This window comes from Humulus lupulus, chromosome 8 (assembly GCF_963169125.1).
Source record: "Humulus lupulus chromosome 8, drHumLupu1.1, whole genome shotgun sequence".
NCBI classification, from domain to species: Eukaryota; Viridiplantae; Streptophyta; class Magnoliopsida; order Rosales; family Cannabaceae; genus Humulus; species Humulus lupulus.
The window spans coordinates 43,375,819-43,447,907 of record NC_084800.1 but is presented as its reverse complement, the minus strand read 5'-3'; the positions used below and the strand labels follow the sequence as shown (position 1 = coordinate 43,447,907).

The following is a 72,089-nucleotide window of genomic DNA, read 5'->3' as shown; positions in this document are numbered from 1 at the left end:
GCGTCAATGAAGCGGGAAATGGTCTTTCGGACAGGCTTTGTTGAGGTCCATGAAGTCGATGCATGTTCTCCACGCCCCGTTTAGTTTCGGCACCAAGACGGGATTGGCCAGCCACACGGGGTACACAACCTCGCGTATGAAGTTGATGGAAGACAGCTTCCTAACCTCCATCTTAAGGGCCTCGGCCCTCTCCGTCCCCAAAGGCCTGCGTTTCTGGCGGACCGGGGTCGCGTTTGGGTCAATACTTAACGCGTGGCAAATGATATTGCGGTCGATCCCAGTCATGTCTGAGTGAGACCAGGCCAGGATATCCTGGTTTCCCTTAACTTGGGCGATGATGGCGGCTCGAACGTCTGCCGGCAGACTTTTTCCGACTTGGATGATCCGGGTCAGATCGGTGTCGCTGATGCACACCTCTTCTATCTCGTCCATTGGTTCCAGGACGCGGTCGTCCCCTATCCGCGGGTCCAGGTCATCTTCTTCCTGGACCACCCTCTCAACAGGCGGGAGGGGAATCGGTTCGACGAAGTCCTCAACGGGATCTTCCCGGATCATGTATATGGGCCGGGACGACACATGGTAGCACTTCCGGGCGCTCTTCTGGTCTCCCCGGACAGTTCCTACCCCTCCGCTGTCGCATGGGAACTTCATGAAAAGATGACGGATGGAGGTGATGGCTCCAAACTCGACCAATGCGGGCCGGCCAAAAATGATGTTGTAAGTGGTGGGGCAGTCTACCACTATAAAGGTGCAGAACTTGAACGAGTGCTGCAATTCACTCCCCAGCGTAACCGGCAGCTGGATCTTTCCCATGGGGAGAAGTGCATCTCCGTTGAAGGCGTAAATCTGAGTCGGGCACGATGCCAGATCCGCTTCAGTCAAGCCAATGGCGGTGAAAGCGGGCTTGAATAACAGGTTGACGGAGCTCCCGCCGTCCACCAACACGCGGGACACCAACTTGTTGGCGATTTGAGCATCTATGACCAGTGGGTCGTGGTGCGGAAAGTGGACATTGCGGGCATCGTCCTCCGTGAAGGTGATGGGGAGGTTTATCAACTTAGGGCGCTGATCCGGGGCCTGGACAAGGGCGCACACCTCCTGATCGTGGTCTAGCTCGCTTAGGTAGCGCTTTTGGTCATTCCTGGATGGTCCTCCTAGGTGGGGTCCGCCCGAGATGGTGGCCACATGTCTGTCAACTCGAGTGGGTGCTGCCCCGGAGGGGTAAGGCATTCCGGGGTCGAGAACCTGCGCGATGGGGACCCCCTGAGGGGCCTGCGCCGGGGGTCCCTGTGCATACCCTCCCAGAGGTGGGTATGTCCGGGGCATTCCCGGGACCGTGGGTTGTCCGGGGCTTGCTGACAGGCCCGGGACTCCCACGGGCATCCTAACCCACTGGTGGAGGTGCCCGAGCTTGATGAGATTTTCGATCTCATCCTTGAGCTGCCGGCATTCATCGGTGGTGTGGCCCACATCCTTGTGATAGGCGCACCTTTTGCTGGTGTCCCTCGGATTCCTTCCCCCTTTAAACATGGGGCTAGGTTTCCTGTAGTGAACCGCCATTTCTGTGGCCAGGTAGACGTTCTCCCTGGTGTCCACCAGATTGGTGTATCCTGAATATTGGGACTCGTAGCCCCTCTTTCCCTTCTTGACCGGCTCTGGCCGGTTCTGGCCTCTGCCAGATCGCTTCCCCTGGGAGAGGTTCACGCTCGCCTCAGTCACTTCTGCCTGTGACTGCTGGGCCCCGACAGGGGTAATGCTGTGTCCTGCCGGCGCGACGCCATAATCGGAGAAGTGGGTGAATTGGGCCGGGGCATACCCTGAAGTGGCAGGGCCATACACTGTAGGAGTGTAGCTGACCCTGGGCGCGATGGCCGGTCCCGAGGCAATGGGGGGCGCGGTACAGGACTACGCTGGGAACTGTCCCCCATATCCCGGGAACGCCTTAGGGACGGGCTGCGGAGCCGGAGGCCACCCGAAAGCCTGGATCTGAGCTTCCTCCCAGTTGATGAATTCCTGGGCCCTCCTGATGAACTCTTCCAGGGTAGCGGCCTTGCTACGCTGCATGTCATCCCAAAGGGGGGACCCCGCCCGGATTCTGGATTGCAGTGCCACCAGACGCTGTCCGTCGTCCACTTTCGTCTTGGAGGCTTCTTCATTGAAGCACTGGATGTTGGCCCTCAGTGTCTCCGCGGGGAGTTGCTTGATATTTGCGAGGGCGCTAAGCTGCATATCCATCCTCATGGCGGCTACGAACAGTTTACGAAATGCTGATTGCAGCCCGGACCAGGATTGGATGGATCCCGGCTTAAGTCTCTTCCACCACTCTTCGGAGGGACCGCCCAAAGTGATCGAGAAACAGAGGCACTTGCCTTCGTCACTGACATGGGCCACTGTCATGAGCCGATTGTATCGGGACACATGGTCCCTGGGGTCGGTGTTTCCAGTATAGGCGGTGAGGCTTGGCATCTTGAACCCCTTGGGGAGTATGGCATCCAGGATGTGCCTTGCGCAGGGCTCTTTATCCTCTTCATCGGAGTCGGTGTCCGCGCGTTCTTGCTTGCCGACCAGACGATCCGTGACCTTTTTCAAAGCGGTCATCTGCTCCATGAGCTGCCTAGCCGTGCCATCTTCTAGGGGGATTCTTTCGTTCCTCCTGTTGTTGATGTTGTTTCTGAGGTCGCCACCTCGGGGGAGGATCTTTTCCTTGCGGGCCCACTCTTTCCGAGCATTCAGTCTGTTGCGTAAGTCTATCCGGGACGTATCGTCCCCTGAACTGAGGGCATGATGCTCCTCGCTGCGAGGCCGCTCCCGACGGTTCTTGTTAACCGAGGCACTTGGGTGCAAAGATCTTTCCCACCAGTCTCGCCCTGGGGCGTGCCGGGGCTGTGCATTCTGCGGCCGCGTCCCCTACAGATCGATCGGGTGGCCTCGTCCTGGGACGGGGCACACCTTCTCTTTCCTAGGGAGCGGCCGGGAATGGGTCCCAGCCTTTGCGATGGGGGTGGTATTTTCTCGAGTCTTTCCACCAGCCTTCCTTTTCTCCCTATCCGAGTTTCCTGGAGCTGGCTCAAGAAACGGCTCCGGGGGAGGGGCCGAGCTTGCTCCTTCGGGGACCCCGGCTCGCGCTTGTGGTGCAGGCTGCTGCGCTCCTGAAAATGGGCCAGTTGCGGGATTGGATGTCGGACCCTGCGCGACTATGAATGCCTGTAGGGCCTAGAGAGACTCTTGCATCCGTCGATGCGCCTCCGCTTGCTCGGCGATCCTGGCTTCCTGGTCCAGGACTTGCTGCCTCAGTCTGGTCACCTCCAAGTCCTGCTGGTTGAGCTCTCATTCGGGGATCTCGGGATCCACAGCTTCATCGTGTTATTCCCCCTTATTTTCCTCTTCATAATATTCCTCCTCGTTTTCCTCTTCGTATTCTGTCCCGCCCTCATAGTCTTGTGACTCGTCATGGTGAGATGTTTGAGGAGGCGCGTTCTCAGGCAGATCTTGAGGGAGATGTTGTGAAGGCAGCGGGTCTCTATTGCCCTGCTCTGGATTGCTAGGGTCGAAGGTTGTGTGTCGTGTGTTCACCATTGTAGCAAAGGCTTGACGTTAGTACTAGCTTCCTTCAGCTCTCAACGAAAGCACCAAAATGTTTATCGAGATTTTCGGAAACTATATTAATGAATATTATTTAAGAGTAATGATAAGAAAAGTGGAAGATTAACACAGGATTTTTACGTGGTTGGGGCGTTAATGAGCCTTAGTCCACGAGTCAGTAGTATTAGAGCTTGGAAAGCCTTTTACAATGGAGTTTCTCTCTATATTTTGACAGAGTAACTGTATACTAGTTGAAGAGAGATCATTTTTCCAGTGTTCTATACCCTGTATTTATAGGCTTATGGGAACACTGGGTCTGGGCCGGGTATGTCCCGGGCCCATCAGAGATATGGATACTCTTGGCCTCTCTAGTTGGAGCCCAATATAAAAGATAAAACATACATGAATTCCAGGCCAGTTAAGGCCCAATAAGGTGGCCCAAGAGCTATATTTCGTCCGACAAAACGATGTCTTTGGTCTGAACACTTCGAGTTACGAGGCGGATTCAGGGGACAAGACCCGTCAGAGCACTTGGCAGCGCAGATCTGAAACAACGGCGTGCAATCCCGAGGTGGCCTTTTCCGCAAGTGAAAAGTAGGGACAACGCCCACGAGGAGTGGGGCGGCTTCAGGGTCCTTGACGCTTGGTCCCACCAACGGGGGATGATGCGATCCGGGTTTGTTTACCTTTGTCCCTCTTCATTTACCACAGGCCCAGACCGTTACCAGGGTCCGAGACCAGGACACAAATGTCGTGGGGGTTCGAACAGTCTACACGTTTCCCGGACAACTGTCCCAGATACCATAACGAACCTCCTTGTGGGCCCGGAATTACACCCAGGCCCGTGCCCCCTTGGACATTCCCGTACCAAGAGGCCTTGGGCCGGGCCCACATTTTGAACAGCCCCTGACCATGGACCTGGACGAATGTTTCCGGGTCCACGCAGGAAATGGGGACAACAAATTGGGTAAAAGTATTTTGTTGCATTATTACAAGCAAGAATGGGAGAAATCCGATTTTTTTCAAGCATGAAAATGGCTTTCATATTTTGATCTGAAATAGAATTCTTTGGGCTTTTATTGGCTGTTTTGGAGCTTGGGAAACGTTGGTAATAGCTTGGGCATGAAAACCCCTCAAACGACGTTAAAAATGGAGTACTGGAGGCCAAAATCCGACAGGGTCGGAGTCGCGGGTCCGAATTAGGTCGGGTTGACCCGGTTCAGAGGTCAGGGACGACCCCAAATGACATGTCGTTCGACCCCAGCCAATAGAAAAACGACATGTCGTTTATGAGATTTAATGGGGCATTTGTAACGCCCTGACTACCCCAGAACAGTTACGGTGAACGATGGACCGGAAATTTGACTCATTGCCTGAGTCCTTTGGTCAAAAACGTGCTCTAAGTGTAATTAACAGAATAAGGTATAAAACCAATAAAAAGGAAATGGAGATTTTATTACAAGCTGCTCTGCAGAGCTAAATAAAACATTTACAAGTGGTTCTCAGTACAAAATGGTCATTACAGTTTTAAATTTACAACCCCGCCGACCTAAGCGGCAAAAATAGGGTAAACCCCCTAGTTCCTCTGAGAACACCTTGACCGTGGCAGTCAAGCGGCTGCATATGTACACACCATCACATCAGCTCTCCACCCAAGGCTAGGTGAGCTTTTCTTTCCCTTTACCTGCACCACATAGCACCCATGAGCCAAGGCCCAGCAAGAAAACATAACACTTTATATAAACATTATCAAATGATTATCGTTATAATCACATTGAGCATAAAGCTTTCAAACCAATGGGTAAACACCACATGAGGTTCCAATAAACCACACTGAGTGACTGCCATGCAAGTCACTAAATCAAATGGGAGAGTGGCTGCTGAGTAAGCCACTAGCCTCCAAGCGCTTATTTCATTCATCGACCATCGGGGTCGGTTTGGCATTAATGCTCTTTGAGTCATTCAATGCTAATAATCGATTAGATCCAATCTTACTGACTTGCGTGACACACGCCAAAGCCGTCCTGACTAATAAGTCAGCTCATCGTGACCAATGCCCAATATCACTGCCGAACCTGACTAATAAGTCACAGCTTCACAGTGATACTAGCATCCTTGTCAAACCTGACTAATAAGTCAGTGCCATGCACAAATGAGCAACATATGCTAAGCATTCCATACACAATCCATGTCCATATTCTCACAATCAACATGCCTCAGAAATATCCATGCATGTCACACTTGGGGTGCAGTTTTCTTACCTCTGGTCCGAGCAAGAACAAATAAAAGAATGACCCTGAGAACGATCAACCTTTTGGTCCTTTAGCGGTTACCTCAAGCTTGGTATTGAACCCTCTCCAATGGCTGAACTATGTCTACAACCTCAACCTCCAAGTTTCCTAGCTTATTTCCACACCTTGAGCTCAAAACTCCAAAGAGGAAGAAGAGAGAAATGAACCTACGGGAAGGAGAAGAAGCAAAACTCTGTTTTGGGTTCTATTTCACAGCCATCCATACATCATATATATCCTAAACACAAATGACCATTATACCCCTAGGTATAATAAAGCTTCTAAAACCTCTCAAGGGCAATTTTGACATTTTCCACCTACACCGTTAATGATAATTAACGCTTCCCAATTCCCGCTAATCTCAAAATTCTCAAACACCAATATTTCACATCCCGTTACCCTTTAATGCCCGGTAACACTCTAATCATTAAAACACCCCGAGACTCACCCCGAGCCCCGAGCTTAAGCCTGTTATGACCAAACCGACATTTAACATTTCCTTGATCGTCTCATGCCAAATGGCTCGAACAAACCCACATCATAATGTGGTCTCAATTTATATCACCAACATGCGTTCAAATAACCAATTTACCCTCAACGGGCCAAATTACTATCACACCCCTATATAAAGAAATATGGACACATATGCATGCATTTCACGTCATATCATAATATAATCAATACATACATGCATTTTATCATTTAATAACATAATTAAACAAGTATGGCCCTCCCGGCCTACTGTTCACACCGTTAAACACAACGGAGAATTCGGGGCATTACATCATTTCTGATGCTTCAAACGATACGTCATTTTCTCATTATTGAAGAAAACGACATGTCGTTTTTATGCAAATAGTCGCGAGTAACAGAGGGGAAACGACACGTCGTTTTTGGCCTATTTTTCAACAAAAAAAAACTGAAATTTTATGGCGCGTGCAGGGTCGTTTGGGACAAATTTTTCATCATTTGGTATTTTTTTATTTTCCCACTTAATTGTGTAATTATATTTTGGGTTTGGTCAATGTTGACGATTAATTGACACATAATCACACAATTAAATTAAATTAAAATTATTATCTCACAATTTATCTTATATCATTTATTAATTGTAAACATGATTATATTTATTTGAAACTTATGCCTTATGTTTTGTTTTAAAATACTTGGCATTATGTGCAAATATGATTATGTTGCTGTGACGTTAAATGAGTGCTTATGTACTCACCTATCGTGAGTTTAAGCATGTCAATTTGTCATTCATAATAATTGTGAAATTAATACAATTTGAATGTTTATGTGATTGCCCATCGAGAGTCTAAACATGTCAAATTATGGAGTTTAAAATTATAATCTCACATAAGACCCAATAATCGAGCAATATGTTATACCAAATTTTGTACATATGCCTTATAATTTGTTTTTGAGGATTCATGATTATGAATGGATTATTGTTGGCATATATTTGGTTTAATTACAGAATTATTACCTATTTGATTTATGTTTTTTTTTAAAAGGATTCTTTGACATTTATGGATGCTTAGTTGGGATTATTTGATGATTATGAGATTATAATCTATGACGAACATGTAATTGAATGTTCTATGGATATTCATATCGTGATTGTGATTATCGCTGATTAAATTCACATTTTTTCTAATCACAATAAATACTAAGATCCATACATGCAATTTAGTCATCCTGTCGATGATTTTATTATTGGGTAGGATGCTTAGATGGTGAAGGAAACACATTGGATGTCATGAACCGCACAATCTTTTTTACCCTATCGGTAGTGGATTAATGAATTTGGTTTTGACATGTGAAGTGGTTATCCTTACCTGCGTAAGAGTCATATGTTTTGTTAGAACGGCTCTAGCATGACATGATCGTTTCTGTTGATAGATCATTTGGAAAACTGAGAAAACGAGCAAATAGCGCGATCCTTGTTTTCACATGCATAGTGGCACTGCTCATTGATATTTTCTCTTAGCTTCAAGCAATCCTAAAATCTCTACCGTTTAGTTATCAGATGGGGCAATAATATGTTTTGACATAACGATATCTCATTGTAAAGATGGACTAGGCCTAAAATTAATAAATCTTGAAGTCGCATTGTTTAAATAGATGCCAAGTTACTCCATGATCAATGGGAGATTGAGAATATTGAGATGGGTGTTAGTTGGCTGTAGTGAGGTATATATGTGTTAATTGATCCTTCTATGACAACTTTATGAGGATGAGATCGATTAGAAATCTCTTAAGGTGAGATCGTTTTTCGATAATGATGAGTTCAGGAGACCATTGCATTGATTTTATGCCCTAAGATAGTTTTAGTAGAACTAGTGAATCATCTATTGTGGTTTTCTTATAATTAAGGCTCAAGATATGACATAGATCATAAGTGGACAAATTTTGAATGAATACGACAATAGATATGTGATCATTATCTATTTCGAGGTAATAAGCGTATTACTTGGAGATGTTCGTAAACATGATGAATCCAAATTAAATGGAATAACCATGTGTACTCAATATCATGTCGTTGTTGCTACAAATTTGAGGATAGCTAAGTTATATTTAGGCAACAATTTTGGTTTGATTGAAGTCAATGAAACAAAGCTTGCCATATAGTGATATTGATAACTTAGTATTCTTTTTTGGATAACCAATGGAAAGAATAAGGGGAAGTTAGGTTTTGACTTATTTAAGCATAGTACACATGTTGGTCATATTAATTCTTTTGTCCATAAAGTTTTTTTTATGATCTATAATATCATGTATAAGATTTGAGAGATATCGAGTATTTATTACTCTTTGTTAAAATCTCTCTCACATGATCATTATATTGAGCACAGTCTTCTCGAGCTTTGACACATCAAAGTTTTAAACGTTTTTTGTGTTTTAGAAAGCTTCAAAGTGGAAAACACCTAAATAATTAATCCAAACATGCATAATGACGTGCTATCATTTCTTATATGCATTGTTTGACGAAGTGACAAGTACAAAACGGGACGTATATATATAGTCTCAATGGTTGCACTGCATGCATGTTGTTTTAATGGTTGTTATTATATTTGGATATCTTTCAGGCCAAATTATGTTTAATATATGTATCCTATCGGTATGATATTATACATGATTTATTTGACTGCCTATTAGATAATGAAGTTTAATATGGTGGTTGTTTATTATATTGGTCCAAGTGGGAGAGATATTTGAATTTTTCTATGGACTAATATAATCACAAACATAATTCCATACTCACAACCATGTTAGGTGTTTAAAGAGACAATAAGAGTTAAGTATTTTGCTATGACACTCAAAAGGATTTAGATTTGATGGGTTGTATCGTTTCATTCCAAATAACCTTATATAGGTTGAGACTGAATAATGATTTAATTTGCAGACCTTGTTTTTGGGCAATCGCAATCTCAAAGTTTAATTGTGAAAGAGAGAATGATTATCTCAATAGTTATTTTTTGATAGTACTATGGTTCATATATTTGTCTCTTCTATCCACTATTGATGATAAGTAAATAAAGTTGTCCATGTTGGAGTTTCAAGTTGGGGTTAGTCAAGGGTCAAAAGATTATTTAGGGACTAACTAGACTTATCCCTTGTTTTGCTTCCGTTGTTCTTCTTGCCGACCCTACAATAAACTCCATATGTGAACAAGCAAAGATATAGGATCGAAATAGTTTTACAGACCTACAATTACAAGTAGGAAATAAGGTTAACGACATATACCTCAAAATTGTTAATCGAGAGCCATTAGTAGTTCTTAATCCTTATTTGAAGAGCTGATATGTTAATATCACGATTTCCAAGATATGATCAAACATGGAAGTTTAGGCTTAATCACATGATAACTGAGAGATTTTTCTTGATGACAGGTCTTGTTGAGAACAGACTATTTGAGGAACAAATTAAGGTTGATTAAAGCCTATAGCTAGTTACCATTATGATTGAATGAACTGTTCAAAATACATTATTATTGGATGATAAAGTGCTGACTATTTGGAAATCAATATAGAAGGATGTGAGAACTAAATTCTTATTTTAGAATTTCATTTGGCTCAATCAAGCCTTGAGAAGGCAACTAACAAGGACACCTGAATTCAATGGATTAAATTCATTTTGGAAAGGCATCAAGACAATGACTATTATTATTCTCATAATGGACAATTCGAAACATTATCGTTAGTCAATATTATGTGAGAGATCAATGGGAACAATGATATGTTTATATTATTACATGGTTAGTATATTGCTCATAATTTATGATATTGATCTAATCTGGAGACAAGTAAAACTGTTATTTGATAGTCTCTGTTGGATGAAGAATTTTAGAGAAGGCTTGCATGGTCTAAGTATTTAGATTCTTCATGTTGAGATCAACGGAAAGATGAATTATCTCATAGATTATGTTGACTGACTTTTGATGTGAGTAATGTTTCAATTTCATTGAGAACGTTGGAATAGTCTAAAGTGTGATGTATTGTGAAAGGCCTAAAGTCCACGTGTATTGATAATGATGAGAGATCAATTTTGAGATTGTTCCATACATGCTTGTTGAAGGTAGCCTCGAGTGTTCTCATGTATACGCATTCCCTATTGTGATATTTGTCATGGGCATGCTGGATTGGTACTTGAGCAGTCATCCTTATGGTATCAAGGATGTCTTTGCAATCGACAAATCAACATTATGACGCCCAATAGTTGGTTTTAGTGATATCGATTGAACAGGCTGCATGGATGTCAAAATCCTCTATAATGGTAGGAGGAGTTATTTCATGATTAAGTGTCTAATCAAATAAACACCTACAATTTCCTCTCCCATACATGCAGGTATAATGGTAAAATGAGTTATTTTGTAATTAGGTGTTAGGTGGATACTTACAGCATCCTCATTCAAAGATGTAGAGTGAGTGACGTGTTATGAGGACATGGTTTATACAATACAACTGTGATATTTCGTTTCAGTGTCAAGAGTAGTTTACTCTATTGTGAATTTACTGAACTTATGTGATAAATGTCGCAGTCATATCTTTCTCTCGGAACTTGCGGAGTCTTGTTACTCCATTAATGAAGATGACGTTCCATTTGCAATGAGAAAGTTGTGGAGTCCTTTATTTGCATCATGACACACACTTATAGATAACATGTCAATAACTACACTGACAATGCTTACCTAACCGTGTGTACTGAGAACATACTTCTTATGTGGATTGTTAGGTGCCAAAGATGTATTTAATCAGTGGGAGTTACTGTTTTCATATATGATAGACATGTTAAGGATTGCTATTTATTGTTAAATACATGCATATTGTGGATCACTCTTTGGCATTATGAGTGCACACTCGTTTGGTAATGATATAATGATGCGAGCCAATGGCTTAGTCTAGATATCATGTTTGAGTGGATCCATATTGGGAGTTATCGCCATGCTTTATGAATCTCCAATGTCTCGTTATGTATCATATTTGTATCCTATCGATATGATATGATGCATAATTGGGTTTATAGACATTTGTGGTTCTTGAGATTCTTGTGTATAGACATTATTGTTCAATGAGCACTTGTTGGTTTAATTATGTAGTCCAAGTGGGAGAATGTTAGAATATTTTATATGGACCGACATAATTTTATAGCGTTACGTAGTGTCGTGATTAGCATGTAAGGATAACTATATAATCGGTATTGCATGCTATTACCATCGGGCCATAATGGGATGGACATAATATACTGACATGCTCGGGGCCTATGGACACACTCTCAATGTCTTTAGGCCAGCCCATTAGGCCAGGACAACTAATCCTCTCATTGGGTATCTAGGCCCAATAAGCCCATTATGTTTTATAAAAGGGGTTACACCTTTATTATGTGAGTGTCGACAATGGGTGTTTAGAGGAAAAGGAGAGAAAGAGAGTAGTGTTCATCTACACCCCAAGCACGCCTTTGATCTTTGATGTGTAGGTGGGTGAAATGTGATAAGCATAATCATGAAGAATGATGGTTCATAGACTTGATCACAAAGGTATGTAAAACTTCTTTTTCTTATTATGTGTGATGCCTTAAATAAGATGATTTCATTGTGCAATATTGAGCATGAATATGTTTGATCAATTATTGATTATTGTTTGATGTTCAATTAATTTCAACATATAGTTGTATTCTATTGTGAGATTTTAACAATTCTAAGTTGTTGAAGTAACTAACACATGCGAATAATTAATTTATGGATGCTAGAGAAACTTTTTTAGAAAAGTTTGTGAGTAAAAAATGTTGAACTAAGTAATATAAGAAGATTGAGAAGTTTTCATTTTTTTGTTACTATTCATCAGATACTATTCATAGTGGGTCCCACAGAGGGGTCCGCAAGGGTCCCACAGTAGGGTCCACATGGGTCCCACAACGGGGTCCACCCCATGGTTCCCACATGATGATGCAGTAGTGATACAATAATGACTTTAGCAAACCACTATGCTTAATATTTTGAATATTTTATTATTCCACTATGCTTGATATTTTAAATATTTTATTAGCATAGTAACCCAAGGTTTTCCTATAAATAGCTCTTCCAAAACTCATTTTGAATCACAAAACCTCATTTTCTTTCTCTCATTCTACCTGGAAACCTTCTTAACACCCTTTTAATGTTCTAAACCTCGAAGATCCAGGCGAAGTTCTGTCCGTAACGCTAGCCTACGAAAACCTTTTTAGGTAACCATGACCATGACCACGATTTTTAGACCGGGATCTTGCCATGGACAATTATAGTATTACCATACGCCCGGACATAAAATAAACAATAAAATAGGAAAAATGGAATAATAACAATTATAAACCAAAATTACATCATGTAAATTTTATGTAAGTTAATAGTTTGTGTTTTATCAGGAAGTTAACCATTTCAGTTGTTTTATCAAGACGCAAGGTAAGTAGAATCTTCATCTACAACACAAGTCTTTCATGTGTCTTATGTGCAATTATATACTTTACATGTTATTCTACCATATTGTATTTATGCGTAAGTTATTTTTAAGCATGCTATAATTATTATGCATAAGCATGCTTAATGTTTACAGATAAGTTATTGAAAGAGTTAAAGTAGAGGTGCTGCTTGGGAGACCTATGTCCCAAAATATAATAAGGGAGACGTACTTCCCTATATAATGAATGTTTATGAGGGAGAAATTCTCTATTATCATGTTTATTTTCAAGTGGGAATGTGATTCCCTATGTAATGCGACAACAACATCCTCTAGGGCCCAAATGAAAGGAAAGTAAAAGAAAGAAAATACATAACATGTTGCACGTTTATTTTAATGCATATGAGGTAGTTATTCTACTTACTGAGCCTTAGCTCATCAGATAATGTTTGTGTTGTAGGTAAGATGCCCTAAATATAATCCAATAGATAAAATAGATCAAATCCAATAGATAACTGGATCGGATCAGAACAAGTTAATCAGATTAGATCGATTGTAAAAATTCAACGTCTAATGAATAATTGGATCAGATTAGATAAGCTTAAAAATATTGGATGTGATCTAATGAACACCCCTAATATATTAGACATACGCTATTACTTTTAACTTAAGTAATTATATTAGGTCACAATTACTATAAAATAATAATATAATTCAAATAATTGTAGTACTAAAAACCTAATAAATAAAGATAAAAAGGATTAAATTATATGGAAAGAAACAAATAATAGCCGAAAAGAAAGTGAAAATTTAAAGTACAAACAAAAACGAAACTAGTTGCACTCGAAAAGTTGGACCACATCCTTGCAGGGAAGCCAAATAGGCTCTCATATCATGTTTATACACATCTATTTAAAAGATGGCAATCTAAAGTTAAATATTACACAGTTAAAAGATTAATATCCATAATTTATCAAGTACGATTACTTGGCTTTCAAGATAAGTACATTCTATCACTTAATATTTATATAGGATAATTTTATGCATACCTTTTTAGATATGCACCGGTGCATATTTTTTGTGTTTTTTGGGTCGTGAACAGTTTTCAGCGTGATTTTTTTTTATGACCGTGTATATTGTAGTTATTTAGAGCATCTTACAAATTTTCAGAAAATTATAAATAATTTACAGTGACGAAAACTAGGTTCAAACAAGCTATTTTCCACACACATAAAAAAAATTAGTCACGCGTGTAACAACTTGTTTGAACCTAGTTTTCAACATTGTAAATTATTCTGAATTTCCTAAAAATTTGCAGGATATTCTAAATAATTACAATAAACACGGTCATAAAAAAAAATCACCCTGAAGACTGTTCACGAGCTGGAAACACATAAGATATACACCGGTGCATACCTTAGAAATATCCTATATATATATTTATAAGGAACGATTACAACACAACCCATTTTTTTACAACACCGGTGTATCCTTTTTCTATTTCGGCACCTGGATAGATATAATCCCAAATTTTTTTATATGACGGTGTACATTGTAGGTATTTAGAATATTCTGCAAATTTTCAAGAAATTCTGACGATAGTTTGTAAATACTTAAACTTAAATAAAATAAATAATTAAAAATTTTATTTAAAAATAATAAACAATTAAACAAATTAAAATATGATATTTTTTAGATATTTTACAATGATAATTATTTTAAAAATAATAAATAATAAAACAAATTAAAATATAATATTTTTGAGATATTTTACAATAATAATTATTTTTAAAATAATACACAATTAAACAAGTTAAAATATGATATTTTTGAGATATTTTACAATAATAATTATTTAAAAATAATAAAATTATATGTTTTATAACTTAAATAAAATTTAATTAAACTTTCTCACTTATAGAATAATATTATATTAAACATATAATATAATCTATGTTAAATAGCAACAAATTTGATAACCATCTTATCATCACCAAATACAAAACCTAGCAAATTCATCTAAATCCTATCTTATTATAATTTGTATATTATTAATTCTAGTTTAATTAAGTGAAAATTACTAGCTCATTAATCATAATCAAATAAATGACAATTTTTTTTGTTTCCTTCTTAAGTAAATTAAACCCAAAAAAAAACCTAAGCGATGATATTGAGGGTAGGAATGCAGTGTCTTTGGTATTTTGGTTTTAACAGTCTGAGTAAGAATTGGGCGGTTGTGATGGATGATGGTGATAGATCAGAGGGAGGAGGTTGATCCATAACAGATGATATACAGACAGACACAGGTGGAGTCAAGTTTTTGAGCCCGTTTTTGTTTCGTTATGTACGTGCACATCTACAGGCCCATTACGCATTCATATCCAAAGGCCACGTTGAATTAGACTAACAACTCTCTCTCTCTCTCTCTCTCTCGCTCTCGCACACACGCGGATTCACAGAGCAATAAAAGGAGGTGGAGGTGTTTCAAAGGGTTTGTTCTTTGTCCAAATCGTCTCCTCCTCTCTCCCAAACAAATACTATTTACTCAGAGAGACCTTCTCTCTCTACACATTCCAGCGCTGCGTTATCTCTTTCTTTCACCTTCATCTCTCCCTGTAAAATCTCTCTCTCTCTCTCCCACTATCTCTTTCTCCCTTTTCGTTTTCTTCGAAACGATTTGTCTTGGGCTCTCTATTTCTCTTCAGGTTTCAGATCCTTGTCCATCGAGCAATATCTATTCTGCTGTGGAAATCGGTGAATCGATTTCTTACTGAAACCCTAATTTATTTAATATTTTGTCTCTATCACACTCGGTAGGCCCATTTTTCGTCGGAGGCGGCCTGGTGTTTGTTTGGGGACTCGGACCTTGGGGCTGTGCGGTGTTTGGATTGGAAATGGTGGGAGGTGGGAGTACTAGGCGGGATGAGTCCCCTGTGATACAGAGCTCCAACGTTTTTGCTGCGCTCGGTAGTTTGAAGAAGAAGAAGAAGTCGGATAAGAGCAAGGGGAAGAAGGCCGAGAAGGAGCCTGAGAAGGAGGTGTATTGGGCTCCCGCGCCTCTTACAGTTAAGTCCTGGGCCGATGTTGATGACGAGGATGATGACGATTACTACGCCACCACGGCTCCGCCTGAGGCGGTCTGGAGTGCCCCCGATTCGAAGTCCGCCAAGGACAGTGAGCATGAGCCTGCTCTTGAGGTAGTCTCTTTTCACTGTTTGAGCTTGTTCATGGTCTTGTAGATAGTGAGATTTATATATTATCTGTATTTCCACGCACTGTTTTTGTTATGTCATATGCATATGTGTTTGCTTATGATTGATGTTTGATTTGGAGTATCTATTAGAAATCGTGGTGGGTTGAAATCCGGATTATCTAGAGGACACGGATGTTGCTTTAAGAATGTGAATACTCTTGACTGTTTGTTTTTTGGTATATCAATGATCTGATGTTTAATTTTGTGAATTTTAATGTGTGATTTACATGGTTCGTGAATTTTGCTATTAACTTGAGATCTCTTTTATATCAGAACTAGTTTACATGGTTGTGTTCATTTAGAAGAAAAAACTCTGTTATTAAGTATTAATTGGACTCATATGCTTTTAATATTGCCAGAAGGAACAAGTTATTTATTTATTTGCTCTTAATTTTTGTAGAAAGAGTAGGCTCCATGATGATTATTTAATTGGTGTAGACAAAGAATTTATATGTAGAATACTTTGAGGATACTTTAGAGTGTAGGCTTCAATGTCTACTTTCCTTCAGTTATTCTTTTGCTTATTCAGATTGACAACATTCGATGTTGATCGTCCAACGATTTTGTGTTCTGCACAAAGGGTTAGTATTTAATCCACTTGTTTCCCACGTGTTCTCAATTACATCTTTGTTGTTATGACTGGGTTTTCCTGTGCTCTAGGTGATGAATTTATCTATGCTTGTCGCCATGCTCGGCTTTAAAGGGTAAATTTGTCGTCGTGCAATTAGTGTCAATAACGGATTAAAAGACAGCTGTGAAGAAATTTTTAGATTCCTTTTTGTGCAATTCTAGATAACATAATGGTTTACTTTGTCGAGATCTTTTTCCTTTAATACGTATCGATTGTTATAGAAAATTTGGCAATATGTGGCTGATTGGTGTAGAATTTTTCATTTATTGGCTATTTGGTTTGTATAGAATTTACTAGTGAATATTCGTATTTGGCTGGGTCGACAAATGGTAAGTTTTTGTATGTATTAAAATATTTTCAAGTAGTTTTTGCAACAACATTGTGTTATGAAGTGTAGAAATTTGTTCTACATCGTAATTACATTTTGATAAAAGTTTTATGTTGGTCATCTAAAAGTGTTGGACTGGGACCTAGCTAATCTATCACTCAACCATTGTATGTGTAGAAAGAAAGAAGAGATTTTGTAGAAGAAGAATCTTCTTATGCTCAACCATTGTATGTGTAGAAAGAAAGAAGAGATTTTGTAGAAGAAGAATCTTCTTATGCTCATGTAGAAATTAAGTAAAACTTAAATGGAAGAAACAATTGTTGTTATATGCTACTAGGTAAACCTCATATTTAAAATAGCTTAATCAAATGTGATTATGTGAGAAATAAGATTCTACCCAAAATAGTCGAAACATATGGCATTGGACTCAGACAGTGGAAACTGAAGGGCCTTAGCCTAGGGCCTGAATATTAAACGATGCTTTGTGTTTTAAAAAAAAAATTATTTGGTGATATCTTATATTGTTTTGTTCATATGGTAACTGAGATATTATGGATAATGTGAATTATAATTTTTTAAGTTGGGAGGGACAATGACATCCTTCTTCTTTGATTCTTCTAGTTTTTGGTAGTGTTCCTTCCCATTCAGCTTAGATTTGTTGTTCTTTTGCCTTCAATTAAACCCCCAAGGTGCCTAATTACAGTGCTAAAATTTGGAGTGTCTTAAACTTCTGCTTTTGCTTTTATTCCTAATCTAAATACATTGGGACATTTTGACTCTTCTGTTTAATTGATTCCAGCTAAGCGAGAGTGAGGAAGAAGCTCTTGATGAAGTTGATGATGATGTGGAGGAAGAACATGAAAACGACTCTGAAGCACCACTGCAAGCTGAACCTGCTCAGAATCCTTCTGGAGCTCCTTTGCCTCCTAAAGAATCAGAAAGGCAACTTTCGAAGAAAGAACTGAAGAAAAAGGAGCTTGAAGAACTTGAAGCTGTTCTTGCAGAGTTAGGATACAGTACTATAAGTGAGGCTGGTGGCCAAGATGATACCCTCGGTAATTTTCTTTTTGTTTGTGCTAAGTATTCATTTTGGCAAGCTGTTAATATATATAATTTCATTTATGCTAAGTAGTTTTTTTTCTTGCAAATTTGTTACTATTCTCCACAATAATATATTTCTATCAGAGGATAATTTTTTATGATTGCATTTGACCAAATTTGAACATTGAGTGGTTTTGCTTCAGTCTTGTGTGCTTGTTTCCTAATTCTTCTTAGAAGGATTCTTGCCAATAATGTATTTTGAATTGAGTTAATATAACATCTTTAATGGTTTCACCAGAATGGGGAAAGGTAGAAAGTGTTGAAAGCCACAACGATTACCATTATGGTCTGCAATTTAATGTCCGCTAACCATTTATCCGTGAGACAAAATGCATTTTTAGGGATTGTCATTAAATTTGGACTTTTTTTTTAATCCCTTTGATTTTTGAATTGTGCTACAATCTTCCGCATATTCAATTGATTTGTGACGTTATTTGGCTTGTGATTTTCTTTTTCATACATAGGTGTTGCACGAGAGAAAAAAGAAGAGAGCCTCAATGGAGAGGTGGACAAGAAGGAAAATGCTGGGGAGAGCAAATCTGCAAAGAAGAAGAAAAAGAAGGATAAATTGAAAGAGTCAAAAGAATCTCAGGACCAGGCTGAGGGAGCTGAAATGGGAAATGTCGCAGATGAAACTGCTGAGACTGAGAAGGCAGAAGATTTATCTGCTGTTGATGTCAAGGAGAGGCTAAAGAAAGTGACGTCGATGAAGAAGAAGAAATCTAGCAAAGAGATGGATGCTGCTGCCCGAGCTGCTGCGAGTGAAGCTGCTGCCAGAAACGCAAAGCTAGCCGCTGCAAAAAAGAAAGAGAAGAATCACTACAATCAGCAGCCAGTTCGGTAAGCTGGCCATTTTTGTTTTTTTGTTTTCTTTTTAAAATTTCTTTTCTTTTTATATATGAGCATGTACTTTTTTGTTCATTTGTTGAACGTAAAAATAAGCATTTAGGAACTGGTTTTGCGAACTTGTATGTCCACAAGAAACTTGTTTTACTTGAAAGGGAGAAAAATGAGAAAATGTTTTTATATATCTCATTGCCTTCTGCACATCGTACAGGCTCTTTGCTGAGCACATCAAGAGCCCTCATTTATAATATTTTTTTTCTCAGCCGAATTTGAATTTGGAATTCTGAAATAACCATGGTTTTGAAAAATCTGAAATGTATGCTTATGTGATGGCTCATCTATGTTCTTTTAAGATCTTAAAAAATCAGTGGTTTTGAAGACAATGAACATCGTACTTCATACGTGGGTGTACTGAACTTTTGAAGCGATGGTGCCAAATAGCTGTATCTTCAAAATATAGCTAAGAATTCGTAAAATACTCCTCTCACAAAAGCTACTTTCATTTTATAAAACTTTCACCTAACTACTCTACATTTGTATAACACATGTTTCAAATAAAATTTTCTTGGTTTGGAAATGTAAAGAAGTTGATGTAAAATAAAAAAATTGGTGGGTGATGTATTTTATAATGTAAAGCTATATATATATATTCATTATTCAGTATGCCAATTGACTTGAAGGATTGGGAAAATTCAGTCAATAACTTTGCCGGGTTCTAGCAGTTGTTTACCGTAATCTTTCCGGCCACTGAACAAGAATTTTAGGATTGATAAATTGTATACAAAGGTACAGAATCGCTGACAGATAAACCGTGACATGAGTAGTTAATTCATTAATCAAAGGCTAAATAAAGCAGTTGGAGGTCATGAATGTTGACACCATCCAACAAATTCTCACCAAACACGACTTATATAAAATCGTTGTATGTAGCCTAAGCCAATTATCTTTGCATGTTCAAAGATATTTCACTCATCATCATCTACAAATGCAATACCCAGGCGTGACTCTACTCCATGGCTCCTCCATGGGTTCAAGAGCTCCATTTTCCTCACCTCAACATACCCATCACCATTCATCACATCTCTCCAGTACTTCCTGCAGGTCCTATCCCTGTCACTTTTGGTCAAACCCTATACCTCTCCAATCTTGATGACATGATTGGATCTCGCGTTTTTACTCCAACAATCTACTTCTACCCATCAGATCACAACAAGCCAGTAATGCAGACTCTATGTAGTGCCCTTTCCAGTGTCCTAGTTCCTTATTATCCTTTGTCTGGTAGACTCCGAGAGACTGAGAATGGAAAACTAGAAGTTTATTTTGGACAAGAACAAGGCGCTCTCATGGTCGAGGCTCGCTCTGAAATGGCCTTGGCTCAATTAGGTGACCTCACGGTACCAAACCCAGCATGGACACCATTGATCTTTCGGTTTCCTGATGAAGAGCCTTACAAAGTTCTAGACATGCCTTTGGTGATAGCTCAGGTAACCCAGTTTAGTTGCGGAGGATTCAGTATTGGTTTGAGACTTTGTCATTGCCTTTGTGATGGTGTTGGAGCCATGCAATTCATAAACTCATGGGCTGAAACTGCAAAAAAAGGGAAACTTGTCACAAATCCTGAGCCATGTTGGGACAGAGAGTTCTTCAAACCACGTGAACCACCTCTCATCAAATTCCCTCACGTTGAGTTTATGAGAGTCGACGATGGTTCGAGCCTCACCACGACCATTTCTCAAGACAAGGCTATTCAAAAGTGTTACAGGATAAGCCATGGTTTTCAATCTCGACTCAAGACTTTGGCTCAAACAAGAGAGAGCTCACTTTGTTCTACCTTCGACGCCATGGCAGCTCATATTTGGAGATCTTGGGTTAAAGCGTTGGACGTTAGACCAATGGACTACAAGCTCAGGTTGACTTTCTCAGTTAATGCACGACCTAAACTGAAGAACACCCCATTAAAAGAAGGTTTTTATGGCAATGTTGTTTGTGTGGCATGTACCACAAGCACCGTTTCAAAGCTTGTCACTGGGAGTTTTGTTGAAACAGCGCTTTCAATAGGTGAGGCTCGGCGGGGGATCTCAGAGGAGTATCTAAGGTCAACTATTGACTATGTCGAGGTAAGTCGACCAAGGAGGTTAGAGTTTGGAGGCAAGTTGACAATAACTCAATGGACAAGGTTCTCTCTTTATGAGTCTGCAGATTTTGGATGGGGTCGGCCAGTGTATGCTGGTCCTATTGATTTAACTCCCACGCCCCAAGTTTGTGTTTTCTTACCAGAAGGCAAGGCAAATCTTAGTGGCAGCAATGGTGCAATGATTGTGTGCATTTGCTTACCAGAATATGCCATCTATAAGTTTACCAAACTTTTGAATATGGAAAATATTTGAAAGTTATAGATGCATTATAAGAGTTGTATTGAAAATAAAGCATAGGACAAAATTGAGGCAATCTTCTACAAATGTCAATAACCAATAGAAATTGTCTATAAATTTTGTATTTACTACATATATATTCTATGATTTAGTAACACTTTTTTTGGGTACTTAAGCAGATATCATACTATGGTATTGGTATGCATTTTCTTTGGACTAGGAGGATTGTGAGAGTAAATGTAGTTTGTTACAAGTAATACAATACACAATGAAATATTTATATTTGTTTATTTATTATTATTTTTTAGTAACATTATAAAGTATTTTCATTAAAATTAGAGATTTAAGAGCCCATAATAAAATCACTTTTATTGGTCATATATATATATTAAAATTCTTGAAGATAAGTACTTTGTGTTCGCTAATTTTAATTTCTCAACTAAAATCACACTAAGCCATCTTATAAATACTCTATATTTAAAATAGGTAATAAATAATCAATTAGGGGTTGTTTAGTATGGTGTAATCTTTTCATGAGAATGATAATCTTCAATATTTTGGTATAAGTTTTAAAGGTAAGATATAAAATTTTATGTTTAACCAAACAATCATATTTTTCTCTATAATATTCTAATTGATCATATTATTTTTGAATTCCTTGTTTATGATAGGTAAAAGAAACGTCATTTGTTAGGATGGGTAATATATGATAAGTTAAATTTACAATAGTTAATACTCGTGGATACTCAAATTATTCAATTAATGTGTATGTTAAAAATCAAAATATAACATCATGTCAAAAAAGTAAAAATAAAATACAACATAGATGATTAAGCTGTTTATATATTTTTTAAATAAGTAAAAAAATATATAATACTAAAAAAAGTAAATATATATATATATTACTAAAAAAAATTAAAGATATATAATTATTAAAGAAACTATTTACCGTTTAAATTAATTTCTGTCAATATAGGATTTTTTAGTAAAGAAGAAAAGCAATCTTAAAGTCTGATTAGAATTATGCTCTCGTTGATCTCAAAGTATCAAACATACTAGAGCGATATTATATTACTCATTATAAAAACGTTGAAGTTACATTGTAATTAGAATTAAATATAATTCGAATTAATAACTGTATTTTTTTATCCATAACTATGTAATTGATAATAAATAAAAGATCTCAATTACACTCTTTAATTCTTATACTCTCATAAAAATTGAGTGTAATTATTAAATACTATTAATTTTAAATGATATGTATTACATAATATTAATTTTTAGTATAAAATAATAACTATTTTGCCAAATATGACAATAAAAATTCATAAATTTTAAATTAAAGTATAATTACTAAGATATATAATTATAGTAATAACTATGCATATACTTCCAAACATGCCATAATATTATAGTTATCAGTACTCCATATTTTTATACTGGGGATCATATAATATTTGTTTATATAAGGAAGAATTTACATAGTTTTCTTTAATATATATTTAAATAAAGTAAGGTATGGTTAGGGCAGGGTAGGGTAATAAAGTATGCATATCCTAATCCTACTCAAAATTCCGCTATTACTTATGTATATACCATGTGTAGTGGACAAAATTCGTATACTTGAAAAATAATAGTCCAACAAGCAGTCAGTCAGCCCAATAAGCTATCTAACTAGCCAAGAAGGCCCAAAGCCCATGTAAAATAGGCTCGCATATACAAAGTACCATCTGATTACCCAAAACCATACCCGAACCCGAATTCGGATACACTCAGTCAGCCAGGGACCTTGAAACAGTCAAGGCTCCCATCACGTTCGCCAAGAATCTCGGAATAAAACCACTTGGAGCGAGTCAAACGAATGAGAAAGACGGAGGAGGACGGAACGAGAAGGAGGATAATAAATAAGACCATCAGAGGTTGAGAAAAGGCATAAAATAATCACTGAACTTTCTTTACTCTCTAATTGAAACGAAGGCTACTCCATTTTTGAGCAATCCAGTCAAGCAAGACTAATTAGTCAGTCTGATTGGACCTGACCTAGTCGCTTGACTCCTCCGTCATCGCCACCGTCACTCTGACCATTTTACGACTCCTCCATCCATCATCATTTCGACTATTTATATCTTAATTTTATTACTTTCTATTAGCTCTCGTTACAACCCGACTGACTTGAGCGTCGGAGTCCCTTTGGCTGACACCCCACCGGTGCTCCCAATTGAACTCTCGTCTCTCTTCTTTTTGTTATTGACAGGTTGCTGGTGCCCATCTAATCAATTGTAGGAAATCACCTCTACAATTTGGCACCCACTGTGGGGCCCTAGCAATTAGACGATCGACAAAGAGATCAAGAAGTTCACTTGAGAGCCATGTCAGACGTGACTGAGACACCCGATCTGTCTGCTCAACTCGCTGCTCTTACTGCCCAGATGAATGAAGAACGCGAGAAAATGAGGAGGCTCGAAGCTGAGAATGCTGACCTGCTCGTACGAATGGAGGCCATGTCCTCTCAAGCCACCGAGGCTCAGCCATCCCGCTTCCGAGGCCCAGTTAGCCCTATGCAACCTCTGGGAGACCTCACTCCTATCTCTAACAGTGATGGACCGAATCAGACAGTTCCATCACCCTCGGTAAGGAATTATCAAACTCCACCCACCATGTCTAACATTCAAAATTATGTTGTCAATACAGGCGAACAGGTAACCATGACTGAACATGGACATTCATCTGCGCCCGGATCACAGCAGATTCCGGTAGTCAGCCAGCCAGCCGGTGCAACTGGACAGCAACAGATTCCAGGAGCCGGTCAGCCAGCCACTGGACCCGGACAGCAACAGATTCCAGGAGCCAGTCAGCCAGCCACTGGACTTGGACAGCAGCAGGTTCCAAGTGCTAGTCAGCCTACCATTGGAGCCAGCCAGATCATCATTGGAGCTGATCAGAATATACCTGAGCAGCAGGTAATCGGATTAAATCACCCAGTCATGAGCGAGCCAATCCGCCAAGCAACCACAAGCTCATTTCCAATCCAAGATCCTGAGTTGGCTCGAAAGTTAGCTGAGATGGAGGCACTCATTCAACGGATTCCTGGGATGCCGGCTCCGATTAAGAAGAGTGCAGCAAGCTGTTATGTAGACTCTCCATTCGTAGACGACATTGCACTAGTGGAAATGCCAAAGAAGTTCAACTTCCCAAATATGAAGATGTTTGACGGCTGCAATGCGTCCACAAAGCAAAATGGTGTGAATTCCACAATGACCACGGTCACCGAACGGATGAGTGCATTGCCTTAAAACTCGAAGTATCCAACCTATTAAAACGTGGTCACCTGACTGACTTACTTACAGACAAAGGCAAAAGAACATTCCAGCAGGAGGCAGACAGGTCAGTCGTCCGAAGAGAAGTAACCCCGCCGAAGCCACCTACTCATGAACGGACGGTGAACGTAATAACTGGTGGCTCTGAGGTAAGCGGAATCACCCATTCAGCAGCCAAAAGACATGCCAGACAGACCAACTGGATCAAAGGAGAGTCCAGTGAGACAGAGAAGAATACCATCAACCTACCAGCCCAAACCATCAGTTTCTCAACAACAGAGTCAACCAGACTCCTCAACCCACATCATGATGCTCTTGTCATTGCACTTTACATTGCTAATTGTCTTACTAAACGTATACTTATTGATAATGGTAGTTCAGCTAACATTTTATTTTTAAGTGCTCTCAGGGAAATGGGGATAGATGAATCAAAGATTATAAAGAAAACTACAATCCTCATCGGTTTCAGTGGAGAACAAAAGAACACACTAAGAGAGATCGAGCTACCTGTTTATGCTGAAGGAGTCAATCTATGCACAAGATTCCTGGTAGTAGACTCTCCGTCTGCTTACAACGTGATATTGGGTCGACCATGGATACATGAAATGGAGGCAGTCCCTTCAACATACCACCAAGTCCTAAGGTTCCCAACTAAGTGGGGAATAAAAGAAATTAAAGGCCAACAGAAAGATTCGAGAGCATGTTACCAGACTACCATGAAGGCCAAACCCGCTCAGTTATAGCAATTACAGGAAGACAGACAGACTGACTCCCAGATGAACCAACCAGACATGGAGGAGTTGGACGAAGTCCAGATACATCCGGACTATCCAGATCACAAAGTCCAAATCGGATCACGATTGGACCCTGACATCAGAACTGAACTCATTAACTTTTTATCTGCCCATTATGATTGTTTTGCTTGGTCCCATGCGAACATGACTGGAATTGACCCCGAAATAATTGTCCATAAATTGCAGGTTGATCCAGACTACCCACCAAGGAAGCAAAAAAGAAGAAAATTTGCCCCTGAAAGGAACAAAGCCATTAACGAAGAAGTTCAAAAGCTTATTGATAATGGGTTTGTGAGGGAGGTGCATTATCACGACTGGTTGGCTAACGTAGTCATCGTGAAAAAAAAGAATGGCAAATGGCGAGTTTGCATTGACTTCACAGACCTCAACAAGGCGTGTCCAAAAGACTCATTCCCATTACTGCACATAGACATGCTAGTAGACGCCACAGCCGGTCATGAACTCCTAAGCTTCATGGACGCATACTCAGGATACAACCAGATCCTGATGCATCCAGACGACCAGGAAAAGACAGCCTTCATGACCAACTTAGGCATATTTTGCTACAAGGTCATGCCATTCGGATTGAAGAACGCAGGAGCAACATATCAGAGACTAGTCAACAAGATGTTTGTCGGCTTGCTGGGGAAGATGATGGAAGTCTACATTGACGACATGCTCGTCAAATCCCTCATTGCAAAGGACCATATCAGCCATTTAAAACAATCTTTTGACATTCTTAGGAAATATAATATGAAACTGAATCCAACTAAATGTTCTTTTGGTGTGACTGCAGGAAAGTTCCTTGGGTACCTAGTAACCCAAAGGGGAATTGAGGCAAACCCAGGACAGATAGAGTCAATCCAAAGGATTCCTTCCCCAAAGTGCGTAAAAGACGTACAGAAATTAACTGGACGCATTGCAGCACTCAGCCGATTCATCTCAAAGTCTTCAGAACGATGTCACCTCCTCTTCAACACACTAAGGAAGTAAAAAACCTTCGAGTGGACAGCTGAATGTGAAGAGGCACTGGGCCAGCTAAAACAGTACCTGACCAGCCCGCCTCTCCTCTCAAAGCCAAAAGACAATGAGACATTATTCATCTATCTAGCAGTATCCGAGACAGCAGTTAGCGCAGTCCTAGTCCGGGAAGAGGAAGGCAAGCAGTCTCCAGTCTACTATGTAAGCAAAGCTTTGCTTAACGCAGAAACCCGATATAGCCAGCTGGAGAAGCTTGCACTAGCACTCATCCACGCAGCAAGGAAGCTACGTCCATACTTCCAGTGCCATCCAATAACGGTCTTGACCACCTTTCCACTCAAAACAATCCTCCACAAACCAGAACTATCAGGCAGACTGACCAAGTGGGCGGTAGAGCTCAGCGAGTACGACGTAACATACAAGCCACGAACTTCCCTCAAATCTCAGGTATTAGCTGACTTCATTGCAGATTTTACACCTAATATGCATGTGCAGGCAGAAAAAGAACTTTGTTGTCTGACCGAGGGACAGTCAGTCGGAATCTGGAAGTTGCAAGTAGACGGCTCAAGTAACACCAGAGGAAGTGGACTCGGACTCGTCCTGACTTCACCCCAAGGTGACGTAATCGAACAAGCAGTCCGATGCGGGTTCAAAGCTACCAACAATGAAGCTGAATACGAAGCAATGATAGCTGGACTCGGACTAGCCAAAGACATGGGAGTAAAAAAAATCGTGGTCTTCAGTGATTCTCAATTGGTAGTCAACCAAATGCAAGGTAGCTATCAGGCCCGAGATAACAAAATGACAGCCTACCTCAACAAGACTAAAGAGTTGTAGTCAATCTTCGACGAGTTCACTATCAACCAAGTACCAAGAGGGGAGAACAGTCATGCAGATGCATTAGCAAACCTTGGATCCTCCATCCAGACAACCGACCCCAAGACAATACCTGTAATATATCTCCAATGGCCAGCTGTCTGGAAAGATGAAGAAGAGCAAGTTAATGACATCTCCAACAACCGAACATGGATGACTCCAATAGTCGAGTACTTGGAACAGGACATTCTCCCCGAAGATAAGAACGAAGCACGTCGGGTCAAGGCTCAGTCAGCCCGCTTCACTATTATACAAGGTAAACTCTATAAACGTTCATTTTCTAGTCCATATTTGAAATGCATTAACCCTGCAGAGGCCAAATACGTACTGGCTGAGTTACATGAAGGAGAGTGCGGCAACCACTCTGGAGGACGAAGCTTGGCGCACCGTGCCCTAACACAAGGCTACTACTGGCCAACTATGCGGGCTGATTCCTCTGACTATGCAAGACGATGCGACAAATGCCAACGGTTCGCTCAAATATCCCACCAACCTCCGGAGCATCTCATCTCAATCACATCCCCTTGGCCATTCATGAAATGGGGGATGGATATAGTAGGCAAGCTTCCAACCGCACCAGGACAGAAAATGTACATGCTTGCAGTGGCCGACTACTTCAGCAAGTGGATCGAAGCAGACTCATTCCACCAAGTCCGAGACAAAGAAGTAAAGGGTTTCATTTGGAAGAATGTGATCTGTAGGTACAGAGTACCAAAAGAAATTGTGACAGACAATGGTTCTCAATTCATCAGTTTCGACTTCCAAGACTTCTGCAAATTCTGGAACATCAAGCTCAGCTTCTCGACACCAAGGTATCCCCAAGAAAATGGACAGGCAGAGTCATCCAACAAGACCATCATGAACAACATCAAGAAGCGCCTCGAAAAAGCTAAGGGAAGATGGGCTGACGAGTTGCCGGGAGTCCTGTGGTCCTATCGAACCACAACCAGGACTGCGACAGGGGAGACACCATTCTCATTAGCTTACGGGATGGAGGCAGTCATCCCTACTGAGAGCGAAGTTCCAACAGCCAGATATGAGCTAACTACAGACGAAGAAAATTGGGAAAACATGTGCCATGAACTCGACACCATCGACGAAAGAAGGGACAAAGCACTCTTAAGAGTCTCGGCCTATCAACAGAGCATAGCCAGACATTACAACAAGAACATCCGCACTCGGACATTCAAAGTAGGAGATTGGGTTCTACGAAGAGTCTTCCAGAACACTAAGGAAGCTGGAGCAGGTAAGCTCGCCCCGACATGGGAAGGTCCCTACCTCATCACAAAGGTAGTCGGACATGGAGCATACAAGCTACAAACAAAGGAGGGACGCGATATCAACAACAGCTGGAATGCTATCCACTTGAGACTGTATCACTCTTAACTTAACCCAGTCTACTTTCATTTTCTTTCATCAGTAATCTCACAAGATCTTCATTCGAGCAACATACTGACACTTATAATGCAGGAAGTGTCAGAACTACATTTGGGCTTGATCCCTGCAAAGGGTATGTAGGCAGCTCCACGGAGCGCAGCCCCCTATCACAACCATTTTTTCTTTATATATATACTACGAACAGTTCAATAACAAATCTAAATATAAATTGACTAAGTCACTTTATACTTAGATTGGGGGAATAAGACACTAATACTCCATAAGTCATTCAGCCAATCAGCATTCGATACAATAACTTAAAAAACACTAACAGAAGCTACAACAAGCCATAATACAACAAAACTAGGTCAGTTAGATCAGGATACAATACTACATAAGAAAAAGTTCATACAACAACTAGAAAAGGCCCGACAAACTCTGTTATCCCACGACAATGAACACGAGTAGAAGAGGAATCAGTCATCCACAACCAGATCATTAGTAGTCATGATGCCAAAAGAAGTGGCTAAATCTTCGGCCCGGGTTATCTCTTCAGCCCTCATCTTCTCCAATTCCTCAAGATCAGCAATGTATTTGGGAACATCCCAGCTATCAGCCTTACCATCCCGAAACTCACTGGCCATTACGCCACGGCATTGGATCTCAGCCTCCAGCCCAATGACCAACATCCGATTCTCCAATGAAGCAACCTCGGCTTTCAAATCATCAACTTGACCAAGAGTCACTCTCAGCTTCTCGACATCAGCTTCCTTGGATTCTAGTTGAGCCTTCAAATCAGCTATGAGTTGATCAGACTCCTTCTTGGAATCTTTCAGCCGACTAACTTCACCCCGAAGATCATTTCTCTGACTCCTTACGTCCTTTAGAGTTGCCATTAAGGACTTGATTTTCTTCTTCAGCCAAATGACCCCTTGCAAACCTTGACACATAAAAAAGAAAATGTAAGACAACAAGAGAAATCAGCCAGTCGGCACAAACAAAACTAAATTAAATATTCGTACCTGGAACAAATGAGAAACAGTGGTATCAATTGACCCATCCGTACCAACCTGCTCCATTCTGTGATCATCTTCGGGCCACAACAACTTATCAATCTCTCCTAAGTGAGGCCCAATCTCACTATAGGTCGCAGCATTGGAAGGGAACGAAAGGGCAACGGTGTCGCTAAATGGGTCGGAAGAATCATCCTGCACAACCTTCTTCTTTTTTTTCGTCTGACTCCGCGTCAAAATAGGGGGATCAGCCGGAGGCACGACAACCTCTCTATCAGCTTCTGAGCTCCCAACGGACGATTTCTTTACTTGACGCAAACGTTCCAAGGCATTGGAACCGGTTAGAGGAAGTGTAAAGGGTCGGGACATAGCTACGTCTGCAAACAACCGCTCACTTGTCGTCAATTCAGTCAAAAAATTGGGAGTATATCCCAAGACTTCTAAACTTCTCTTGATAAACACAACACGAGGATTATCAGGACTCTGTAGAAGAGGAATACCTTCAGGGAGTTTTTCAACAGAGCGCCACAAAGAACTCTGACGGAGACTCGATTCATACAACAAATCACTCCATTCACGCTCCGCCTCAGGAATAGCAAGAATACTCTTAAGTCGACCAGAAGACTCCCTCGAATCCCAAAGGTACTCAACTCGAAGCCTACCTGCAAAATGATAGAAGTATCAGCACACAAAATAAAATAAAAACAACAACAACAAGTATATGCAAGGAAACGGATTAGTAGGCAAGCATAAAAGACTCACATGCAGGAGACCATGAACAAGGTATCCTACTATCAGCAGGTAACCCCAACGAGACGAAAGGGACGAAGAAGTAACGGTCCTTCCACCTCTTATCTCCACTCTTCAAACTAATAATTAAAGGAGGGTCCTTCCCCCTAGTTGTTAACTGGTACCTACCTTTGTCATTAAGGTGTGCCTTCAAGTAGTAAGCTCTCAACAAGTCAGCCACCCCAAGTGTTATCTTGTGCCTTTCACAAAGGACTTCGAGAGACATCAAAATCCGCCATGAATTTGGCATTAGTTGTCCGGGCGAAATCTCGTGGTACTCACACAACTCAACAACTAATCGGGGGATAGGAAACCGAAGCCCTTCTTTGAAGGGAAGTTCATACAGACACACCCAACCAGGTAAGCGCCAGTCAGGCCGCTCCGCCTTAGCAGGAGCATGCAGACTGATGGTATCAGGGATCTCATAATGACGACGAAGATAGGTCAACTCACCTAAACTTATGGAAGACCTAGGATTAGAACTAAGCATACTACCAGAACCCGGCATACCACCATCAATAGGTTCGTTATAATCTATTCCCCTTCCAGTAACATCACCTAAAGGACGACCCCCCAATTCTACTATTGTAATTCGGTTGCAATCAACTATCTCAGCAGAACTTTGAAAGAGAGAACTAAAATCTTCTTCACTAAACGAACAAGACAGTCGACAGACTGAATCAGCGTGACTATCACACCTACTTGTAGACATAATGAGCTGATCACCTAGAGCAAAACAACAGCTAAGCCTTAAGGAACACAAAAAAGACATGAAGAACATTTAGCTTGATACACAATCAAGAAGCGCTGGACGACTCATCAATCAATCAGTCAGACGAACCAAACATAAAAAACATATGATAAAACGAGGCAAAACAGACTACTATATCAAATTAGATTACAAAGTATTCAGTTAGACAGTAGTCAGCCTATAAGTCTCTACTAATCAGTCAGACATACCACTCGGCTCAAGGAACAGAAACACATGAATTAGACATACGCCTAAACAACAGAAATTCATAGGCACACAAATCCACCAGATTAGTGCCAAGTGTCAACCATCAGGTGGCCCTACCAAAAAGGATTTAACTTCCTAAGAACACTTAAAGTCTCAGAGACAAATGAAAATTCACATTGAGCGCACTAGGCCCACTCGGCCATCTCCCCCGGACACACTACCTCCTCGGCAGACCACTCGGCCCAAACACACGAGTCACTCGGCCACCCCGGCGAAGCACTCGGCCCACCCGGAGGAGCACTCGGCCATGCCGACAAAGCACTCGGCCACCCTGGTGAAGCACTCGGAGGAGCACTCGGCCATGCCAACGAAACACTCGGCCTTCCCGGAGGAACACTCGGCTCGTGCAGCCCATTCAGTCGGCCAACATGTGACCCACTCGGCCATGCCTCAGGGCCACCCCGTGGACCACTCGGCCAGAAGGCCGTTCGGCCCAAGCATCCAGTCGGCCCGAGCAGCCGGTCGGCCAACCAGGCCCGCGCGCATCCGCAATCCACTCGGACAGCCAGATGCATATGTGCTCATTACTCGGCCGGATGCGTAGGTGCGCATCACTCGGCCGCAAGTAAGCAGCCAGTCGGCCCAAACAGCCGATCGGCCAACCAAGCCCGCGCGCATCCGCAGGTCACTCGGACAGCCGGATGCGTAGGTGCCCATCACTCGGCCGGATGCATAGGAACGCATCACTCGGCCACAAGTAAAATCGAGTATACCTTTCGGCCCCCCGAACCCCCAAAACTAGGGCGTTTCATAATTTCTGAAAAAGGTAAATTGAGTCAATGCATATTCTAACAATTTTCTCTAACTATTGGGAAAATGGATAAATTCTGATGGAATTAATTTCTTTTTTACTCTTTGATAAAAGAATGAATTCTATACCAAAGAGTGAGGAACAAACTGTAATGGACAAAATTCGTATACTTGAAAAATAATAGTCCAACAAGCAGTCAGTCAGCCCAATAAGCTATCTAACTAGCCAAGAAGGCCCAAAGCCCATGTAAAATAGGCTCGCATATACAAAGTACCATCTAATTACCCAAAACCATACCCGGACCCGAATTCGGATACACTCAGTCAGCCAGGGACCTTGAAACAGTCAAGGCTCCCATCACGTTCGCCAAGAATCTCGGAATAAAACCACTTGGAGTGAGTCAAACGAATGAGAAAGACGGAGGAGGACAGAACGAGAAGGAGGACAATAAATAAGACCATCAGAGGTTGAGAAAAGGCATAAAATAATCACTGAACTTTCTTTACTCTCTAATTGAAACGATGGCTACTCCATTTCTGAGCAATCCAGTCAAGCAAGACTAATTAGTCAGTCTGATTGGACCTGACCTAGTCGCTTGACTCCTCCGTCATCGCCATCGTCACTCTGACCATTTTACGACTCCTCCATCCATCATCATTTCGACTATTTATATCTTAATTTTATTACTTTCTATTAGCTCTTGTTACAGCCCGACTGACTTGAGCGTCGGAGTCCCTTTGGCTGACACCCCACCGGTGCTCCCAATTGAACTCTCGTCTCTCTTCTTTTTGTTATTGACAGGTTGCTGGTGCCCATCTAATCAATTGTAGAAAATCATCTCTACACCATGCTTATCCATTTAGAAACCATTTCTCACAGTAGTCAAAATTTAGTCTCCACACTTTGGAATTTACTTGAGGGGTGTGGTCCACAGGTTTTGGACCACTTTGCTATCTTTTTGAGCAACCGCGTAGATATGAGACCTAGACCTAGCTTTTGTTGAAATTCAACTTCAACTCAATTTAAATACACTCTTGATTAATTAAACCAATTTATTAAATTAAAATAAAAAAAGCATTTGTAGGTCGTGTCTAAAAAAAATACTCTTAAAAGTATTTTTGGTAAGATTTTTTTTTTTAATTCAAAATATGTTTTTGAAGAAGTTAGGAAAATTTTTGAGATTTTTTTTTTAAATTATAATAAATTTTATAATTCTTAATTTATTTATAAAAGGATTTTTTTAATTAATTATATAGAATTTTTTTTGGTCTTGTGTTTATAAATATAAGAAAAACAAAATATAAGTTTTTCTTAAAGTAATGAAGGCCGTATTCTCTCTCTTTTTTATTTTTTAAAAGGGAGGCTGTCTTCTCATTACCTCTACTTTGTTTTTGTCAGATCTACTTTTTATTATTTATGTCCCCATTTTCATCTATTGGATAATTTGGCTTTGTGTAAAAACAAAAACCTGTAATTATTATAACTAGCTCCCAAAGAAATAAGGTAATATTTATTCTTTTGGTCAAAGAGCCTTTGATTGTACATCTATAAATTTATATGAGAAATGATTAAACTATTGATGAAATATTTCTACTCATTCATTCATAGGATTTATATTTTTTTTTTAGATAATGTGTTTTTTGTTTTATTATTTGTTTAAATTTTATATTTTAATAAATTATTTTTTAGATTATGTATTTTATAAAATATTTCAAATAAATTTCTAAATTCAATTATAGTCAATTTGTTTAAAATTGAAATTAGAAATAATTCACAAAATTACTAACTTAGAACAAAAACATTATTAATTTGCCTAATAACTATGTTATCAAATTTAATTTTTTTTTTCGTAAATCATTTTATGATACACATATAAATCATTCACGAAAAAAAAAGTTATAATCACATGGATAAATTTATTATTTATCAAAGAATTGACATCGACTACAATAATTTTGTTTGTACATATGTGATTTTACAAAGGCACTTATTATAACCACAATTTTCTCGTGATCTAGTTTAACACCATATTTATATATATATTACACACACACATATTTAGGGGCTTATGTTTAATATTAAAATATTTAGTTATTTTTGACTCATAGCTCTCTCGATTTCCAATGTACTATCTCACTATTGGGGTTGTAAGTAACTAAAGGATATTTTCTACTTCATTAGGGCTTGCATGTAAATAAGGACAATTATTCAATAGGAATTTTACTTTAAGTTTTATTGGTGAGGTTCTCAGTATTCTCGACTCGTGAATAATTTTCGGTATGATTTTTTTTACGACTGTGTATATTATAGCTATTTAAAGCATCTTACAAATTTTCAAAAAATTATGAATAGTTTACAGTACCAAAAACTAAGTTCAAACATATTATTGCACGCGTGACTAATTTTTTTTATGCGCGTGGAAAGCAACATGTTTGAACCTAGTTTTCGGTACTGTAAACTAATCATAATTTTCTGAAAATTTGTAAAATGCTCTAAATAGCTACAATATACACGGTCATAAAAAAATGCGCCGAAAACTGTTCACGGGTCGAGAAACACTGAGAGCCCTCCCAGTAGGGCTTAAAGTGAAATTCTATAAAAGAATTCTCCTTTAAATGAGTATATTTTCTACTTCATTAGTAGTCTTTTTTTTACCATTTTCTTTCTCTAAAATAATTTTTTTTCCCAAATTATGGTCCTTTCTATTCCACCGTTTAATTTAGTACTGCCAAGGAAAACTAGTATTACCCAACACCATCTGCCCTTCTATAAGTATTTTTTTTTCTCTTAAGCTTATAATATTAAAAAACTCATTTTGAAGTGTGAGTAAAAAATAAAAAATTATTTTTAATTCAAAACTTTTTTGGGGGAAGAAAGTGAGCGCTTCTCAAAAAAAAAAACTTTTCACTTTTTTACTTTGACTTATATCTTTTACTTATTTTATATTGATTGATATTAATTGAATAAACCACATTGTCTAACCAAATCCAATTCTCTCTCGATATGTTCCTCAAAAAATCCGATTCATGCGGATTCTTCCCCCAACTAAAGAAGAGATCTTGGCGGAATTGCCACATATGAAATTGAGCACAATTTTGCAAAGAAATAGCCCACTTGTTTCTCGAGAAGAGATGAGAAACATGCTCAATATCATTTGATTGAATAGTTGACCCAGCTCCTTGTTGTTTGCAGGATGCCGGCCGAGATGGAGCTGGGAGCCAACCTATACTTTCCTGGGGCTTGCCTTGCCCCAACATCTAAATAAAAAAAAAGGCGGGCGTCGAAAGAAAAGGAACCAGCCCAGCCTCTTCAAGAAAGCTTTGCAGAGAATATTTGTTTTTAATTGATATCCTAACACTTTAAAAATAACTTTTCATTAAAATAAATATCTTTATGTAATAGTTATCTAAAAAAATAAATAAATAAGCCAATACTTTGACTTATTTTATACTTTTAGAGCAAAAGTGAAATCTTAGTGCAACAGGATCAACAATGTATCGCTATTGATATAATTTAATATCAGATTCTACATATTTTAATTTAAAATATAATAAGTAAGACTCAATATTTAATTGCACCAATTAATATATGGTGGTATTGGGCACCATGGGTGCCCTATAGCAATGCTCTTTAGAAATTGACAAATCTTCAGTTGACTAATTTTTCTGTCATATACAAATAAAATGTAAGGCTTAAAGAAATAAAACATTAGATTTTAAGTGGTTCAAGCTATTAATTAGCCCTAGTTACGAGCCAATTTTATTAAAGATGAAGAACTTTAAAACTCAAGTTCTTTTAGAGTTTAGGCAATGTCTTTGCATACATTGAAAGTTGTAATCCTGTTACAAATGATACCCTAACTTTATTTATAGACGACTAAGGGAACTAAGCTCATTAATGGGAGTTGATCACAATAATTTTCCAATAATAGGATTAGTCATATATAAATGAAGATTTAGTTCCCATTAGATTTTTGGCAGCCCAATATGAGAATGTCAAAACCAATGATTTATTGGGAAATGTGTTTTCTAGTACTTGTCATAATGGTAGTTGCACATTTTTCCATGTTAGACGGCACCGTAAGATATCTCATTTGCTGCTTGTACGAAATTGACAACATGATCTCTACAACACTTAAGGTGTTAGACAGGTGCCTGTGGTCCCAAGTTTCTTTCTAATGGACACTTGGCAAGGATGTTCTCATTCTCCCAAGTAAGTGTTACCGAGACTTTCGTAAGCTGATCACGGCTCGAATAGCCCTAAAAGACCCCTCCTAAGTTATCGGGAGATGACTCTCATCGATAACCAACCATGCATGTTCTCAAGTAGAGATGGAAATGACCTTCGTAGATTAGGTCCTAGCTTCCGATGATGGCTAAACAACATGATCCATTTAGGCCATGTTGCCGTACTCGGAAAACACAGAAAACATATTCATTTATAATTGAAATACATATTTAAATAAATATGTGAGAGAGTAAATTTATATAAATATGATGTAGCTCATGTTGTGAACATTACTACTAATACTGTTGGGTGCATGAATTCCCTGATTATATCCGACTCCAAATTGTGTCATACGTCCTTTATCAATGATATATTATAGCACTCTTTTTTACTCTCTTGAGTTTTTTACTATTGGATTTTTCATATATTTCTTTCATTTTTTAAAATATAAATATCTTATTTGTCAAAATTTAAATGGTAAAACAGAGAAATTATATTTAATTTAAAGACTTGTGATTTTTATTCCTTATTTTCACCCTCATCTCTTACTTTTTTTTCTTGACATTAATTATCTAAACGGCTCAGGGGTTGATTACTCATCGACACAACTTAAAATAAAGAATATCTTTGTGACTAATTCATATTAGAGATAGATTGTACCATATCTATAAAATAGCAATCTTTCCCATATCACAAAATTTCTTTACAAATCTTAAGCAAGTAGTGTCTTACTAAATGATGAGATATGTTTATGTGAAGTTCGTGAACCATCCAATTTCATTTAAAAAAATAATAACTAAGACAGATTCATTATTTATATAATAAAATAATAAATTTGTCATAATAAGAGGGGAGACCCAGGTGGTGCGTAGTGCACACTAGTACAGACACCAAAGCCCATGATTTTGCATCTTCAGACAAAATGTGAGCTCAGCTACAAACAAATATAGTATTATTAAGCCCAGCCCAAAGGCCAACTGTAACACTTCTCCTTCTTTCTTTCGAAGAGCGTTTTGATCTCAGACACTTACACCAGCGAAGCTTAGCGTACCTATTCTTCTCCATTTTCATCTCCAACCTGTCCTAATTTTTTTGGGGTCAAATCTCAAAACATATTCATTTCTATTTTTTTTATACAATATAATTCCGTGAAATTTGTGTTTTTTTTTTTTGGAGATCTTCCTTTTCACATCATCAGAATCGGAATCCAAATCTGTAGAATTTTGAATCGATTCGATTCGATTCCATTCTCAATTTGTTCTCTGATGTTTGAATTAGGTTTAGCTATAACTTGATCGATCGAGTTTCGAAGTTGCGCGAAATCGATAATAACCGTAAGAACTGGGGGCGAATCAGTCTCGGTCTCACCGTACCCCGGCGGCGGCCCCATCGGCTCAAGCCGGCGTGGGACTCTGGTTCTTTCTCCGACCTAACAATGCGCCTCGTGCTCATACCCTCCATTACCTTCCTCACGTAGAATCCGTGACCCGTCACGTCCCTGATCACCACCGCGGAGCACCTCCATCAACCTCCATGGACAACTCTGGTCCTTCTCCCAATTCTGCTTCTGCTGCTCCTATGGAGGAGCTGGAGTACCTGGCTAGATACTTGGTCGTTAAGCACTCCTGGAGAGGCCGATACAAGCGAATTCTCTGCATATCGAATGTTACCATTATCACCTTGGACCCTTCTACGCTGGCGGTCACCAATTCCTATGATGTCGGAAAAGATTACGAGGCCGCCACGCCCATAATCGGACGCGACGACAGCTCCAATGAGTTCAATTTGAGTGTTCGAACAGATGGACGTGGGAAATTCAAGGGTATCAAGTTCTCGTCGAGGTACCGGGCGAGTATATTGACGGAGTTGCATATAATTAGGTGGAATAGGTTGGCCGCCGTTGCTGAGTTCCCGGTTCTTCATCTGCGGCGAAGGAACTCAGAGTGGGTCCCCTTCGTAAGTGATTTCGACCAATGTCCTGTTACTGTTTGTGCATAGTGATAGGTCATTGTAATGAATTGATTGATTGAGAAAGATAATCTTCTTGACTGGGTGCTCTATTACACTATTTTAATTAGTGTCTTGAAACTTATTATTGTTGATTTTTATTTTTTGTTATTTTCTGGAATTTTTTGGTTTTCCTCCCATTCACACCATTATACGTTTTAATTGGGGCTGGTTAGAATGCATTGGTTTAGGCTGTTAGCTTGAGCATTATTGTAATTCAGGCTCATGAAGTTACTGTATGCATCCTTTGAGTAAGCTAGCTCAAATGGTTTTGTGGGTGAGTGCATATGAGTGGCACGGGGTTCAAGTTTTTTGTATCTTATCAGGAAAAAAAAATAAGTTGCTGTATGCATGCATTGATTCCTCGTATTTTATACGACCTGGGAATTAAGCCAAGGTTGCTTCTAAACTATACTAATTGTACTTACTAATATTTTTGGGTGTTTACCTTTCCTCCATATTGCTGCGTTACCTGTTCTAGAATTCTATGTCACTAGCTGGAGCGTTAGGCTTATATGTCCATTGGATGACTGAATTTATTCAATCTAATATCTGTCATTTGTGCAGAAAATGAAAGTTACTCATGTTGGGGTCGAACTTGTTGACTTAAAAACTGGAGACCTTCGCTGGTGCTTGGATTTCAGAGACATGGATTCTCCTGCCATCACTGTTCTTTCCGATGCATATGGAAATAGAAATAGTGAGCATGGTGGTTTTGTTCTTTGCCCTTTATATGGAAGAAAATCTAAAGCCTTCAAAGCAGCTTCTGGGACCACAAATTCTGCTATTATTGCAAGTCTGGTATGGCTGATACACCTGCTTTTTATTTGGTATTTTAGTTATGTTATTATTGCTAAGTTTGCTATGGCCAATATATTTAAATGTTTAAGTCAACGTGTGAAAATGATTTTTAATCTTGAGTTGGCATTTGCAATAAGGTAACTTTTTATTTCACATGATTACTGTTGGCAGAACATTTTCTCAGCTGGTTGTTTGAGTAGGCTTATTGGACTAATACTGACATAGAACATGTTTTATGCAGACAAAAACAGCAAAATCCATGGTTGGTCTGTCAATATCTGTGGACACTACTCAATCTTTAACAGCAGCGGAGTATATAAAGCGAAGGGGTAATTTTTTTTGGATTTTTTTGCTCTGTTTATCTACATTCTTCTTCCTTTGTATTCCACTAATATATGCCTTTTTGCTTAATGGTGAATGCAGCTAAGGAGGCAGTTGGAGCAGAAGAAACCCCATATGGGGGCTGGTCTGTGACAAGGTTGAGGTCTGCTGCTCATGGTACTTTAAATGTTTCTGGATTGAGCTTAGGTGTTGGCCCAAAAGGTGGTCTTGGTGAGCATGGTGATGCTGTATCACGTCAACTTATTCTTACAAAACTTTCGCTTGTCGAAAGGCGTCCAGAGAACTATGAAGTAAGCTGAGGACTTTATTTAAGCTTATATTATATGCTTTTAGGTTTGAACACACTTTTTTTCTTTCTTAAAGCATTTAGCATAGCTTGGGTCTATTTAAGGTGGACTTTTATGGTTAAGTTTTAGATTCATAGATTTGAAGTAGAAAATGAGCATCGTTCACAAGTTAAAAATGGTGGATAAGTTTTTTGTATTGAAATGTTTTTATGGCTGTGGTTATCATACAATAACCACTGAGAATTATTAGTGTCTACTCTTGTCACACAAGTTTCCTACTAGTGTATGCACGGTACATTATTGATTGTATACATAATTGTTTGTGTGTGTAGAGATGTATATATGCTGCTTACCGAAGGTCAAACATACGTAATAGATGTATGATCTGGAAATTTTTCTTGTTCATTACCAATTTTCTCGTTAACATCAGTTGGTCCTCTGTCGTCTTTTAATTTTATGTTTGCCAAATAATTTATATATATATATATATATATTCATATATATTTTAAGCACAAACTGTGTGATTTATAAATTTTTTTCGCCTATGACTATTTTGACTGAATAAAATAACATATTTTCCTTTTTTGTGGTGGCTATCAACTTATGAGGGGGGAATGCAAATGGTTCAATAGATTTATCAACATATAATGTTATTGAAAATGATGTTGTGTATACTTGTCTAGTTATATCAAATGTTGAAAATTGTCACTAGATGTGTGCAGGCTGTTATAGTTCGACCTTTATCTACAGTAAGTTCCCTTGTCCGATTTGCTGAGGAGCCCCAAATGTTTGCTATTGAGTTCAGTGATGGATGCCCCATCCATGTAAGCATTTATTAATTTTATTTTGCAACTGCTGATTTTTGGGGTGTAAAGTTTCTGATATCCATGACATTTATTTATAGGTTTATGCAAGCACGTCACGTGATAGCTTGCTTGCAGCAGTTTTGGATGTGTTGCAAACAGAAGTAGGTAGATGTGTTCTCTCTTGGATATTGATGGGTTTTACCTTCAAAATTAATGTTGCTTAGAATTCTAAATACCTGGCATGGATATTTTCTTTAATAACTTTCCTATTATTTTAGTGGTATGGTTGACCTTGGTGAATTTGTGCAGGGGCAATGTGCAGTGCCAGTTTTACCAAGATTGACAATGCCTGGTCATCGTGTTGATCCACCTTGTGGTAGAGTTTTTTTACAATTTGGAAAGCAGAGCCTTGGTGCTGACATGGAGGGTGCAAACATGCATTTGAAATACCTAGCAGCAGCTGCAAAAGATGCAGTTTCTGAAAGTGGTTCTATTCCTGGATCAAGAGCTAAACTATGGCGAAGAATTAGGGAGTTTAATGCATGTGTGCCATATACGGGTGTTCCTCCAAATATTGAAGTTCCTGAGGTGACATTGATGGCCTTGATAACGATGCTCCCGTCTACACCAAATCTTCCTCCTGAATCCCCTCCATTGCCTCCGCCTTCACCTAAAGCTGCTGCAACAGTCATGGGCTTCATTGCATGTTTACGTAGATTACTAGCTTCAAAGAGTGCAGCTTCACATGTAATGTCTTTTCCTGCTGCTGTTGGAAGAATAATGGGTTTACTTCGAAATGGTTCCGAGGGTGTAGCTGCTGAAGCTGCTGGGCTTGTTGCAGTACTTATTGGTGGTGGTCCAGGGGATACAATTACAAATTTGCTAACGGACTCAAAAGGGGAGCAACATGCCACAATCATGCACACAAAGTCAGTGTTATTTGCTCAGCAAGGCTATGTTATCATTCTTGTGAACAGATTAAAGCCAATGTCTGTATCTCCTTTACTATCAATGGCAATTGTTGAAGTTCTCGAGGCAATGATATGTGACCCTCATGGTGAAACTACTCAATACCCGGTGTTTGTTGAATTGCTACGCCAAGTAGCTGGTTTAAAGCGTCGCTTGTTTGCACTGTTTGGACATCCGGCTGAAAGTGTCAGAGAAACTGTAGCTGTGGTTATGCGTACAATTGCAGAAGAAGATGCAATTGCGGCAGAGTCGATGCGTGATGCTGCATTGCGTGATGGCGCTTTGCTACGACATTTATTGCATGCATTCTTTCTCCCTGCTGGTGAGCGGCGTGAGGTTAGCCGACAGCTTGTCGCTCTTTGGGCAGATTCCTATGAACCTGCTTTGGAACTATTGTCTAGAGTGCTTCCTCCTGGGCTTGTTGCTTACCTGCATACGCGTTCTGATGGAATCCCATCAGAAGAAGGTTCTCAGGATGGATCTTTGACGAGTAGAAGACAGAGGCGTCTACTCCAACAAAGGAAAGGTCGTGTAGGTAGAGGAATAACATCTCAAGAGCATTCATTATCTTCTGCGAACAATTATGAAGTTGGTGACCCAGCAAAGCAGACGAGCACTTCTGCTTTTAAAGGTTCAGATTACTATCAAAAATCGGCTACAGATCCTAGTTTTGGTCAGTCGTCAACCATCCAACCTTCTGTTGCTCAAACTAGTGAAAATCCAAGTGGTGAAATGCCCTCTACAGGGGTTTTACAAAATGAACATTCAGCTGGTGTTCCGTCTATGAATACACATGATACTTCTGAAGTAAATGGTTCAGTTTCAACTGATTCTGATGCCAATATTGTCGGTTTTCAGAATACAGGCCTCCCAGCTCCTGCTCAGGTTGTTGTAGAGAATACTCCAGTGGGTTCTGGCAGGCTACTGTGTAATTGGCCTGAATTTTGGAGAGCTTTTAGCCTTGACCATAATCGTGCAGATTTGATCTGGAATGAGCGTACGCGGCAAGAATTGAGGGAGGCTCTACAGGCTGAGGTTCATAAATTAGATGTTGAGAAGGAACGCACAGAAGATATTGTTCCTCGAGGTGCTACATTAGAGAATAATCCTGGGCAAGAAAGTGTGGCCCAAATATCTTGGAACTACCCTGAATTTTCTGTTAGCTATCCTAGTTTGTCCAAAGAGGTTTGTGTTGGCCAATATTATCTGCGTTTGCTACTTGAGAGTGGCAGTGGTGGCAGGGCTCAGGATTTTCCTTTACGAGATCCAGTTGTTTTCTTTAGAGCACTCTATCATAGATTTTTATGTGATGCGGATATAGGACTTACAGTTGATGGTGCTGTTCCTGATGAACTGGGTGCATCTGATGATTGGTGTGATATGGGAAGATTAGATGGCTTTGGAGGAGGAGGGGGGTCCTCTGTTAGAGAACTTTGTGCAAGGGCAATGGCAATTGTATATGAACAACACTACAAATTAATTGGTCCTTTTGAGGGCTCTGCTCATATTACAGTTCTACTGGATCGGACAGATGATAGAGCTTTGAGGCACCGCCTTCTTCTTCTCTTGAAGGTAAACCTAGGTTCTTTTTTTTTTATTCTTCTCTTCGAATCAGAATTGCTCTAGATGAAGCATGCTGGTTTTTGTTTTGCAAAAACTTCAAGAGTACTTTTATTGACTTCTGCATATTGAATATTAGCTAGCTACAACATCTGAGATTGTACTTATTCTATTTAGATTAGATCTAGCCATTTTTCTCAATTTATTCGTTTTTCTATGTTTGATGGCTTGTTCCATTATTGCTGTATTAACAACAGTGCAGTCATTGCAAAATTTTTGTGTAATTGAACTTGAATGAGATTTGAACACTTGGTGTCCAATAAAACTTAGTTTGGGAACTGTTTTAGAGAATGGCCAATTTCCATACATGGTTTTTTGAATCTTTATTGCAAAGTTTATATATAATCCAGGGTCAGTCAAAATCACATCTACAGACTTAGCAGGTATTTGCAGAATCTAAATTTGTATATGCTGTTTACTCATTGATGATAATTAATCTTCGTATTACTGCTAGTGCAGGCTTTAATGAAGGTTTTATCAAATGTCGAGGTTTGTGTTCTGGTTGGAGGGTGCGTATTAGCTGTTGATCTGCTGACAGTGGCTCATGAAGCTTCAGAAAGGACTGCTATTCCTTTGCAATCAAATCTGATTGCTGCTACTGCATTCATGGAACCACTAAAGGAATGGAAGTTTGTTGACAAGGATGGAGCAGAAGTTGGACCTGTAGAGAAGGATGCAATAAGAAGATTTTGGTCGAAGAGGGACATTGATTGGACAACACGATGCTGGGCTTCAGGGATGGTAGACTGGAAGAGATTGAGGGATATTCGTGAACTACGCTGGGCATTAGCTGCTCGAGTTCCTGTTCTCACTCCAACTCAGGTATCGTCATTTGAAACTTGGGAAATAATGCTCACGCCCTCAAACTTGTTGCTGTTATCTATTGTAAAATTTCTTAGATACATGTTTTGGACTGCAGTTTTTTTTTTTTTAATGATTGTTAGTTCATTCAATTTATAAGCCTGGTGGGTCATAAGTTAATGATTTGTTGTTCAGGTGGTACTTTTAGATAAGTAATTTTGAACTGCTTGTTTTCCCCCATAGAATATGTACTTATATATATTGTTTACCTTTGAAACAAAAAAAAAATAGTATATATGCTTTTTGTATGTGCGTACAATTATGTCTGATTATTTGTTGTGCTGCAATCCCAAAGAGCAGTTGGTTTTAGAGCCTCTTTGTATAATGTTGGTTTTTAATTCTCACCTCTTAATTTAAATACCTCGATGAGCTGTATGTGCCTGCACTTTTCAATGTTGATCCACAGATCCACAGAACCACAACCATTCTTTACACTTATTATTATTTTATTTTTTTGCTAGTTATACTTTTTGATGATGTATATAACATATTGATTTTAAATTCAGGTGGGGGAGTCAGCATTGTCGATATTACATAGCATGGTATCTGCTCATTCGGATTTAGATGATGCAGGAGAGATAGTTACCCCAACTCCTAGAGTAAAACGAATGTTGTCAAGTCCACGTTGCCTTCCACATATTGCACAGGTGACTTATATAGTAGAATTCATGCTCAAATATTATTCAGTTTTATTTATCTGATACTATATCCAAGTTCAGAAGTGTCAAAAGGAATACATGGTATTAAATGTGTGGGAATGTTGTGTTCTTTCCTTTATAGTGAAGACATGATATGTGATAGACCTTACTTTCTTAACCTTGATGTCAAAATAATTTCAGGCTATGCTTTCTGGTGAACCAAGCATTGTGGAAGGTGCTGCTTCTTTGTTGAAGGCTGTTGTTACTAGAAATCCCAAGGCAATGATTCGCCTCTACAGCACAGGTGCATTTTACTTTGCCTTGGCCTATCCTGGATCTAATCTCCTTTCAATTGCCCAACTCTTCTCTGTAACTCATGTCCATCAAGCATTTCACGGTGGTGAGGAAGCTGCAGTGTCATCTTCATTGCCGCTGGCAAAGCGTAGTGTTTTGGGGGGCCTTCTTCCTGCATCCTTGTTGTATGTATTGGAGCGAAGTGGTCCAGCTGCATTTGCTGCTGCTATGATTTCTGATTCTGATACTCCAGAGATTATATGGACTTACAAAATGCGAGCAGAAAATCTGATTCGTCAGGTACTTAAGCAGTTTTGATGCTGCTAATACTCAAGCCCTTTAAGTCTTCATTTTTTTTGCATTTAAGCCTAAACTAAAGCTCTACAAATTAATTTTCATTGGAATTATACTTATGAATTTCTTTTCTTTCTCACAGGTCTTGCAGCATCTTGGTGATTTTCCCCAGAAATTGTCACAGCACTGCCATACTCTGTACGAATATGCTCCAATGCCACCGGTAACTTACCCAGAGCTACGAGATGAAATGTGGTGTCACCGATATTACCTGCGGAACTTATGTGATGAGATTCGATTTCCCAACTGGCCTATTGTTGAGCATGTGGAGTTTTTGCAATCATTACTGGTAATGTGGCGAGAAGAGTTGACAAGAAGGCCTATGGATCTCTCTGAAGAAGAAGCATGCAGAATCTTAGAAATATCCTTAGAAGATGTATCTAATAGTGATGGCAATAAGAAGCACTCTTTAGAGATTGGCGATGAGTTGTCTATATCAAAGCAGATTGAAAACATTGATGAAGAGAAACTTAAGCGACAATATAGAAAACTTGCTATGAAGTATCATCCTGACAAAAACCCCGAAGGAAGGGAAAAGTTTCTTGCTGTACAGAAAGCTTATGAGCGTCTGCAGGTAAACAATGGTCTGATGGGAAGGTGTATGTATTTTTATATATATTTGTGTGTCAGTGTGTGTGCGTGTGATTACAAAATGCAGAACTTTGGCGAAGTGGTATGTGTACACTTATTTTATGACTCAGGGCATTGGTCCCCACGTGAAAAACAGTCCCAGAAATAGTAAAGATTAACTATGAGCTGCAAAAATTGACTTCCATATGTGTCGTATATCTGTTGTCAAGTTATGGTTTCATATTATTTTAAGTTGGCTAACAAATTAAATATGGTTGTTATAGGCCACTATGCAAGGCTTGCAAGGTCCTCAGCCTTGGCGGTTATTGCTATTGTTGAAAGGGCAGTGTATCCTGTACAGAAGATATGGAAGTGTACTTGAGCCTTTTAAATATGCTGGTTATCCAATGTTGCTCAATGCAGTTACTGTAGATAAAGATGACAGCAATTTCCTTGCCTCAGATAGAGCGCCTCTCCTTGTGGCAGCATCAGAGCTTATTTGGCTGACGTAAAATCCTCATATCTGCTTTTTTACTTGTTCATGTTTAATTTGTTCTGTGTTAGTTTAGCCTGATGCAATGAACTCTATTTTTATGTGATTTTTACATTTTTTAGGTGTGCATCTTCTTTGTTAAATGGTGAAGAACTTGTGAGAGATGGTGGAATTCAACTTATTGCGACTCTTCTTTCCCGTTGCATGTGTGTAGTTCAGCCAACTACTCCTGCAAGTGAACCATCAGCCATTATTGTTACTAATGTGATGAGGACGTTTTCTGTGTTGAGTAAGTTTGAGAGTGCCAGGGCTGATATGCTTGAATATTCTGGACTGGTTGATGACATCGTGCACTGTACTGAACTTGAGCTTGTACCTGCGGCAGTTGATGCTGCACTCCAGACTATAGCCCATGTTTCTGTGTCTCCTGAATTGCAGGATGCCTTAATAAAGTCTGGCGTGTTATGGTAAATGGCTTATTTTCTTAATTTTTTACATTACTACATGGTTTCTCCAATATTAGCTCCAGTGGATGGCTGTAGTTTAGACTAGGTTTCTCATTGTCATTTAATTATTTGTCGAGAATTCTTTAATTAGCTACTTTTGTATCCACAACTCATTCAAGCATCTGCATTGTTGAATTGACTTCTCATTTAACTTCAAACTTGGTTTCTTTAGGTACCTTTTACCTTTGCTGCTTCAATATGACTCGACAGCAGATGAATCAGATACAATAGAGTCACATGGCGTCGGTGCTAGTGTACAAATTGCAAAAAATCTGCATGCTGTACGTGCATCCCAGGCCTTATCACGACTGAGTGGTTTGTCTGCTGACGAGAATTTAACACCATATAATCAGGCTGTAGTTGATGCCCTAAGAGCTATGCTCACCCCTAAACTTGCCAGCATGTTGAAAGATCGAGTACACAAAGATCTTTTGTCCAGATTAAATTCCAACCTGGAGTCTCCTGAGGTAAAACTCTGCCCCTCCCTCAAGAAAAATGTTTCTATGTTGGTTGTGGGTAAACTGTATAGATGCTTTTGCTTTTTGCTTTTTTTTAGAAACAGTTTGTATTGGATAGAGGAGGGAAAAAAAATCTAGCCTTACAACAGATGATAAGATATCATCTTCTGCAATGGAAAAAGGTAAGGAGGGAAAAAAAAATCTAGCCTTACAACAGATGATAAGATATCATCTTCTGCAATGGAAAAAGGTAAGGGATCAATTTAGATAACAACCAAAGGTGGCATTGAAGCCGAGGCATGGGGGGATTGTTGGAGCTGGCTGAGAAAGTCTTGAACTTTTGAAATGCGTGAAACTTTGGATAAAAGGAAATTTTAATGGCTTTGTTCCAGCTGTGGTGGAATTGAAGAGAAGCTTTAACAACATTCTTCTAGGTGTTTCTATATTGGCAATAACTGTACTAATCAAGAAGCTTCACAGCAAGGGTTCTCCATCTCCAACATGCTTTTGAATGTTCTTGAATAATAGAGCATTCATCCCCCTGCTTTGAGGACAAAATTCTAGACGAACTTGATTTACAAAATTCTTGAATACTAGGTGCTAGGAGCTTCTATTAATGAAGTTTGATTTACATGTTAGATTTATGGTTGATTAATGATGTGCATAGAATGATATAGCATGTACTTCATTATTAATTTAATCATTTATGTATGTTTTTTCAAAACAATTTGGCTGATGTAAACATTGATTGAAGTTTTCAATTTTTAATGTGCTTTCAGATTATCTGGAACTCTTCAACCAGGGCAGAACTATTAAAATTTGTGGATCAGCAGCGGGCAACTCAGGGTCCTGATGGTTCATATGATCTGAAAGATTCACATGTTTTCGTGTACAAGGCACTATCGAAAGAACTTTATGTTGGCAATGTTTACTTAAGAGTCTACAATGATCAGCCAGATTTTGAGATCAGTGAACCGGAGATATTCTGTGTTGCCCTGGTTGATTTTATCTCATATCTATTGAGCAATCAGTGTGCTACAGATTCTGATATTCAGGACAGTCCAGATCTCGTGGGCTCATCCCTTGAGACATCAGAACATTCCAATAATATTGCTGGTGGATCAGGTAATGACCAACAACCTGATAATTTGGCACCTGTACCTGTTGGAGAATTGGCAGAAAAAAAGGAGTTTGAACTGGTTAAGAACCTGAAATTTGCACTGACCTCTCTTCAGGTATGTTGCTTACTTGTATAATTAATCCGTTCGATGTACCATTTAATTTGTTATTAATTCTTTTGTCTTTTTCATTTGTAGAACCTACTCACAAGCAATCCAAATTTGGCATCAATATTTTCTACGAAAGACAAGCTATTACCTCTTTTTGAATGCTTTTCTGTGACGGCAACTGAAAGTAACATTCCTCAGCTTTGTCTGAGTGTGTTGTCACTCTTGACAAAGCATGCATCCTGCTTGGAGGCCATGGTGGCAGATGGATCTAGTCTTCTTCTATTGTTACAAATGCTACACTCTTCACCAAGTTGTCGTGAAGGTGCTCTTCATGTTCTTTATGCATTAGCAAGCACTGCTGAACTTGCTTGGGCAGCGGCCAAGCATGGTGGAGTAGTCTACATTCTTGAACTTCTATTGCCTTTGCAAGGTAAGAATTTTCGTTTTCATTACTTTCGATGAAGTGTTTTTTTTTTAAAAGAATGGTTCTTCTGATGCTGTACTTGTGCAGAAGAAATTCCCTTGCAGCAAAGAGCTGCTGCAGCTTCTTTGTTAGGGAAGCTTGTAGGACAGCCAATGCATGGGCCTAGGGTTGCTATAACACTAGCAAGGTTTCTTCCTGATGGTTTGGTGTCAATTATTCGGGATGGTCCTGGTGAGGCAGTGGTAGCTTCCCTTGAGCAGACTACAGAAACACCAGAACTTGTATGGACACCAGCAATGGCTGCTTCTTTATCTGCACAAATTTCAACTATGGCATCAGATTTATACCGGGAACAGATGAAAGGCCGTGTCATTGATTGGGATGTGCCTGAGCAGGCATCTGGGCAACAAGAAATGAGAGATGAACCACAGGTAATGACTATTGATTTTATTTTTAAGCTTTTAAGGTGTCTTCTCTGTTCATTTATTCTGATTTCCAAGTTCATGCAGGTTGGTGGAATCTATGTTAGGCTATTCTTGAAAGATCCTAAATTTCCTCTCAGAAATCCAAAGAGATTCTTGGAAGGACTATTGGATCAATATTTATCTTCCATTGCTGCCAGCCATTATAACACACAAGCTGTTGATCCAGAACTTCCATTGCTTTTATCTGCTGCTTTGGTTTCATTATTGCGAGTGCATCCTGCACTGGCGGATCACGTTGGATATCTTGGATATGTGCCCAAGCTTGTGGCAGCTGTGGCTTATGAGGGGAGACGGGAAACAATGTCATCAGGTGAGGCAAACAATGGCAATTTTGCAGACAAAACAGATGAACCTGAAGATGGATCAACACAACCTGTACAAACACCACAAGAACGTGTACGCCTTAGTTGTTTACGTGTCTTACATCAACTTGCAGCTAGCACCACATGTGCTGAAGCTATGGCTGCAACTAGTGTAGGAACACCTCAGGTATGTTGCTTGTATTATCTTCTAAGTTGGTGTCTGTTGGATTTGATTAGCACTGCTTTACATATTATATTATAGGTATTATACCGCTTTACTCTTACGTGGTTTGCTTCAAAATCGAAATTCCGTCCCTGTATTTGAGTTAATACTAAAACATCTGTGTCCTACAGATCATTATAAAGTTATCCCTTAAAGCTCGATTTTGACCAAAATACCTTCTAACTATTTAAATTAGAACCAAGACTCCTCCCTAATTTTTTAAATTACTTTTGACCAAAATCAAGAGTTAAGGAATAATTTTATGCCGATTTATAAAACACTTGGTAATACTAAAAACACAAGTGTAATCAAGTAAAATTAAGCAAACCACGTAGGAGTAAACTAGATATTTTCCTTATTTTGTATTATGGATGTTTACAAGTGTACATTATATATGTAAGGTGCTCAAAATTTCATTTTTTTAGGTCTAATTTAATTAGGATATTCATGAAATGGTGGCATTGTTAAGTATCTGATGATGCAAAATTTTATATTATTTTGGTCGACTTTTTTTATTCTTCTAATTGTTATTTATTTAAATATTATTATAAATGCACCTTAGGTTAACAATTCAGCATATCAGGGTAGCATTAGACCGCACTGATTATTAAATGGAACTTCTTTTCTGCGTAAATAATATGTGATAATAAATTGTTGATTCTGATTATAGGAAACAAAGAAAATAGACTTTAGACTGAGAATTCATTGTAGATATTAATATGTATGCTGTTATTTAATATCCTAATCCTCTTATTTTCCTTATTTGATTCAGGTTGTGCCTCTTCTCATGAAAGCCATAGGATGGCATGGTGGAAGCATACTTGCTCTTGAGACTCTTAAACGTGTAGTGGTTGCTGGAAATCGAGCTAGGGATGCACTTGTTGCACAGGGACTAAAGTGAGTAACATTTATTATGTTATGTGTTCATGCGCCTACACTAGTGCACTCGGCTTAGAAGAGAGAGAGAGAGAGAGAGAGAGAGAGAGAGATCCAACACCCTAAAGAGGAAAATGCTGATTTAAAAAAAAAATCATTCTATTTATAATTTGAAACAGTAATGTTCTATGCATAATAATTATATGTGGGTATCAATGTAGGGTTGGTCTTGTGGAAGTACTTCTTGGCCTTCTCGATTGGAGGGCTGGAGGTAGGAATGGTCTCTGCTCTCAGATGAAGTGGAATGAATCTGAGGCATCCATTGGCAGAGTGCTGGCTATTGAGGTTAGACTTAAAATAGCACTTAGAAGTGTTACCTTGCTTTCTTTATATGGTGTTGCGGCAATGCTTGTTATGAGAATTTTCAGTTTTTCTGCATAATTACTTACCATAAACTGAATTCAGGTATTGCATGCATTCGCAACGGAGGGAGCCCATTGTACTAAAGTGCGTGATATATTAAATGCCTCTGATGTAAGTCCTAAAACTAGCCTACTTCTTTCTGCCTATTTTCATATTTTGTTGCAAGAGTGCTACTACTTTTTGATACCTTCAATAACAGTTCTTTTCATTAAAAATATTTTCTACTCGAAGAAATAAAAGTTATTTAATAATCATATAATTTTTTTCTATTTTAGGCTGTACTGCTACTAAAATTTGGAGAATAATTTTCTTTTATTTATTTCCTGTTATTGACCTAAAAAGATGACTTCTTTCTACATGGAAATCTTTCACAATTCCCATATCAAACACATTCCTTAATCTAGTGGGACTTTTCTTTCATGTATATCTATATATATATATATATATTTTTCATTTTGCAACACATCATAATAGTTACTTTTTCATTTGAAAGGTTTGGAGTGCTTATAAAGACCAGAAACACGATCTCTTCCTCCCTTCAAGTGCTCAGTCTGCCGCAGCTGGTGTAGCTGGGCTAATTGAGAACTCATCATCAAGACTCACTTATGCCCTTCCAGCTCCACCATCACAAGCACAGCCTACTTCATCGAAACCTCCTGCTTCGTCAACATCTGACTCCAATGGAAAACAAGATCAGCTTTCATAGTGCATGGAATGTAGATAGGAGTCATTACTGAAGCTGCATACTAATCTGTATAGAACAATGTACAGTTTTATCCCAATTTTTTTTTTTTTTGCCGGTCTGCTCATAAAGAGTAGATTATTACAAGGGAAAACAAAAAAACATGGAAGAGAGTCATTCGTTTTACATGTAAAGATGACTTTCGCATTGTAAATTGAGTCAGCTCTTGCCAATTTGCGTTGTGTAAGCGAGGTGATTTTGTGTGACGATTTCTGTAAGGCATGTGCCATGTAGTAGCCAGCCAAACCAGCACAAAGATTAGGGAGCATGATTGATTACAAGCTGTTATTTCAATTGAATGAAGTGTTTCATTTATTTTTTCTTTTTCCTCTTGGTCTTGGATCATTCATACACAACCGTTTAAATGTTAGCAGTCAAATTAACCATTAGTATGCTGTCAAATTTATACAGGCTATCACACTAGAGGTTCTTGCCACAGAGCTAATGCCTCTGGCAAAAAAAAAAATCTTAGGTTGGGATGTCATCGGGAGTCGTAAAATTAAGAGCATTGAATTCCTGTCGTTTTTGGGGAACATGAAGTCCCATTTCTCAATGTATTTTCGATCCTGTCATTAATGTTGTCTCAATTGAATCAGAACGACAAGAGCGGGATCCTTATAAATAAATACCCAATTTAACTAACTCTTGTACAAACCCAGAAACAAAGGAAGAAGCAAGCAAGCAAAGAGAGAGTGAGAGTCCCCCCAAGTGCCTAATAGAGTAATCCACCAAAATCACCGAAGAGGAAAAGACCAAGAAAAATTGCCTGGTATCTTGACTTGCATTCCCTTCGTCAGCGGCACGGCTAAAAGCCAACGCCAGAGTGTTGCCAAGACACCAGGAAAGTAAAAGAAATGAAGCCTAAGTTGATGATGAAATAGAATGGAATGAAAATTAGTCATTTCATTCCTTTATTTGGTTGTATTTTACAGTATTTGAATGTTATTCTAATATAATGATTTTTTCCGAATTTTGTTGGAATGGCTATTCCATTTGAAAATAGGTGAAAAGACGATTCCAGCTCGAGCTTATTAAGTTTAAATATTCATATTAAGTTTTATTTCATCAATATCTATTCATTTTCCCATTTACATTCTCATTCCAACTCAAGTTTAAATATTCATATTAAGTTTTATTCAATCAATTCCTATTCATTTTCCCGTTAAATCGAGCCTAAATATTTATATTAAGTTTTATTCCATCAGTTCCTATTCATTTTCCCATTTACATTCTCATTCCTCCATCTGCATTCAACATTGATGCCAAAATCTGAGTGCCCCAGTAATCTTTCATTTTAATACTGCTACCCGTTTCACTTTAAGGGAATTAGTATGCTAGAAAGAAAATCTACCCAAAAAGAAGTTCCATGCATAATTCTCCCTAGTGTTTCAATATCTGTTAACACAAAATTGAAGAAAGTATTGAAATGAAAGCTTTTGTTTTTTGTTTTTATTACCACACGTGAGAAGATACGAATTTCATCTAGACTTGTTTTTGAGAGCCATATACTATCTGGGAGAAACTTTGTAGTTTGAACTATTGTTGTTTGTTTATGACATGTACTGTATTTCAGAAATATTAAATCTCCCACCAAATTCTCCGGATGCTAAGATCTTTAAAGGTGGAGAATCAGATTCCCCCACATCCTCAACCAGTGGGTCCCCAAAAACATCAGTTTCTACCTCAGCTGGATCAACATCTTCTTCTTCTACTTCATTTGGGTCAGAGTCAAAGTCAACCCCAAGTAGCAACAATGGAGCAAAATCCAAGCTAACTATGACCAAAACTTTTTATGTGGTGGTTATGGTATCGGCAGCGTGGATTTCCATTTGATGATGGTTTCTAAGAAAGACTGGTGATCTGGTTTGTACCAAATTATTACTCTTTAGGATTCCATTCAAACCAATAATAGACGGGAGAGATTTGTCTTTAATTTGCTATCTTCTCAAAGTTAAGTCAGTCTTATATGAAAGCTAATAAAAATAATATAAACATGTGCAATATTTATTAACACTTTACTGAGTGTTGCTGTTGCGTAATATCTCAACTGACTAAACGAGAGATTTAACACTGAAGCAATAAAACATAAAGTAACAAGGAACACAAGGAATTACACAGGTTCAGCTCAATAAATTAATCCTACATAATCCAGATTGAGCATTGCCACAATCTCCATTAATGAATTCAAACATATTACAATCACCATAATTGAGAATCTTTCATCTACTTCTCACAAAGAGAAATGATCACACTTGATTTCACTCACTTTCCCAAACTCTAACTACACCCAAGCCCTCAATTTTTAACTCGTAGAATTGAAGAGCTTGTTACAAATGTGAATTGGGTTGGCTGTATATTTACAGAGGTTAATTTCTTATGAATCTGTTATCGCGTGTTGTGGCAAACAAAAAGTATGTTGAAACTCCGAAGAATTAGTTTCTACACTGAGAACTTGGAATCTTTATAATAATTGTAAGGAACTTCTTAATAAAATCATTATTTACAACGTTATTTATCTCAACTGAGCAGAATTTTTTTTTTTGGTACAAATACTATTAGCTAGTTAACAATGCATCTACATAAAGAAAAAAAAAGTCCTCAATTTTTTTTTAAAAAGATAACCAACAATTAAAATTAGACACAGACGAGGCAACATACTTGAGAGCAATAACTTAAAGAGTAACTGTAATTTTAGGGGATGCATGCATTAGCAACAAAAAATTTAGACGAACTTTTTCAAGATTTCTTTTAACTCATTCACAAAAGCAATAATATCCTCTAATTTAAATAAGCGAGCTTCACACCAAAAAAGACAAACTAATGCCTGTTTGATGAAAGAAAAAAGTAAATTTTCAATAATTTTATATAATTGGCTTATTTTGTGATACATCACAGATCATACCTTTGATATTACTTTGTAACGTAATTATACTCATGACCCTTTTAAGGTAAGCTGTTAACTTTCCTAAATTGTTTCTCAAAACAAAATCAATGACAGGAACAAATTTGATATTAGCTTTAAACTTGAGTTCCTGTTATGTTCGACCTTATTCACTTCTCAATATGTTTAACTAAAAGTAAACTCAAGGACTGAGGTCGAATATAGTTGCAAATTTTTTTTGCATTTAAAAACCCATATAAAACATAAACCTCTTCTGTACACAATGACAATATTAAAGAACAACTTTTCAAAGTCAACATGTTCTATGTAATTTTCTTTTTGAAAATTCAACTTTCCATTATTCTAAGAAACTTCATGAAATTTTGTAAAATCTAAAAAATAAAGTGTAGTGCCCAAGAATGGAATGAGTATTTTACAAGTTAAAAATTGTAATACATGCACCTAATTTCAAGAGTTATACGTGATTAAAATATAGTTACATTTTAGTTGGTGCAAAAAAAAAAATGCTAAAATGCATTTTTTTAATATATTATCTTAATATTTGACTCAAGAATCCTATATCTAATTGCTGAATTTTTCAAATCAAATATATATAACAGACTAGTAAAATTCATTTCATATTATTTTAAAAATATATTAGGGTTTTGGAGTAAAATAGAGTTATTTAGTTTATTAATTTAAATTTGTTCTCAAATAATTTTAGTTTAATTCAGATAATTTTAATTAGTTTTATTTAGTTTTGAATAAATGTTAATTTTCATATTTTTTTAGATTAATTTTTATAATTTTTGGATTATTTTTAATTAGTTTCGCATTAAATAATTAATTTACCTTAATTATGTGTAGTTTTGATGAAAGTTAAATTGATTTAAAATGTAACTTTTATTGCAAGAGTTTCTAGATTGCTACATCAATATTTCAAAATTTCGAGCAAAGTATGTATTGAAAGACCAATGTAGAAAATAATGCTAGCTGGTTGTTTAATGAATTTTTCTTGATTTAATTTATGAATTTTGGAAAAAAAAAAAACAATGCTAACTAGGATATCGTGGTCCCAAAAGATAAAAGAGGAGGTAAAATGTGGAAGAGAGAAAAGAGGAAGTTTCCTTTTTATTTTTAGAGGAAAAAGATGGAGAGAGACCCAAGAGATGAGGAAAAATAAAAGAAGGAAGAAAATGAAGCAAAATTGCAAGGAAAAGGAAGGAGCACAAAGAAGGACAAGAAGAGAAGAAGACTTGAGATACTAATTTGGCTTGCTTTTCTATACTCTTTTCTCTTAGCATTTTAACTTTTTTTTTGTATTTTTTAGATTGTAGTTATGCATTAATGATTGATGAACTTTGATTTGTGACTTTTGAAGCTTTGTTAAGGATGTTAAATGCAATTTGATGTTTTGTTCTTTATTACTTGTTATTGGTTGATCACCGATTGTGAGTAATTGTATTAATTTTATACTACGGTCTTAGAATTTATAAACACAAGATTTGAATGGTGCAAGATATTACTCTTTTTAAATAGTAACTTGCAATGATATAGACATATATTGTTATAATTTGTATAATTTAATAAAATTGATACTTAAAAATGTATTCTTGAAGTTAAATTTTTATATATTTAGTTCAATTAAAAAATTAAAATCATAATGATTTCAATGGAAGCCTATAATTTTTTTTTTTTTGAATTCTTAGTAAAAGCACAGTTTGCCATAGCATACATGCAACATTGTCACAAGATTGCATATTAAGATTTAAAAAATAAAATACAATATGATATAAACTATATACGATGAGAAGTAACTAGACATATAAGTAATTTATGTGCAGATCTAATGGTGGATAATTATTTGAATTTATTTATTTTTAATTTTTTTTCAAACAACAATTGAAAGTTATTTCAAAATGTAGGTTTTTATATTTGTTTTTGAAAATTGTAATAATAAAAAAAAATTATAAAAACATGCCTATGTACTTTTTCTAACAAATTTACAGTAAAAACAACACATACTACTATGCATGTGCCTAAACTTATACATAGTAATCTAGACTAAAAAAACAAATTCTGAAATAAAGTTTTCCCATCATAAGTTAAGTTATACATTTTTTTATAACAAAAAAATTAAAAATCAACCCAATACAATACCTTTACTTTTATATTAATAAGTTATTTAAACAAAATAATTTAAAGTAATGTTACATCAAAATAGTATCGTAGTCACCTACATTTATTTTTTAGCAAAAAAAGATAATATTAACGTCAAATTCTTTTCATTTTGATAGACATGGCATTGGTACGTAACGTCATGTATTTTTTTTTCTTCTTTCTTTCTAATAATGTGACTTGATCTTTCAATCCCTTAACATGTCAACATTTTAATTTTTTTCTTTCAAAAAGAAAAAAAAAAATTCAATGTTGGGAAAAAAAATTGTAAACTAAAACACTCAAGGTTGTTTTTTTTTCTTTTCAAATTGTGCTTTATCCACTCAAGGAGGGTTTGACTAGTTTTTAGTTTTTGTTTTGGAAAGGTTGATTAATATTTATAAAAAAATATTATTTTAAGAAAAACTTTAAGAATATAAAAATTAATAAATATATTTATAAAATAAAATATTGTGAGAGTTTATAATAAGTAAAAAGAGAAAGTAAGGTGAAAATAAAATAACGAAAAAATAAGGAGAGAAAGTAGAAAAAAATTATTAAAAAAAACCAGAAGAAGATAGAAAGTACAGACAAAGAAAATGGAGAAAAATTAAAAGAAAGTAATGCAAGGGGGTATGATAATAGAGAATTTGATAAGATATAAAAATAAATATTTATATATTTTTGGATCCTGTATTTTTTCCGATTACCTGTTTGGATCATGTATTTTAAAAAATTCATTTTTGAACCTTATATTTTGTAAAATAGTTCAAATAGACCCCTAAACTCAATTTTGATAAAAAAAATTTGAATATAACAACACAATTTTTAAGTAGAATGATTTTATTTTTGTTCTGAATTGTTAGTTTGGTGAATTATTTGTGATTTCAGTTAAGAAAACTTTAACCAAAATTGGGTTTAGGGTTTTATTTGAAATTTTTTATAAAACATAGGGCCCAAAAAGTAATTTATCAAAATATAAGGTCCAAATAAATAATTGGACAAAATACATAGTCCAAAAATATATAAACCATAAAAATAATGATGAAGAAAATAAGGAGAAACAAACAAACTCATATGAGCTAAAATAATTAAAGTAACAATGACTAGAGAGAAAAAATATAAAAGAGAGTGATAAAGAAAAATTACTAAAAAATTATTTTTGAAAAACACATAAAATAAAATTTTCTTGATATGAAATGTTTTTGTTTTCTACACGTTGTTTCAAAAATTATTATTTTCAAAACAATGCCAAACACTCTCAATTATTTTCATACATAACAAAATTTTTAAAAAAAGAACTTTTTTCTAATCAGTGTCAGAGTACAGGTTCTCAATTTTACAATTGAGCTCTTAATTTCTTAATAAAATTAAGTTGCTATAATAAGGATGTTTAAAAAAAACATAAAGGAATTCAGCTAATAAAGGGGCAATTGTACCATATATATAAAGTAGTATATATTATGCTTGCCGTTTGTTTTGAAAATTTATTGTAATAAGCTCACAGTATATAGAGAGAGATATATATTTCATTAAAAAAATTATATATGTATATACAGATATAAATGATTGTGTACTAGCTACTATTACACGATAACTTAAAAAAAAAAAAAAAAGAATATGATTTCAAATAAGATCGACCAAACTCTTCAAGCGGCGTATATATAATTATAATTAATTTGTTGTAATCGATTTATCAACCCATTAGTCGGTTTTAAATATGACAAGAACTCTACGTACAAGTAGAACCAAGTAGTAATCTCATAATTAATATATATAACGTATATATATATATACACATATTACATCATATCAATAATTGGCAACTGCAATTGCATACATATATTTTTTAAGTCGTCATACGAGATACGTTATAATAACTAAGGAGATCATCTCTCTCATGCCATGCACGTGATTAATGATCTTATATCTATATCTTTCCGTGGCTATGCTTAGAATTGCATTTAAAAGGGGTTATTATTAATTTATTATGGTAGTGATCTCCCAACTAACACCAACTGCCTTAGGCTTAATTAGCCATATATCTTGATCAGTATATATATAAATAATATATATTTATATATATATATACAGTAATATATCTTCCCATAATATTATTATACCTATTATTGCATGGTCCAACCCCAACTCATTATACCCGTAATTTGTCGGCACCTAGAAATGTTGTACATACATACACACAACACAACTATATTATAATTTGGTAAATAGTCATATCATCTCAAACTTTTATTCCCATTTAATTGTTGATTTCCTCAAACCCTGGCCAAAATTTAATTGATACAAACTCAGGAGTAGTCATGATACTCATGATCATGTGGACCGAGAGATTAGTGGTATTATAATGAAAGTGAGAGTGAGAAAATTCTTAATTGGTGTTTAATGTTATTAATTCCACACCGGGGGATACTAGCTCACTCATGGGGACACACTAATTAAAGCTTATAGCCACATAACTTTTTCTCATTTTTTTTTAATCTTAAGCCATATAACTTTACAGTGTACATTTTTAAATAAAATAAAATATCTCATATTACTTATACATGCTATATATGTGGTTATTTATAAATAACAAGAATGATTTATGATTCAATTGGATCCTTATTAGATCAATAAAAGCTAATTGAATTAATAAATCAGAATATTATAATAACGTGTTTACATGATTTATTTTTATGTTACTTCAATTCAATTATTATAATCAAAATATATTATTTGCTAGTTCATTAATAAAGTTGAAAAATTAAATAATTTTGGTTCTAATAATTAAGAATGGCAATCTCCTCTAATTGTCATTGTCATTAACCATACCTATTATCTATTTTTAATCTATAATCCAATAAATAAACACATCTTTATTTGGTAGTGTTGGAAGTTGGAAAAAAAAAAGTTGGAGGCGGATTAGCGTTACAGCATAGGATTATGACACATAATTATAAAATTCAAAATTTGTATAAAATTTATGAGCTTGGAGTTAGTGCAAAACAAGTTAAATACTCAAAATTAAGTAAATGTAATATCAGAATTGATTAGTTTAACATGATTATTAAAAAATAAATAAATAAATAAACATGTTAACTTTAAATATAATTTTAACGTTAAAATTAACTTGTCATATATATATCTATTCTATATAATAAGTGTGTAAATAACAGAAATTCTTATTTTTTACGGTTTTTTATTTTTTTAATGTTAACTTTAAGAGAATATTATTATATTTAACTGTAGTTTGTAAATACTTAAACTTAAATAAAATAAAATAAATAATTACAAAAATTAAAATATGATATTTTTGAGATATTTTACAATGATAATTATTTAAAAATAATAAATAATTAAACAAATTAAAATATGATATTTTTGAGATACATTACAATGATAATTATTTAAAAATAATAAATAATTAAATAAATTAAAATAAGATATTTTTGTGATATTTTACCATGATAATTATTTAAAAATAATAAAATCATATGTTTTATAACTTAAGTAAAATTTAATTAAACTTAGACTCACTTATTAAAATAAATTCATATTAAACATATAATATAATCTAATGTCAATTAGCAACAAATTATTTTTTAAAAAAAAACTAGCAATAAATTTAAATTTAAAATCCACGTATAATATTTAATATTACATTAAGAGCTTCTTGGCAAAATGACATATTTTTTTAAGTCATTTTGCACTCTAGCCTAGTTTTAATAATTCTTTACAAAATTGTCTCTCATAATTTAGACAAGTGGTTGAAAAATTTAGACAGTTGGTCGAAAAATTTAGACAACTGGTCGAAAAATTTAGACAATTGGTCAAATTTTAGACATATGTCATTTTGCAAAAAATTATCAAAAGTAAGCCAGAGTGCAAAACCACTTAAAAAAATATGTTATTTTCACCAATTTCTCTTACATTAAATATATAATATGTAATATCTTGTTGTGACTCCTAAATTCAAAAATTAGAACAAACATAAACTTAAACAAAAACAAATAAATTATTTAATTAAAATAGGATATTTATTTGAAATTTATATGACATTAATATAATTTTAATAAAAATAATTAATAAATTCTATAAATAAAACTAAAGAAACATAGATATTGAACGTTGCTTGTATCTAGTATATATAAATGTGTTATTAAATTAACATGTTTAATATCCAAAACAAATGTGTTTAACACATTATTAAAAAATAATGAATAAATATATTAGTTTTGGAAATGGAAATGGTGAATTTAATGTTTAAATTTAACATGTTATGTGGGTTATATATGTTAGTAAGTAAATTGTATACATTGACAAATTAAATGATAAACGCTTAGCTCAGTATGATTGTATGGATAAGTAATGCATTTTATTATTTTTTTTTTGTAGCAAAGTAATATAGAATGTGTTGTGTTATAATTCTGCTATAGCGGTTTCAATTTAAGCCTTATTGGTGGAGCTCTCAGTGTTCTCGACCTGTGAATATTTTTCGGTGTGATTTTTTTTTATGACTGTATATATTATAGCTATTTAAAGCATCATGTAATTTTTCAAAAAATTCCGAATAGTTTACAGTGCCGAAAACTAAGTTTAAACATGTTGTTGCACGAGTGATTAATTTTTTTCATGCGTGGAAAGCAACATGTTTGAACCTAGTTTTCAGTATTGTAAACTACTCGAAATTTTCTGAAAATTTGCAGGATGGTCTCTAACCAACTACAATATACACGGTCATAAAAAAATCGCATCGAAAACCGTTCACGGCTCGAGAACACTAAAAAATCTCATTAATAGGGCTTAAAGTGAAACCTGTATGAAAATTATCCTCTATATACATATTTAATTTTGTTATTATATATATAGTGACACAAAATTAATTTAATCCGTTCGAATTGACTAAATAAGTCGTTTACATTTCCAATATGGTAGTAATTAATTATGACACAAAAATACCAAACAAAACACCGTTTGATTGCATCTCAAAAATACACATATATATATATATATTTATATATATATATATATATATGATGATGAGTGAATCTTTTATGTAGGAACGTAATATTAAAATATTTTCGTGTAATAAATATTTTTTAAAATTATGAAAAATGGTTATTAAAAATATTAAACTTTTTATATCTATTACTTTTCCTTTCTGATATATTTATATCGATTTTTCTCTATAATAATAATATTAATTATTATTATTGGGGTTTTAGCATAAATATGAGTTTTTTTGCCGTTAACAATCAAATTCTTAAGTTTTACATAATTAAAAGTAGCAATTAAATTCTTAATTAATATTTATTTTTCATTTAAATCTTAATTTATTTATTTTTGAATGATTTATATATATATATTATTATGATATGTAAATAAAAAATTAAAAGTGTACGTATAATATATAGAAAAATATGGAAATTGTCCATAAAATATTTAGAATTTTGTTAAAGAATCTAACCAAAATGACTTAATTGTCTTGTTATTATTTATTTAAAATTAAAGCGATGACAATGTTAGTTGTCGTCTTAGATAATTTGTAGCAATAAATCTATAGTAACAATATGGACTTATATCGAGGAAGGGTAATAATGCAATTTTTTTTTATTATTTTTACATTGGAGGAGGAGGCTCAAATTTAAGATCTCCTCCTTATTATAAGGATTGATATAGTACCATAGATTTATTAACAATACAATTAATATTAAAGTGGTTTGGGATATGTAGTTTGAATAGCATGTAATAATGTAACCCTATATATACGATGAATAAACTGGTCATGTACGTACTCTCCGGTCTCCAATGCTTAAATTATTACGTATCAAATGGGAATACGTGCTAAAAAAACAAACACGTATACCTACCTGCGCTGCCAATATAGAAAATTTATGCATTTTTCCAAAGTTTGAGAAATATATTTATCAAAATAATAAAAAAGAAGTTTGAGAAATATACGTATGTAGTATTTATTTGGGCACATTTGGGTCTACAACTGCTAACAACTTATTACTAGATGTAGTCGATCACGCTAGCCCAGATGGGTAAAAAGTGACGACAAGCTAGCTAGCGGTGTTGAAGCCCAAAGTATGTACAGCTATAGCTCAACCAACTCTAACCTACCCATATCAACCCCTTTAAGCACTCGATTAATTGACCTTTTCGTTTGAGTTTCATACGTACATATATATATGTATGAAAATGAAATAAATTTTTATTGATTCAATTAGAAGGTAACCGATAAAATTAAAAGTTAGTTGTGCGGCAATCTGTCCCACTAGCTAGTTTGGTGTGTGTATGCAAATTATTGAGGTTTGAATTAATTAATATATGTATCTCTCTCAACTGTTTGGAATACAAATATATCGATGCAAATCCATTGCACATGCGCTACCCAGCTTCAAAATTATGTCATTATCTTATGATTTAATAACAAGCTTGTAAGTAAGGAAATTTCGCCATCATATATTTCCACCTTAATTGAATTTTAAACACATGTATATGTACTGTGTACGTACATGATATATAGATATATATATATATATATATAGCTAAGACTTAATTTGGTGTATATACTTAACCGCAGTAATTATGTTACTTGACTCTTGAGCTGATCGAATAAGTAGAAGGTATATAATTATCAGCTGATGAGTATTAAATTTTGGAACATGGATTCTCTGCATATATATATAGAGTATTGCTACTTTTAGTGTTTTTTAGCTCGTAATCAGTTTTGAACGCGAGTTTTTTTTTATGACTATGTTTATTGTACTTATTTAGAGTATTCTGTAAATTTTCAAGAAATTCTGAATAATTTACAATATCGAAAACTAGGTTCAAACAGGTTGTTGCACGCGTGATTAATTTTTTGTATACGCATAAAAAACAGTCTGTTTGAACCTAATTTTCGGCATTGTAAATTATTCGGAATTTCCTGAAAATTTGCAGGATGCTCTAAATAATTACAATAAACACAGTCATAAAAAAAATCGCGCCGAAAATTGTTTACAAGCCGATAAACAAAAAAAGTTACAAAAGGTATGCACCGGTAAATACCTTTTCAGATATGCACCAGAGAATTATCCTATATATATTATCATGGATATAGCTTTTGATATATCTTAGTTTTGAAATCTTATTATTACTCTGTTCACTTAATTAATATATATTTATTTGAAAAAGGGATATCCTATCCATCTTATATATAAAATTATGTCCTAGCTAATGCTTGAAAGAAGATGAAGAATATAGTATATATAATTTAATATGTTTAGTCCTTAATTCCAGACCAACATATGATCAGATATGGATATATGTATACATGAAAATATTCATGAAAATCGTACCTAACTAAGGTAGGAATTATTTTTTTTCGATTTTTTAATTGGAAAAAATTAAGTGCCTCCATCTTGTGTGGGCCAAACTGATCATGACTAATGTGATTTTGATGCGAATGGATTTGTGATTAGCTCATAAATTAATTTATTTCTTGGAGAAGTAGTAGCACGTATTTTTCCTTCACTCGCTGTCCGATATCTTTAATACACACGAAAACGAACTTTCATTGAGAAGGTTATATAAATCAATTGTTAATTTATGAATAAGACTTAATTATGGTCAAATAATCAAGAATATATATTTAGTAAAGACTACAACATTATATTACTTTCATATATTTTATTAAAAACTACATGTATGACTTTGGCATGTAGTGATTATTTAATTATTTGGATAAGTTGTAACTCTAATTTTTTTTTATATAATGATGTATAATTTAATTATAATAAAAGTAATTTTTTATAAATTTTAAATAATTTAAGATGTTGAAATTATAATTTAAATAATTTATTGTATACGCATATAAATATTAAAAAAAATATGCATGTAATAAGTTGTTTGAATAATAATTTCGACATCTTAAATTATTTAAAATTTTATAAAAATTTGCGGAAGATTTTCTGTAATTATATTATAGGCTGTCATATTAAAATCAATCACTAACCAATAAAATTTCTATAGATGTTACTTCAATACATGATTTATATAAAATACAAATAGGTGAGCGTTATATCATGAGCACAATAGTTTTCAATTTGGGGTGTGTATGAGAAGTTAAATCTGGAAACTAATTTAGTCATGCCAAAAGAAACATTAATATTAATTTGGCACTAATTATATTATGTCTCTTTTCTATTAGTTGGTAGCTTGGATCACGTGACTGTCTACATCTCTCAACTCCGACCAATTGGTTAGGTCGAAAATCGCATTCTATTGGAACGTGTTGCATTTGACACACACAAATAAATATATATAAGATTTTTCTTAGGTGAGTGCATTAGTTTTGCTCTTACCTTTAGCATTTTTTTTACATGTTGATTGATTGAAAGTTGAGAATGCATAGATTATGATGGACAATGAAGCATATTAATATATGTATTATTGTTAGGGATAAGTTCCTTGGATACATTTTTTTACACTGTTTTTTACATCAATTTTAAATTATTGGATTAAATCTAATCTAAGGGTTCATAATAAAAACATAGATTAAAAATTGACAAAACTTTAAAAGGCCACATTGGTTCGTTGTCATCCATCGACGCCGCCAATCGTCACCGCTCCAACTGCTAACGACCAACATAATAAATTTTTTTTCTAGCTTTTCTTGTATTTTTTCTAAAGTTAATTTTACATTTAAGCTAAATATATTACCTATACTTTTATCTAAAAAATAATACTTGCTGCACAAATGAACAAGTTTGAGTTTAATGAGCCTTTCCCATGAAAATAATTTTAAATTCTTAGTGATTTTAAATAATATTACTATTTTTTTTCCTTCTAAGAATTGCACACATCCCTTGTTTTCATATGAATTTTTTTCTTATGAACATTTAAACTTTCTGAATTTTAAAAGTGATACGTCTATATATAGATTATTTTCTTGGTATAACCATGTTCAAATGTTGAAAAGATTGATGTGTCTAATCTCTATTTCTCTGCACATATGGTTATGGAATGAAATCCTCAAGATTTTGTTCAGATTACATTTTCTTGCCAACACCGGTGAATGAGATGATGCAATATGTACGTTTACTTAGTTTTATTTATAGAAGTTATTAATGATTTTTATTAAATTTTATATAAATTTTAAATAAATATCATATTTTAATTAAATAATTTATTTATTTTTGTTTAAGTTTATGTTTGTTCTAGTTTTTGGACTTGAGAATAATAACAAGATATTATATGTAATGCCCCGAATTCTCCGTTGTGTTTAACGGCGTGAACAGTAGGCCGGGAGGGCTATACTTGCTTAATTAAGTTATTAATTGATTAAATGCATGTATATATTGATTATAATATGATATGATGTGAAATGCATGCATATGTGTCCATATTTCTTATTACAGGGGTGAGATGGTAATTTGGCCCGTTGAGGGTAAATTAATTATTTGTACGCATGTTGGTGATATATCTTGAGACCACATTATGATGTGGGTTTGTTCGAGCTATTTGGCATGAGACGATCAAGGAATGTTAAACATCAGTTTGGTCATAACGGGCTTAAGCTCGGGGCTCGGGGTGAGTCTCGGGGTGCTTTTAATGTTTAGAGTGTTACGGGGGATTAAAGGGTAACGGGATGTGAAGTATTGGTGTTTGAGAATATTGAGATTAGCGGGAATTGGGAAGCGTTAATTATCATTAACGGTGTAGGTGGAAAGTGTCAAAATTACCCTTGAGTTGGCCTTAGAAACTTTTATAGACCTAGGGGTATTATGGTCATTTGTGATTTGGATATATATGATGTATAGATGGCTGTGAAACAGAACCCAAAACATAGTTCCCATTTTCTCCTTCCCGTACCTTCACCTTCCACCATCTTCCTTGTGAGTTTTGAGATCTTGTTGAGGATTTGAGCTTAGGAGCTAAGCCTTGATACTTTGGGAGAGTGTTTCACAGTGGAAGAGCACCATAACCTGAACTTGAGGTAAGATTTTAGCCATTAATTTCCATGTATGCTCTGTTTTCGTTTTAGGATTTCAGCCCTTGATTTTGGTGTGGAAAGTTGGAATTAAGGGGAGTTCTTGAGGTGTTTTACTTGGGTTATGTTGGGGGAGAGTTATGGGTGATGCTTGGAGGTTTAAATGGGTGTTTGAAAGAGGTTTGGGTGGTGTTTAAACTGGGTTTGAAGGGTTGGTTCTAAGAGAAATCGTAGAGGAAGAAAAACAGGGGTTTTGGCTGAACTGGGTATTGCGCCGCGGCATGGCCAGGGAGAGCCGCGGCCCTTGGTGAAATCTGAGTTTGGGCGCCTCTGTTTGAGGGGCGGGCCGCGGCATGGCCAAGGAGGGCCGCGGCCCTTAAGGAATTTTTGGCCAAAGTGAGCTTTTTAGCATGGGGATTCAAGCCTAAGGCCTCGGGAATGAACCTACTACCCGGTTGAGTAGTGTTTGAGGTCCCGGAGGTTATGGTTTGGTTTGAGAACCTTTTATTATTCATTTTATTGATAGAATCCCATGATTTGGTTATGACCAGGTAACCGCTAAAGGACCAAAAAATCGATCGTTCTCAGAGTCACTGTTGCAAAAATTATAGCAATTAAAATACGCAAGTATACGTAGCCGCACAAGTAGTAAACTGTAAATGAGTATCGTCTCCACAGGGATTTTAAACTAAATAAATGTAAAAATCAACTAAAGAACAATTTAACAATAAGATAACAAACTTAAAAACATGATTGGAATATGAATCTAAAATTAAATGGGTGTACGTATTTTAATCTAAAATAAAATGAAGAACTCAGAAAAAATTAATTGAGAGAAGATCTATGTGAACAATTAGATTTGGATGGCTAATTCCCCCTATGTTAATCTGCCCAGTTGTTATAGCAATCGTTCAGCAATTATGCACAGAGTTAACAGATTTCACACTAAGCCAGTAAGCTTTTTCCAAAACCTACTGATATAATTCCACAACTTAATTCAACACATTCCTATATCAAATCAGGTTGTAAAACATGGATTTATTCACCAAATCTCAGGTTATACAAGGTAGCAAAATATTCCTATTTCACTACTAAGAACTACCTAAACATGGCATTTCTCTTGCATCATTCAAGTTGATTCCACTAGATAGATTCCTTCCAAAATCAGATCTAGCTAGTTTAATTGTTAGTTATGGCCAGCAATCAACAATCGTTAAACATTAATTTCACTTGAATGAACAAAGGCAAATTACTAAACTCATGCATTGCATTAATACTTCATCACATAGGGTTCATAGCCACCCAAATCTCAAGGTGATTAGTTCATGTCTAAACTGAAAATTACAATCCAAAACAGAAATTGTTCATCCATAACAAATATTCAGTTCACAAATTATAGAATCAAGATTATACACTACAGAAAAGGAATTATAGAAGAAAGAGAAGAGTAGAATCGGGTTCTAAAGTCCTCCTCCTTCCTTGGTCGTGATTCTCCTCTTGTAGGTAATGCCTTTTTCTGTGTGTATTTCTCTGGTTTGTTCTCTGTACTCTTCTTGCTGAAAGATTTTTTTCTCTGTCCTTCTTTCCTCTCTCTATTTCTGGTGTATATTACGGCTGCCTCCCCTTTTGGGTACCATCCTTTACCCTAATTAGAAAACCCCACTTCATCTTTGGTCCATTTCCTCTTGCCACCTCAGCCAGCTAACTTCATTCCCTAAAATGGGTGCCACATAGGCGCTGAGGTCAGTAAATAAAATCAGCTGGCTTTTGTCCATGATAACTCTACAAATTAGAGTTATTTTACCATATTTTATATGCTAATTGTTGCTTAGTTCTTGAGTTTTTAATTAACTTATTTAAGTTTCTAAGTATTTTTAAATTTATTAGTCTTATTTTGATTTTATATAATTTTGTGTGTTTTTATAGTTATTTTGTTGTAAAATATTGTGGTTAATTATTTGAATTAATGTTGTTTAGTTTGAGGTATAAAAAATGTTGTTTTAGTAAAACTAAATTTTCAATTAAATTAAGTCTTAATTAATATTTTCAATGAACTAATATGATTTATGTTATAATTGAAAATATTTGAATTTGATTTAATGTTTATTTTGTTAGGGATTTTGGTATATTTTTGCTCTTGAAAAGCAAGAAAAAAAAGATAAAGAGTGTCATTTTTGCTGAAAAAAGAGATGGATAATGACATTTTTGAAGTTGTTTAGCCAACCCAAGCTTGGCCCAAGGCCCAGGCCCACAATAGAAGCTCCCACTGCCCAGCCACCACAGGCCCGAAGCCTTCATCTCCTCCAAGGCTCAGCTGCCGCCAGCTGTCCCCCATTCAGCCTGCTGCCTTCCACGATTACACCTGCAGCTCACTTCAGCAAGCATCAAGCCAAGGCAACTTTGGGCCTTGCCTTCAACCCAGCCCGTCCGTACGGCCCAAGCACCTCCTCAGATGCTTGCCTCCAACACACAGCCGTACGCCTTCAGCCTACACGCCTGGCACAAGCCTCCCACACGCCTGCCTTGCCTCCTTCCCAGCCACACTCAGCCACCAAAGCCCACAAACACCTCTTGAGCCCATAAATTTGGGTATTGTCCCCTTGTCTAAAATGTCACATTTTTACCCATTTTCTACACTTTTTACCCCAAAATCATCATCACTCCTACAATTTACCCCTATTTACCATATTATTATTAATTTAATCAATTTACTTAATTTAAATTGATTATCTTAATAATCTCATTTTGGCTATAAATAAGGGTTTTGAAGACCATTTTGGGGTGCTTAATTTTTTGGTTACCATCTTTTTCTCTCATTTTCTCTCTACCATTCTCTCTTCCATTTGGGTTTTTCAAGAGCATTTTGCAAGTATGTATGTCATTTATTTTGTAATTTCTATTCTAGTTATGTGCTTCTAATCTTTTTCATAAGATTATTAAGATCATGATGAAGCAACTTGTAACTAGGTAATATTTATGTTGTATGTTGATTTCCCTTGTAATGCAACAAAGTCTATGGATTTTTCTTCTTCATATATTTCTTTCATCTTAAATATCTTGTATTTTAGATTGTTAGAACATTTTTACACTTTGTTCTTCATTAGTGCATAAACATAATATTCTTTGTGTAAGATGTGTCATTAAATTGTACACATCCATGCTTAGAACAAAAATATTATGTTTTGCCTTATAAATAATGTTCATTGATTTATTTGTTATTTCATTAGATTGATTTACACTAAATGCTTTGAAATTATAATTTTGAAAAGTGAAGAAAAATCCTATCTTTTTATAAGAAAATTGTGCTTAAAATTATAAATATTTTTGGAAAATGATAGTTTAAATTATTTTAACTATCACTAAAACTTGGGAATCAATATACTAATAAATATTATTAAACTTACATTTTGTGGATTCTAGTATCTTAATAATCTTTTCTTTTAATACTTATTTTCAACTCATTATTGGTTTATTTTCATTATCTTAAAAAGCTTTATTTTTCAATATTTCATTTTATGTTCATACTATTAAAACTCATCAATCTTTGGAACTAGGTTAGAATTTATTACTTTTGATTTAAAATAGTTTCATTTTCGATTTTAGACAACTCCTTTGGGTTCGACATCCTTGCTTACGATCACTATTCTATATGGACGATTCGTGCGCTTGCGATATATAAATTTTTAAACATACCCGTTTAGGGTCCATCAGTCCACGTCAGTCTTCACTTTCCCAGAATTGCTACAAGTCTGGCCTACAGCATCCGAGCAGCAATGCTCCCTTTTTGTCCCCTTTTGTCTCTTGATTCCTTTAATTTCCCTTGGCGCTTTGAAGGTTTCTTTCCTGAATGACAAAACACAAAGATTTACATAAATAATTACAATTACTACCAACAAATCACAAGACTCTTGCATTAACACACTAACTAGAGAAGAAAGGTAAAAACTAAACAAACTTACAAATAACAACACACTCATTACTCTTTTCACCCAAAATTCAAGTTCAAAGTTAATAAAAATAACTCTAAATCATAGAATTATCAACACCCCAAACTTGGCATATTGCTCGTCCTCGAGTAATGAGGAAAACAGAAATAAAAACAACACATAACACACACTCAACTCAAAAAGTAACACAGACACAGACTTGTACAAGAGAGATTCCTGAATAATCCAATACAGCTTAGTGAAAATATTTGCTCTCAGAAACGTGGAATGGAATGAAATGATGTGCTGGTAGTGCTTATGCCCTGACTTTATATGCCTCATTTCCCATTTTCAGTGCTAAAGAAATCACTAATGCCTCCCTAAAGTCACCCAGTCAATAGTGTGTACAAAAGCTGTGACTTATTAGTCAAGTTCGGCGGTGATACTGGACACTGGTCACTTAGCGCTGACTTATTAGTCAAGGATGGACTTAGCGTGGTTCACGCGTGGTTCACGCAAGCCAACGGAGATTAGATCTAATCGACCATTATTATTGAATGGCTCAAAGAGCATTAATGCCTGACCGACCCTGAGGGTCGATGAACAAACAGAGCTTGGAGGCTGGTGGCTTACCTAGCAGCCACTCTCCCGCTAGAAAAGAGAGTCTGGAGGCTGGTGGCTTACCTAGCAGCCACTCTCCCGCTAAAATCATGTGATGTTCATTTGCTTGTTGAAAGCTTTATGTTCAGTATGATTATAATGACAATCATTTGATAATGTTTATGAGAAGTGTTATGTTTTCTTGCTGGGCTTTGGCTCATGAGTGCTATGTGGTGCAGGTAAAGGGAAAGAAAAGCTCACCTAGCCTTGAGTGGAGAGCTGATGTGGTGGTGTGTACATATGCGGCCGCTTGACCACCACGGTCAAGGTGTTCTCAGAGGAGCTAGGGGG

General features: G+C 36.4%; 4 protein-coding genes and 1 pseudogene across 6 annotated transcripts; 4 read left to right on the top strand and 1 right to left on the bottom strand.

The window, feature by feature from the left end:
- The first annotated feature begins 15,225 nt into the window (after window positions 1-15,225).
- LOC133796989 (uncharacterized) lies at window positions 15,226-19,151 on the top strand. Its single transcript, XM_062234715.1, has 3 exons — window positions 15,226-16,005; window positions 17,820-18,075; window positions 18,586-19,151. The coding sequence occupies exons 1-3, from the start codon at window positions 15,703-15,705 to the stop codon at window positions 18,963-18,965; spliced, it is 939 nt and encodes a 312-aa protein (XP_062090699.1). The 5' UTR covers window positions 15,226-15,702; the 3' UTR covers window positions 18,966-19,151.
- Window positions 19,152-19,297: 146 nt separating this feature from the next.
- On the top strand, window positions 19,298-21,629 carry LOC133796987 (omega-hydroxypalmitate O-feruloyl transferase). The gene has a single exon (XM_062234714.1). It carries the CDS (start codon window positions 19,981-19,983, stop codon window positions 21,352-21,354), a length of 1,374 nt encoding a protein of 457 aa, XP_062090698.1. The 5' UTR covers window positions 19,298-19,980; the 3' UTR covers window positions 21,355-21,629.
- Window positions 21,630-29,600: 7,971 nt separating this feature from the next.
- LOC133795325 (uncharacterized) lies at window positions 29,601-31,198 on the bottom strand. Its single transcript, XM_062232778.1, has 3 exons — window positions 30,460-31,198; window positions 29,707-30,359; window positions 29,601-29,624 (listed from the first exon to the last, which is right to left on the bottom strand). The coding sequence occupies exons 1-3, from the start codon at window positions 31,196-31,198 to the stop codon at window positions 29,601-29,603; spliced, it is 1,416 nt and encodes a 471-aa protein (XP_062088762.1).
- Window positions 31,199-37,462: 6,264 nt separating this feature from the next.
- Window positions 37,463-52,514, top strand: LOC133796986 (dnaJ homolog subfamily C GRV2). Of its 3 annotated transcripts, XM_062234711.1 has the most exons (22): window positions 37,463-38,438; window positions 39,057-39,290; window positions 39,532-39,619; window positions 39,714-39,922; window positions 40,642-40,743; window positions 40,824-40,886; window positions 41,035-43,266; window positions 43,774-44,136; window positions 44,682-44,822; window positions 45,015-45,407; window positions 45,544-46,035; window positions 46,316-46,539; window positions 46,647-46,991; window positions 47,203-47,497; window positions 48,268-48,723; window positions 48,805-49,147; window positions 49,229-49,572; window positions 49,651-50,115; window positions 50,924-51,048; window positions 51,249-51,372; window positions 51,493-51,561; window positions 51,944-52,514. In XM_062234711.1, the coding sequence occupies exons 1-22, from the start codon at window positions 38,016-38,018 to the stop codon at window positions 52,154-52,156; spliced, it is 7,743 nt and encodes a 2,580-aa protein (XP_062090695.1). In that variant the 5' UTR covers window positions 37,463-38,015; the 3' UTR covers window positions 52,157-52,514. The 3 variants fall into 3 exon arrangements, with proteins under 3 accessions (XP_062090695.1, XP_062090696.1, XP_062090697.1); XM_062234712.1 differs by lacking the exons at window positions 37,463-38,438; window positions 39,057-39,290 and having other exon boundaries at window positions 40,632-40,743; XM_062234713.1 differs by lacking the exons at window positions 37,463-38,438; window positions 39,057-39,290; window positions 39,532-39,619; window positions 39,714-39,922 and having other exon boundaries at window positions 40,651-40,743; window positions 40,824-40,890.
- Window positions 52,328-54,453, top strand: LOC133795324 (non-specific lipid transfer protein GPI-anchored 14-like; annotated as a pseudogene).
- Window positions 54,454-72,089: the final 17,636 nt, after the last annotated feature.

What these genes read in the sequence shown, in the direction of transcription:
- LOC133796987 (XM_062234714.1), top strand. Translation starts at nt 19,981, where the DNA reads ATGGCTCCTCCATGGGTTCAAGAGCTCCATTTTCCTCACCTCAACATA.
- LOC133796986 (XM_062234711.1), top strand. Translation starts at nt 38,016, where the DNA reads ATGGACAACTCTGGTCCTTCTCCCAATTCTGCTTCTGCTGCTCCTATG. An exon ending in ACTTCTATTGCCTTTGCAAG is followed by an intron (nt 49,148 to 49,228) that starts GTAAGAATTTTC and finishes GTACTTGTGCAG; the next exon opens with AAGAAATTCCCTTGCAGCAA. An exon ending in AAATGAGAGATGAACCACAG is followed by an intron (nt 49,573 to 49,650) that starts GTAATGACTATT and finishes AAGTTCATGCAG; the next exon opens with GTTGGTGGAATCTATGTTAG.
- LOC133795325 (XM_062232778.1), bottom strand. Translation starts at nt 31,198, where the DNA reads ATGTCTACAAGTAGGTGTGATAGTCACGCTGATTCAGTCTGTCGACTG. An exon ending in TTGTTCATGGTCTCCTGCAT is followed by an intron (nt 30,360 to 30,459) that starts GTGAGTCTTTTA and finishes ATCATTTTGCAG; the next exon opens with GTAGGCTTCGAGTTGAGTAC. An exon ending in CTGTTTCTCATTTGTTCCAG is followed by an intron (nt 29,625 to 29,706) that starts GTACGAATATTT and finishes TTATGTGTCAAG; the next exon opens with GTTTGCAAGGGGTCATTTGG.
- LOC133796989 (XM_062234715.1), top strand. Translation starts at nt 15,703, where the DNA reads ATGGTGGGAGGTGGGAGTACTAGGCGGGATGAGTCCCCTGTGATACAG. An exon ending in AGCATGAGCCTGCTCTTGAG is followed by an intron (nt 16,006 to 17,819) that starts GTAGTCTCTTTT and finishes AATTGATTCCAG; the next exon opens with CTAAGCGAGAGTGAGGAAGA. An exon ending in TGGCCAAGATGATACCCTCG is followed by an intron (nt 18,076 to 18,585) that starts GTAATTTTCTTT and finishes TTTCATACATAG; the next exon opens with GTGTTGCACGAGAGAAAAAA.